This window comes from Castanea sativa, chromosome 1 (genome assembly GCF_040712315.1).
Source record: "Castanea sativa cultivar Marrone di Chiusa Pesio chromosome 1, ASM4071231v1".
NCBI lineage: Eukaryota > Viridiplantae > Streptophyta > Magnoliopsida > Fagales > Fagaceae > Castanea > Castanea sativa.
In genome coordinates, this window is record NC_134013.1 from 1,838,937 (window position 1) to 1,911,025 (window position 72,089).

General features: G+C 32.8%; 3 protein-coding genes across 3 annotated transcripts in view; 2 read left to right on the top strand and 1 right to left on the bottom strand.

Annotated features, from left to right (window-relative positions):
• Positions 1-13,940: 13,940 nt before the first annotated feature.
• Positions 13,941-15,469, bottom strand: LOC142611637 (zinc finger CCCH domain-containing protein 23-like). The gene has a single exon (XM_075783733.1). The coding sequence runs from the start codon at positions 15,402-15,404 to the stop codon at positions 14,331-14,333; it is 1,074 nt and encodes a 357-aa protein (XP_075639848.1). The 5' UTR covers positions 15,405-15,469; the 3' UTR covers positions 13,941-14,330.
• Positions 15,470-30,333: 14,864 nt separating this feature from the next.
• LOC142622646 (endo-1,4-beta-xylanase 1-like) lies at positions 30,334-35,567 on the top strand. Its single transcript, XM_075796165.1, has 8 exons — positions 30,334-30,549; positions 30,667-30,720; positions 31,323-31,690; positions 31,771-31,930; positions 32,167-32,519; positions 32,848-33,025; positions 33,133-33,669; positions 34,227-35,567. The coding sequence occupies exons 1-8, from the start codon at positions 30,466-30,468 to the stop codon at positions 35,340-35,342; spliced, it is 2,850 nt and encodes a 949-aa protein (XP_075652280.1). The 5' UTR covers positions 30,334-30,465; the 3' UTR covers positions 35,343-35,567.
• A 29,435-nt stretch (positions 35,568-65,002) lies between these two features.
• The window catches only part of LOC142615445 (homeobox protein knotted-1-like 2), a 9,328-nt gene continuing 2,241 nt past the window's right edge, over positions 65,003-72,089 (top strand). The window contains exons 1-3 of the mRNA XM_075788188.1: positions 65,003-66,063; positions 66,175-66,297; positions 66,492-66,627. Coding sequence (XP_075644303.1) covers positions 65,662-66,063; positions 66,175-66,297; positions 66,492-66,627 — 661 coding nt within the window. The 5' untranslated portion in view covers positions 65,003-65,661. The remainder of the gene's footprint in view (positions 66,064-66,174; positions 66,298-66,491; positions 66,628-72,089) is intronic.

The window sequence follows — 72,089 nt, forward strand, 5'->3', positions numbered from 1 at the left end:
TTACAACTTACAAATTAGACATTTAATCGCAACACCTTTATTTGAATGTTGTATGAACTTTTTTTCTTGGGTTCCATTTTAAATTTACACACTGTTTGATCAATATCCCTGTTTATTGGCCAATGTTAAACCTTTTTCATTTTGGGTGGACTAGTTTGAGAAATCTTAAAATGGTTTGCTGCTTTACTCATTCGATTGCTTATTATTATTATTTTTTTTTTTATAAACGATCGCTTATCCGTATATCTCAACTTTGACTCTATGGTGGCGTTTGGATCCTACTTATATGCGTCTGCATTTTCTCTTCTTTTTTTTTCTTTTTTTTTTCTGCTTCTGCACAAAAATGGGTGTTACGGCTACTGTTTATGCACTGTTCATGAACAGTAGCCGCAACTTTTAACCAATTCAACTGTGAACAGTGCACTGTGTACTGTTTATGAGACTCACAAATTTCATTTCAGCAACTTTTTCATTAAAAATGGGTCTTACAGCACTATTCACACGTTTAAAAATTATTTTGCTACAGTGTTTTTAGTTTTTAATTTCAGCAAAATAAGTTCTATCTAAACGGACCATATATATCATATGGTAACATCAAATTGATCCACATGATATAACATAGTCCATAAATAAATAAAATAAAATGTGAAAACCAGGGCATGGCAATGACAAAACTTTATGGCGCCATTCATATACATTAAAGGTAAGTTTTTAGTGGGGGCAGTTGATAACTTTTTGTTTTTTTTTATTGAAGGCAGTTGAAAACTTTGACAACTATTAATGGTGACAAAGAAATGTATTAAATTGGCTTGCATTTATTCCCGTTACAAAGAAGTTTGTGGTCTTATCCAAAAAAAGAAAAAAAGGCTTGTGGTTGAAATACTAGAGGTAAAAGTGCCTCCTTAAGGTTCTTTTTGGCTTGTTTTAGTTTTAATTTAAAGTAATGCTCGGACCACAATTCTATTATAATTTATTTACATAACGAGTTATAAGTAGTGAAGTTGTGGACTTATATATAGATCCATCATTCACAACTAACAATATCGGTAAAGTTGTGGCAAAAGTTGTAGTCCTAGAATTTTGAAATTTTCCTTTAATGAAAGATTGCTTGGTATGAGAAATCAAAGTTTTTCCGCATCTTAGTCTCAAATCTATATTTATCTTCATTCTTTTGTCCAGCTACCGAGCTACGGTAAGTCTATAACACCATATTTTAAAGAAAACAACTTCTTGTGACTTACAAAACTTCATTTTTCATCGGCTTACTTTGCATCTCTTAAGTTGCTTTATCTTGTCTAATAAAATATTTTCCTTGGACCCCAAATATAAGTTTTGGGTGTGAAATACATGTTTTTGCTATTCGTGTGTGTGAACACGGAATAGAAAAAAAAAAGTGGAATTTGCTCAAACTCCAAGATGAATATCCATCTATAAAAGAAATTTAATGTTAAAGTGATTTCTAGTTTTCTATAAGTAATCAACTTGATTTGAAAGTTTAGTACTAAATTATCACAATAAATAAATAGACTAAATTGAAATTTGCCCAATAACTCAATGAAGTAATTTATCCTAAATATTTTTTTCAAGATTAAAAGAAAACATGTCCTTTAGGTTAATTTTTTAAAATTTTAGTAATAATATTTTTTTTGAGAATCTAATGATAATGATAATATTAAATTGAGCATTCTATGAGTACCCTTCAAAAATAAAGTCCCACGGTGGGTATAATCTAGCTTATTTTATTTTCTACTTCACACTGTAATGATAAGAACCTCAAATTAAAACGTAAAGAAACATTGGAGTCTTAATTGAAAAAAAAAAATAAACAAACAAAAAAAACCTTGTAGTGATGTTTTATAAAGACTATAATGAATGATAAAATGAAAAATTTTTAGGTACAATTCCTTAAATTTTGTACTTTAAATTCTTAAATTAATTTCACACACATTTATATTGACTAATATAATACAATGTTATCTTTTCTGAGTGGAAGGTCCTATCTTATTTCAAAATTTGTCAATTTCATAATTCATATTAGGCTTTACAAATGTAAAATTTAAATGTCTATCATGTTAATTACAGTTAAATCTAAACAATAAAATTTTAACCATAAAATGGACGAAAATGCATAGTTTCTGAAAATGAGAGGACCTTAACTTTTGTTGATGAAAATTAATTCTTCTTCAACAGATCATATTGGCCCAAGGTTCTTCTGTCTCTTTTGGACTGTAGTTGGGTTGAGTATCAGGCCAAGCCTAAGCCCAAGCTCGTTGTACTACTTCTATAACATTCCCCAAGCAGCCTATCTTCTTCCGGGCCGAAGTGCTAAGGTACAGCGAAGAAATGTATTCCATGAGCTTGTTTATCAGCCTCAAATCCAATTCCAAATGGCTTTCCTTGATACCCAATTATTATTATTTTTTTATATTATTTCTTTATATATATATATATATATGATAGAATTTCAATCTATGAGTCTATGACGTCCCCTTGATGATGATTGTTTTTATTATCAGGCTAATACACTAATTAATTTTTGCTATAGACCAAGTTCAATTCTCATATCTCTTGTTCAATGACATGAATCTTTACCAATTGAGCTAACCGTAACTTATTTTTTTATGATAATTATACCGACATACGTATAAAGAATATCTTTCTACAACAACGTCTATATAATAATATATGAAATAATATGATGGTATCAGCATTTTGTGGCATTATCATTAATGTCAGATCCAACCTCTGGCAAGTGGTTATTCTACATGGTTCATTAATCCCCTCTCCTGCAATGTGTGATCTGGTTGCTGATAAGACAATTCAATTTTAGTGGCTCAAATTTGTGAAAGTAAAACCTTTGAGTGAATACGGATGTGTTTAATTGACTAAAAGATTTGATTTTGGTGCATTTTAGTCCACTCAAAAATATGACTTAAGTGACTTATAATTGACTAGTTGAGGCTGATATGCATTTAAATTCAAAGAATCCTTTCTTAACGATGCAGACTTATCACTTATAGATAGTTGTTCTGAGTAATTAATGTAGCGAGCACTGTAGTAGGGAGTAATAATAAGGCCATTAGAGACCTTTATAAAAGGGCTTGTCGGGTTTATGAATTCTGTACAAGTAATTCCAATTCTTATATAGTGAAAAGGATGTGTTCATAATAATGAAGCTAATTGATTCATAACATTGGTACTGAGGCAGGTTTTATTTTAACATGTTCTATTAATTTTCAAGGGGTGTGTATCACTGTATCATCTTAGAACCTAAGAATTTTTCATATTAAGTCCTTCGTCATTAGTTTATTAACTGTTCATGTTTAGTTATTTGACTAACTTGTAATTTATTTTGTAGGTTACTGTGAGAGCAGAACATTAGCGATTCCTACAGCTCAAAAGCAGCAACAACAAAGTGAGAAGAGTACCCATCTTGCCAGCAGAGGTAGTTTAAGAATGTTTCTTCCTTCATCTCACTTGGTTGTAGAGAATATCGTTTTTTTAAGATACCATCCTTCTGGTTTGGCAAGTAGAGTATAATTAAAACTAACACCTTCCTACATTATAACTAATTGTACATTTTATCTGATAACATTTTTTTCGAAAAAAAATTATTTGGTTTCATATGTTTGGATGCAACTTTTAAAATTACCTAAAATGATATTTTATGTTGTTAACTTGGAATAGAAAATCAATAATATTTTTCATAGAATCAAAAGTTGTGATGGCAAAAATAGAAGAGGTATGGCGGTGGTGTGGTGGTGTCGGCAACAATAATGTGGTAATAGTGGTAGCTTTGGTGGTGTGATGATAGAGGAGATAATTGGTGTGTGTGGTGGGGGTGTTGGTAGCACCATAAATAAATAAATAAATAAAAGGATGAAGGCATAAAGGAGTGATGAAAAACGATTTTCAATTTTCTTCGACTCATTTTACGTTGACGATAAAATATATGTTTATTAATACATATACATACATATATATATATATATATATATATATATATATATATATATATATATATATATATAATCTTCTTTTATACCGTATCAATACCACTTCAAAAAAAAATTTCCTTGAATTATTAGTCTTCAAACTTGAATAAAAGGTAGTGCTTAGTGTGCATTTGGCATGATGAAATTTGTCAGCTTATTTTACTATTCAGTTTATTTTTGCTATTATTTTTGGACCCCATTGCACTTTTTGGTACTATTCATAGGTCACACTATACTTTTATCTTTATTTACAGTACTTTTAGCAAAAAGTTTTCAGTTTTAGCAAAATAAGTGGATCCCAAACAAACCCTTAGTGGACATATCTTATCTATGAAACTGAAATTGGAAAGAATTATTAGAGCATGACAAAGCTTAAAGCTTTGCAATTTTTCGTTCCCACTTTCAATATGTAATCTTTTTCCATTAGAAAACTATAGGCAAATCTATTTAATATCTTATATTCAATTGAAATTAATTCTTTTATGGATTTCCAACATGAATATTAGATTTCCAACATGAACATTAGTGGGATAAGAACCCTTCATATTAAAATCCTTCCATTCTTTTGAATTTTTTGTCAAATGTAAAACATGTAGCATTTATTTGATTTTGTGTGGTTTATATGGATTTTTTTAAGATTATTAAAATTTTAAAATACTATGTTAAAGAAAATTTGAATAATTAAATGGGAGAGATCCTTTTATAGATTGTGGAGTCCTACTATTTTCAATCGGTAGGTTGGTGCACACTTCAAATCATTTTGTCACCCATTAAATGGCGCAAAGAGAAAAAATGACCAAAACAAAACTATTTTGAAAACACAAAGATCTTTTCTTTTTTTTGGAAAAATATTGAGCCATGTGCTTTTATTTGAATTGTTTGAGATTTTAATTTTATTATCCAATAACTTCTTTCAATATTTGATTTTTATTAAAGGAAATTTGTGTTTACTCGGAGTATACAACTTTGAAAAAATAATCAATATCAACTCTAATGCTCTATTTTTGCCATTCTCAAAGAAATAATGAACTTTATGTTTGAGTGAGGCCCATCTTTTAAGTGAGGGTAGATTGTAATTAATTTCACCGTTACTATATTTACATATTAGTTAGCATTAAAATTGCGGTTGAACCAATGAACTATTGAAGGCTTGAAGCAATAAATCACTATATCGGTCTCTCAATTGTTAAACATTCGTACCATTTAGATAACTATGCTCAATGGATAAAGATGAATCTTGGAATCCAATGTGTGGAAAGGAAAATGAATGGTCTGCGTCACTGAAATGTACCAATTGAAGAGACAATGCATTGAAGATATTTGATTTTATGCACAACTCGTCTTGCAAGTGGGATATCAATTTCACGGACCATGGTATACATGGCCCCATGCGTTGGGTCATCCGGGACACAAAAAAATTCACAATTTTTATTATAATTCAACATGTGATGAGTTGTAAGTGATGAAAATATAGACCTATTATTTTTTCTTCACTACTCACAACTCACCACACGACGAATTGTGGTAAAAATTGTGGATTGTTTTGTGTCCCTCATTACCGACGAGGGAATGCATTACCCTACCATATCCATATGTTTGGACCCAAAAGATTGTTTTTTTTTTATTCTGGAACAAATGGATAATTGTTCTAGATACGATGTTTTAAGTTAAAAAGTCAGTTTTTTTTAGCTTCAAATTTTGGTAAAGGAACACACATGGACATGGCCATAGTAGTAAGATTGTTGAACCGATCCATGTGTTTCGGAGCAGACAAATACCTTTACCAAAGTGAAAGGGAAATATGAATGAGTCCAACAAACATGGCAACAATCAACTGCTAATTGAGACATCTACTTTAAATAATGAATATTGACTTTGTATCAATGGCGATAGAACATTCATCAATAATTCATTCATATTGATTATCTCGAGTCTCCAACCACTTGTAAATAGATCCCTCAATCCCATATGTTACTCATTATAGCACAAGCAAGTGTAGTTAGTAGTTACAAGGTGGGACAGGATGTTCAAATCTCTTTCCAATTATCGAATTATCAAAAAAAAATAGTTAAATACATATTTAAGAAATTTCCATGCCTAAGGAGTACTGTAGCTAACACAATCATTTTAAAAGGAAAAACTAAGAATGACAACCGGTTAAGTTTGGAACAAAAGACATTTTTTTTCAAATAAAAAGCTTCTAAATATAAAGCCCTATTAAATTTTAGGAATTTCATCTCAAATGGATTCTATATATATATATATATATATATATGAAATTTGAACATCTAAAATACTCTTTAACAAAATTTAAATATTAGTAAAAAAAAATTCACTAAATTAAAAATTATTTTTTTAAATAATAAATTAAACTGTATTTTAGTAGAGAAAGAAATGCATACTTACTTTTATTATAGAAATCTTAGTTCCTTGTAAAGTAAATTAATGAGACAGATATTTTATTAATTTAATACATAATTAGATTGGGTTGTGGTAGTTACAGAATAAAACCCGAAGGGCCAAACCCTTCCGAAATCCTAACGTATTTAAACATTTGGACTTAAAAGTCTTAAAACCTCCACAAACCTACTTAAAAAAATATCAAACACTTACCATTAGAGTTAGGTTGGGTCAAAAACCTACTAAATCTAATCTAATCCATTATCGTCCTTAAGAAAAACAAGATATTTTAAGGAAAGAGGAAAATTTTTCAATAAAGTAAAATTTAGATACAGTATATTAAGCTCTTCAATTAAAAATATATTGAATTTAACTATCATTGGAAAATTATTTGTGCTTCATTGGTTTATGCATCTATTTGTGAATTTAATTAAAAAACCTAATGTATTACACAAAATGATCTATATCTAAGTTTAGTTAATGTCAGTTTTATCCAATTTTAATTTGCTGCACCAAACCTAACTTTCTTCCAAGATAAATTAATTGGTGGTAGGAGCTAAGCTAGGTACAAGTGAGTAGTGACCATCAAAGAATGTAAGAAACGATCAATGTTTATCCAAGTGAAAGGAACTTAGGTCCCCCACAAAATTTAGTTGCCTCCTTGATGGAGACTTTGATTTTCCAAACTCCCCCAACCCCAGGAAAGATACTGGTGAATAGTTTGCAACAAAGTCACAAGACGCACAAATCAGATGCTGCAGTGTGGACCTGAAATAATTCTCTGTACTCTCTAGTGGTCGACGAGTTTGGATAGAAGGCAACGTTGACACATAAAAACAAAATACATCCCATTCACAGCAGCCTTATTAGGTTAAATGCATATGTTTTACCCATATATTTGGGTTAGAGCATCCACAGCAGTGGAGTTAAAAATTTAGCAATTTAGCTCTACCAAAAGTTACTTTATTTATTTTACTTACACACATGCTGCAACAGTGGATCTATTTTAGTTTTCAACACAATAAAATAATATAAACATCACAATAAAATAATATATCTACCATAATAAAATAATACATCTCACTACAATAAAAATACTACAATAAAAAGGTAATGTGAACACAAAATAAAAAATTAATTTTTTTTTAGCTCTCATGAACAGTGCACATCTATCTATAGATGTGCACTATAGCAATGAGCTAAAAAAATATAGATTTAGCTCCACTGCTGCAAGTGCTCTTACTAGATGAGTTATAGTTGTGCACTTATTCTTAGGACGGTAGTAGACAATTACCATGAGCCGAGAGCATGAGGTTTTTTTTTTTCCAGACATGAAAACAAAATACATCTCATTCACAACAATCTTATTAGGTTGTATGTATATGTTTTCTCCATAAATTTAGGTTACTGGATGAGTTATAGTTGTACACTTAGCCCTATCAAGGACGCTAGTAGGCAATAACTTTGAGCCGAGAGCATGAATTTTTTTTTTTTTCTTTTTTTTCAAACGCTTCCCATGGTAGGATTTAAACTTGGAACCTCTCACTTCCCAAACTTGTAGGATTGAACCCATGACCCCTGGCTAATCACCCTGGTGGTTCAAATATTACTATTACTGTGATATGTTATGTTTGATAGATGATAAAAAGTATATTAATGATAAGATTATATGAAAGTTTGGCTCATTCTCATTCTTATCCAGTTAATTTTTTTTTCAATTGAATTCTTTAACTTCACATTTGTTTTTATTGTAGTTTTTCTGCACACCTCTATTCAATCCACATCGTTAAGTTCATTGATACGATGTCATTTGTCTATTTTTCTATTTCACATTTGTTTTTTTTTTTCAGATGTGATATGTCATTTTTTTTTTTTTTTTTTCTTTTTTTCTATTTCACATTTGAAAATGATTTTTTCTATTTTCACATCTGAAAATGATTTATTGAATTAGTTGTTAACAATACCATTGTGACCAAGTTTGTATCGCACTCGTCATCTGAAAGAGATCAAAGCCTAATCTGGCTTCATGTTTTGGTGTTTTTTCCTTCTTTTGCTTTGTGTTCATGATCATGTTCGTGGTTTTTGAGTTTGATTTGGAAGATTTTGGATAGTTATAACATTTTTTTTTTCTCCTTTAATTGCAATTATCACCATGTTAGAAACTGAGATGAATACAATCGAAAAGATAAGCATTTCCCACTAGGCAATGTAGTAGGTACAAGCTTGACGCTAACCTGTCAAATTCAATTGAGTGATATTAATTTCTAAACTATTGAACACACAATGAAGTAGAAAGGATCCAAATCCATCCCCATCAAAATTGTTCAATCAATTAACTATACTTTTATCCAAACATAATCGATATTGTCGTCTCGTCTAAAAACGTACCATCTTAACACATGGATATAGCGATAAACACCAAAGATAAGAGAGTGCCAGATATTTGTATAGAAAGTAAAAATACACTCATAAGGACACAATGTTTAGTGCATTGAAAACGATTTTCACACCTTACAAAAACCCTTTTGTCCTTATAAAATTAAGCCAATTGTCAATTTCAATAATGCTGTCCGGTAAGTATCGCCATTGCACACGTGCGAGCAGGCACGGTCACATGCATGAATCCAATTTTTTTTTTTTTTTTATATAATGTTGGGATATGTTATTTATTACTGTGGCAAGGGAAACTCTACAAGTGTTTGGCAAAAATTAAAAAGTCAATTTATTTTACTATTTAGTTTATTTTTGCTATTATTTACAAGTTTTATTATATTTTTTGATATTATTTATGAGTCTCACTTTACTATTTTAATTAACTTTTATTTTTATTTACATTATTTTTAACAAAAATTAATTAATTTCAACAAAATAAACCGATCTTAAAATTATAAACAGAAACTTTAGAAAAATTATTCATTTTTAAGTTATTATTTTTTTAATGTCTGTTAATGCTAAGTTATTATAATTTATTATACCGACTAGAGTAGTACTTTCTCAAAAAAAAAAAAAAAAAAAAAGACTAGAGTAGTACATAAAATAAAGGTCATGTTCCATCACTTTCGTACATCGCTTCAGTTACAAAGCTCGCACGCGTGACTAAGCGCTGCGGCTGCCTACGGCCTATATTTAAAGTTCATTTGTTGAGAAGTTGTCAAGTTGATGGAAAATAATGGTTTATTCTTGAGGGTAAGTATTAATCATGATAATGTTTGATTACACTCTTAGGGTAAAAAAGAAAAGGTTGGAATGGTTTAAAAATATATATAAAGTAACAACAATGTTACTATTTATTTTTTGGGTTGATGGGACAATGTTACTATCTTTATAAATTTATAATTTATGGAGCTGATAAATTGTAATTAAAGTAATATCACATTTTTATAAACTCTCGGTGATATCATTTTTAAGATTAAATTTTATAAGGATGTGAGGGTAAAATTTAAATTTTACATGTTTTAATCTTAATATGGCACATCTTTATATCACATATTAAACAATAAACACAACTACGCATAATTAATTCTAATACTCATATGAAAATCTAAACTAATTAAAAGTTTATTAAAATATTATTAGGTGTAGTAGAAGTATTAAGTTCTAAGAAAAAAAAAATGATGTGTTATTCTATTATGGGATGGTTTTACACCAAATATTTATCAAATTCAAACACCTCACTTTTATTGTATGGCAATCACCATCCAACATAAAAGCTAACAAAATAAAATGATGTCCCTAAACTTTATAAGGCCCCATCTTTTTCCTTTTCTTTTTTCCTTTTCTTTTTAATTACTACCCCTTGTTTGGATAAGGTCAATGCCTATGACTCATTGGACTCAGGTACTCAACTACCATGCCATATTGAGTAACAAACTGGGTAACAAGGAGTCCTGGGACCCATCACCACTCCTATATTTAGGTCGAAGCGGATGGCGAAATTAGTATATTCCAGTCTTTTTGTCTTCTTCTTTTTTTCTTCTCTCACTCCTATTTCTCCCTTCCAAATATTACCCTATAAATGGTCCAATCTCATCCTCTTTCTCTCTTCCAAATATGACCCTAATAATTCATTTAAAATTAGTAATTTTTTCTTGGTTACCCTTTTCCTCCAATTTTATCCTTTCTCCTCTTCCTTCATTCCAAATATTATATTACAATTCTTATCCGATCTCTTCTTTTCCCTTGGTGAGAACACAAGATTCAAGGCCTCCAATTACATAAACCTATGAGACGTAAAAAGAAAACTGTACAGCCAATAAACTTATGAATTACTTAGTTTCTATGATTTATTTTATTTATGTAATTGGTTATTAAGAATTTGATTCATTATCTTATTAGCTTAACATTGTTAGTTTTTTTTTTTTCTTCTTTTTTTTCTATTAGGATAATAAGTTTGGAACTCTACTGAACTCATGATTCAATACTAATAATTCTATGACCATAATCTTTCCCACAACTATCATATGTAACTGACTGTAGATCTTTGTAAAATTAATAGGTAGTCAATCATAATCAGTTACATCAGATTAATTTTGACAAAAAAATGTGGCACAAAAATTGTGGTCCTAAAATAACTCGTTGATTTTTTTTTACTACTTGGGTAAGTAATACTAAAATTTATGGTGGAACTTATCTAGAGAAAACTTGGTATTTTATTATTATTATTATTTTTTTTTTTTTTTTTTTTTTGCTATTAGGACAATAAGTTTGGAACTCTACTTGAGAAACCCATGGTTCAATACCAATAATTCTATGACCACAATCTTTCCCACAACTATCATATGTGATTGACTATTAGTGATGGAGAGAAAGTAATAGATCTATATGAAAGTGATAGGTAGTCAATTATAGTCTGTTACATCAGATCAATTTTGACAAAAAAAATATGGCACAAAAGTTGTGGTCCTAAAATAACTCGTTGAATATTTTTTTTACAACTTGTTTAAGTAATACTACAATTTATGGTGGAGCTTTTCTAGAGATAACTTGGTTTTTAAGTAACTTGATGAATATATCTCTAACAGCATCGTCAACAAATTTAATCCGTTAATTGTCCGAAAATGCTACCACATTGTATAGTAGTAAATTGGATGCTATTAATAGGTACGTATTGAATTTAATCTCATCACTAGATGTGTGAATGCCCATTTTTAAGAGAATTCCTCCCATCCAACTTCACTATCCTTTATTTTTGGCTTGAATGAATCCTAGAACATAAACTTTCTCCATAATTTTTTGAAATAACAGGTTGTGAACACGGGAAACACGGGTAAATAAAGTGATGTAAATTATAAGTTCATATAAAAATGACTGTTTACTGCTCATAATTTGTCATATCAATAGGGTAAAACGTTATCTTAGTATCAAAATTGTTTTAGCTTTTATTAACGAGTGTCTTAAAGTCACAAATTAAGGAACATTTAATATTCTATTAATTGATATTTTATATATTTTTAAATAATTTTTATTTCACACTAGTTATTGTACACAACGGTATAAGCACAGTACTGAAACGTGACTCACAATTTTTAGTGAAAGGTGTATATGTACAATTGTGTGTAGCAATCCAACATATCAGTAGGGTAAAACGTTATCTTTGTTTTAAAAGTGTTTTAGCTTTTATTAACAAATGTTTAAAGTCACAAATTAGGGAACATTTAATATTTTAATACATGATATTTTTATATATTTTTAAACAATATTTATTTACACTAGTTATTACACACACGACCGTACACACAATACTAAAATTGTGACTCACAATTTTAGTGAAAAATGTGTATGTATGTGCATTGTGCAGCAATCAAACATAACCAGCAAAGTGTGCAGTAATATTTAGCCTTAGTTAAGTTTGGGTACTAGGTTTTGCGTCCACGTCTTCAGACAGGCAAAATGCGTTTCAACTTTTTTTTATTTATTTTATTAAACCAACGCCTATAGCACTGTTCATGCAAAATGAACAGTACATCTAAGCTTATAAACAGTAATTTTATCGTAAACAATAATTTTTTATTATTTTCAATTTTCAGCAAAATATGTAGTATTCAAGCTTACCTTTATTTTTTTACCGACTTTGTTTATCCAAACTCACCCTTATTCTTTTACCGACTTTGCTTAGAGAGTACATAGCCAAACGGAGCACAATGGCACATATATTAAGGACTTTAGTGATGGAGCAATCTTTGGCATTCATAGACAAGCCCACCAACATAAACCCACTTTTTATAGAGCCGCCACTACAGTATCTCCCACCCCCAAGTAACTTTAAAGGCCTTGTAAGTGACGTGATTATAAGAATAGGACAAAAATTAAACCAAATCCAGGAGCCACCGGCCACTTTGTCTGCCTTGTACGTTATATTTTATTAATTCTAATCATGTTTTCCTTACAAATGGCCCCATATCTCTCCCTCTCTCAAAGCAAAAACTACCACCTCAGCCTTTGAAATGGAGAGAGTAAGCAGATTTTTCCCAAGGAGCCCACAAAGAGTTGGTGCTTGACCATATCTTGTCCCTTCAAAACTTTCACATCAAGGATTTCTTTTATAAAATTGTCAAGTACAAGTGGCACAAAAGAGATAAACCAAACTAAAATATGTTTAAAGCAGATAAGGACAGGTTTCTCAGTTCAAAACCACGTCACAAATCTCATCTTGTTCAGATAAAGCTTCATATAGTTCTCTAAAGAATTTATTATCACTTAAAATACTAAGCAGTAGAACAATAGAACATGATTTGATTCTTCTGGTTTTTCTTTTTTGGGGTGGTGTGCAATAGCAAATAAGGCTTGGTGCTCAAGCTTGTAGAATCAAAAAACAATTGAGAAGTTGCATCAATATCACATGTAGCCCTTGAAGATAGAAAACAACATCTCAAGAAGATAGACACCCACACCATTTAAGATTTATTGGTACTAATAAACATCAAAAAAGCTAAGAGGGCAGGAAATCACTTTCAATAGTTTGATTGGCTTCCTAGAACTAATCCAACCAAAGACCAAAGAAAATGAAACATGGCATAACATTTCAGAACAGAACACAACCAAATCACAAGTAGAAATAAGGTATTCATCAGCATTCCAGTGAATTAGACTGTATATAAAACAGACATACAATAACTCTAAAAACATGTCGGGTTTGCATCGCAACCAAAATCGAACAAGCGAAACCTATATGATCATTTTTAGATACATGTCGTATTCATGTTGCATGCAAATACCATAAAAGGCCAAACAATGAACCCAAGAAATTAAAGAGATGCAATGAACCCAAGTGAAATCAGACAAAATACAAGAGTTACACGTGATTATTTTTTTATAAATGTTATGGACATGACACAAGAAACCCATGATCAAAATGAGATTGATGCTCACATTATTAGTCAGCATTATTAGTCTATCAAGAAACTATTAATCAATATGATTAGTTTGTCGAGAATCTATAACGCACCACAAAATTTGGATACTAAAATATCGAAACAATTAAACACAAGATGAAAAATATATGCAACAAAATTTGGATACGAAAATAACCGAACAGTTCACCCAAGATGAAGATAATATGTAACAATACATTTTAATTGCCAAAAACATGTACAATGATAATAATACTCCGAGAAAATTAGACAGAGAATCCAGAAAGTTAAAATACAAATCATAGACAAATTGATCAAACCAACTGCTACTCATTCTTCGGCAGTCTGAGAAATCCTTCTTAGTCTGTACAAAAAGAGTTGCCATTTTTTTTTTTTAATCTCGGGGGGGAGAAGCACAAAACAGAGACTCGGATCTCTCTTCCTAACCCATTGAGCATTTACAATGAAAAATGTCCAAAATCAACATAATATTTACAGAGTCAGAAGAATCAAAAGCCACCGATTTCTTAAACCCCAAAAAGATATATATATACTTAAAAAGACGGAAATGACTCGGTGAGTCAATTCACTTAACCAGCTCCGACACCCAACCAAAATCAGGACCAGACACGGCCGAGTCAACTCGTCGGAGCGAGTTCTCCTTACTGAGTTTCGCATACATCTGGGCTCGTACGCCCCTCCCAGACTCCACCCTCTCCATCGCCGGCTCTTCCTCGCACTTCATTTCCCACAGGTCGAATGGACCGAGTCCAGAACGAGTCACGCTCCGAGTCGGAGTCGTTGGAGTCGAAGGACTGCTACAGAACCCGGGTCGGACAATCGACGCACGGGGCGACCCGAACCCAGATGGCGAGACTGACCCCACTTGATTCCCCCAACCGCCACAACCGCCACCCATTTTCATCTTCCGCATAGAAGCAACGAGTTCGCTCACCGATTTTCCCGATCCAAACGAACCGAGTCGGCCTTCAGTCGGCGACAGAGGCGGCGAGTCAGACTGGGGAGAAACCGGTGGCGACACCAAAATCGAAGTGGGCGACGAAACAAACTTCGACCCACTTTCCCTCCCACTCTGTTGAGTCAAGACTCGGAGTTGCTGCGGCGAGTGAGCGAAGAAACAGACTTTCCGACCACAACTCGGCCCGTCCTTACAGGGCTGAGTCCGATACCGATTCGGATGCAACCAACACTCGAAAACCCCGTGAGCGAACTCGCACGAGTCACCTTTCCTACAATTCCCTTTGCGAAACTCAGGACACGCTGTACCAGAATAATGAAACTTCAGTGGGTCCCTCCGACGAGCCTTCTCGCCAGGATGCGCGTACGGACACTCAGTCCAATCGTGCGACCTCGCACGTGCGCACCTCCGAACCTTAAACTCGTACATCCGAAAATGGTCGCACGAGAACGCGTCCTGTACGACGTCCGAGAACGAGTACGACTCGTCGTTCTCGTTTGACGGCAAGTAACGGTGCAGAGCGGCGAAGGAGTCGAGCAAGAGAGAGTGGTCTCCGTTACCGGCATTGGCGTTATAGTTAACGGAGAAGTTCGCTAATGGGGACGAAATCTGAGACGCTTGATCGTCGAATGGGTCCCACGGAGGCACTTGGACCGTTGGATTTGGATTACCAATCATCATCGTAAACTTGAGGGGTCTGAATAGGACTTACAGGTTTTTTTTTGGATAGTCAGTGAGGTTATGGTGTCCGTCTCTGAAATATAAACTGCTCTGGGAGAGAGAAACAGACTCCTTTACCCTGGTTTGGTTAATATTTAACTACGGTTAGGTTTTAATATCTCGTCCTTTTAGGAGTTTAATTTATATAGAGTGGGACGCCTCAGTTTTCTTACCGTGCATCCTCTTCTTTGGTACCATTGGTTAAAGATCACGATCCTCTCTGTATTTTTTTGTTTTGGAATTTATGTTGATTTTTTTTACATTTTTAATATATGATTATTATATATCACCTTATTGTTTAGGAAAAAACAATAATATTGCAGTAGTAAAAATCTAATGTCTCACAACAAAAAACATGATTTTTCGCGTTTTCAGTATTTGATAGTATCAGAAAAAAAAATTTTGAGTCAAAGAAAAACTATTTTTGATCTTTTTGGTCAACATAAAAAGTACTTTGACTTATTTTTAGATATTCTTTTTCGCTAAATATTTTTGGAAAAAAAATTTATCTCACAACAAGCTAAATAAGGAAATTTTAAGGATCATTTTTCTAACACATTTAAAATGCTACCAAATATAGGAAAATTAGATAGCTTTATGGAAAATACGTTTTGAAAATTGACTCATTTTCTATAAAATATTAACATCGAAACAAATAGAGAAAGTAAAAAATAGATAATAATTAATATATGAATATACCAAATGATGTGATATTATATACACCAATAGATTTATGAAAATTAATTATTCACAAGCTAAGTGTAGAATATATTTGTTCTTATCTCATATGGTTCAAAAAAATCTAAACATTTTTGTAAGGACATAAGTCGAATCTTCAATCCACAATTAAAAGGGAATGGGCTTGAAAAGCCTTTTACAATAAATTTGTAGAGAGTGGGCTTGAAATCTAGATTTTGAGGGTGGTTCAAATAACAAAAAAAGAAAGGGCCTCGGGCTCAATGGCACAAACAAGAAGTTAACTATAAGAATATGAATGAAAAATTTTTCTCAGACACAATCCGAGGATAGTTTATAGTATTGCTTCTCAAGGGTGATTACAATTATAGATCGTTAGATTATCATATGCTATTCTTTCTTCTTTCTCAAGAAAAAAGCCTCCTCTCTTTCGAAGGTCTTTTCCCTTATTTATACTTCCTCTTCTTTTCTTTATCATTTTTCATCTCATGGTTGTAACGCTGGTTTTGGATACTTGTCCCATCAAATTTCCCCGAAGTCCTCTAGGGTCAGGGACCAAGTTCCAAACCTCATGCTCAGGTCTCCTTCCTCCATTAATGCAGTCAGTATATCAATTGCAGAGTTTGTAATGTGTGGGCGGTGGTAGCAACTTTACCTTAGATATTCCACCGCTCTTCTACTGTCCTCCACATGTACCGTGTCTTTCCGTAACCATAAGATTTTTTATAACATAGCTTGGGGATATTAAACCTCCCTTCCTATGATCTCGGCTTCAATATCCGAGGACGAATATCTTCCTTGGACATAATTGTTCACTCGTTTATCACATTTTTACCTGACATTTTCTTTATGAGGTACATTCATGTACTCCTAGATCATTTGATGTCCTCGGATTGGGTTTTTAGCCCAATAGACTTTGTTGAACCATCCTTTGTAAATTACTGGGCCCAATGTCCCTACAATTTTTTTTATAATGTTTACAAAAAATCTAAAACTCTTAAAGAATATCGTGCAATGCATTGGTTTTAAATTAAAATTTTGAATTTTCAAAATTATCCTCCATTAAAGTTTAAAAAAATAAAAAACAATATCAACCTTTCAAAGAAAGCAAATGATATGTTATGGAAGATATTAAAAGGAACTCATTGATTTCTTTTAAAATGAAAAAACCTTTGAAACACCCTAAAAGAAACCAAAGATCAACAATAAGGGGATGAGACAGTAATATTTATCTTCTTATTGTGTATGATATACACTGATTAGATTTTGCAACAATTATAAAATGAATTCCTTGTTTGTACAATGCATGTAATTAATTAATTATCCCCAATGTTAATAAGTTCGAAATTTGCAGTAATCCTTTTGTTCATTTGGTTCTTAGTCCCAGTTTTATATTTTATGAACACTTCCAAATGTTTTTTGAGGAAGAACATTTCCAAATGTTGATCTTTGGATTTTAATAAATTTAGATGGGTCATTAACATAACATTACAACAAAATCTTTTAAAAATCACCCCAATTCATTATTATGTATTAAACTAAGAAGTTCGATATTCTCATTTAATGGATTTACAAGGCTTCTTTCCGCACATATTTTATATTTGTCCGTATGTATTTTACACTTTCCCTTATAGTTAGTTTGGGTAGAAAAATTTAATTTTATTAATATATAGATTTGAAATATTAGGTATAAGAAAATATTTTAAATCCATAATTTAAGCAAAATCCCCAAAACTTAAATTATCAAATGCTCTTAAATTTATAATATCAAGTAATATATGCTAGTAATCAACGAATCTAAACACAACCTTAGTGAATTTATGATTCCAAATTATTTATTTATTTATATAGTCAAAATTTGCACATCAATTTCTACCATGACAACAATCAATGTAATCTTAATTTCAAGTGGATAGAAAAAGTCTAAAGTAAGGACTATTTAATTATTTATCAAACGGAGGTATCAAGTAATGTTTGCTAGTAATTGGTCCTAAAATTCTTTGAATTTAAATCATCGAATCTAAAGTCTAAACACAACCTTAGTGAATTTATGATTCCAAATTTTGTATTTATTTATATAGTCAAAATTTGCACGTCAATTTCTACCATGACAACAATCAAATGTAATCTTTAATCTTTCAAGTGGATAGAAAAGTCTAAAGTAAGGACTATATATCAAATGGAGATATGGTTTTACCATAAAGTTTCAGGATCACTTGTTTATAAATAAATAAATAAAGGTTTCAGGATCACTTTATTTTCTCTTTAGTCTTTACCAAACAACTGGCACAGATTTATTGTCCACAACATACACATATATTCAATATCTCTTATTCTATTAGTGGCCACTGAGTTTACGGCACATCATTTTCACTCCAAAGAAAATCTATCTAATTCAATATAAAAAGATGATATATAGAACTAAAGAGATTAAAATCTATAATTTTGCAAAATTCAAGAATAGAATTTGAATGAAAACATTAATGTGGTGTTAGTTTACTAATTTAACTTCTTCTTTTTTTTTTTTTAAGCAAGCACACATAGGATCAATGTAAAGCAACACAGGTTGTGGACCTTGTTATCAATAAACCAACAACGCCGGTTGTTTTTTGTTTTCAAAACAACACACAGGTTGCGGACCTTGTGGTCAATAAACCAACAACGCCTTGTTTTTAATTTTGTTTTTAATTATACTTTGATATCTCAGTTTAACCCGTAGCAAAATTCTTGGCTTTGCCCAACGTTTAATAGAAATCTAGATATACGTGAGTATCTAAGTTCTCCTAAGTATTTATAATATTTGCATCAACATCTGCAAAAATTTATACTTATTTTAATATAAGAACCTACTTATGTGTTAGGAGCTTTACGAGTTGCTGATGATGACATGAGGAATTGGAGTGTTTGGGCAACATCAAGCCAGTCACTTGGCTCTATGTTTTCTTAACACACCAATGACTCTTTGAGGGGGGACAAGTCCAGTCTCCCTGCTGGATTCAGAATGATAAGCATGATAAGGAGCAGCATGTAGAGGCACCTTGCTCCACATGATGCCCCAACACCATGGCAGAGGAGGGTCATGGTGGGCATAGATGGGTTTGATGATGATGAGCAGCAACAGGTGGTGCAGACCCTATGAGATGGTGCATGGCATTGGTGGCTTAGCTGATGGTTGTTTTGTGTGTGGGCTTGATGGCTTGAGTGCAAGACAGTGCTGGGCTGCTGTGATGATGATATGTTGTGCAAGGTATTGGACTGGTTAGTGCTGGCAGAATGCATGGACTTGTGTGAGTGAGCTGATGGCAGTTACTTAATGTGCTGCATATAGGCATACTATGTGGGCTATGATGTTGATGAGAAGAGCTTGGGCAGGGGCCAAGCCTTCTAACACATGATGGAACAATTGTGTGTGGGTAGCTGAAGCATGGGCAGAAGCCCCATGATGTGCTGAGACATAGGCCGGCATGTGCATAATGTGCAGCAGCAGTTATCAAGCAATTCCTAACTTGCTGGATGTTCAGACCTGCTGTGTAAGGGCTGGAAACGTGGAGAGCAAGTTAAGATAGCATCAGCTAAAGGTGTCCTAAGTCAAATCACATGTGATAGCAAGTCTTGAACAAGGGGCAGTTACTTGGCAGTAACTGCCATGACAGTTATTTCTGTGTATTTATCTAAGGCTGTTGGGGCTGTCAACAGCAGAGTGTGTAATTTTGGCTTAGAGAATTTCGTTTGTATTCTCCAAGCTTCCTTTGTACTTGATATTAAGTAATAAAGGTTGGGGTTGGTGCCCTGTAAATACTGTGTGTGTGAATTCTCTTGATAATTCTGTTCTAAGTGTTCCTGCAATGTGTGTGTATGGTGCATTGGCTGAGACTAAGTCAGGGGCTTAGTGCCATCACAAGTAGAAAATTTAAAAGAAAAATTGACCCTGTGACAACTAATATTAGAGCTTGGCTACCATGTCTTCGGACACAAAGGCAAGGGTGACTATCTTGGAGAACATACTCGGAGTTCCTAGAAAGGGGGAACAACGTTTTGTGTGTGATAGATTGGAAGCTGTCTCTGCAGAAACTGTTGTGGTGAAGAATGATCTTGCAGAACAGAGGGATATTGTGCTAACTTGCGTCGAAGAGTTTGCTGCTACACTGGACACCCAGAACCAAGCAGCAAGAGAGACCCAACATCAACTTGAAACAGAAATCGACCTGTTGGAGAGAGCAATGAATGACCTGCCTAGGGAGGGGAAAGTGGCTACCAAAGTAAAGGTGCCTGAATCAAGGCCCTTTAATGGTACCAGGAATGCCAAGGATTTGGAGAATTTCCTGTAGGATATGGAACAGTATTTCAAGTCTGCTAAGGTGCCTAGTCAATAGATGGTGACGATTACTAGCATGTATCTTTCAAGGGATGCCAAGTTATGGTGGAGAACCCGTGTGAAAGATGATGCAAATTCTGGTAAAGGGAAAATTGACTTGTGGGAAGCCTTAATGAAATAATTGAATGACCAGTTCTTGCCTACCAACATTGCATGGGTTGCAAAAGACGCCTTGAAGAAGTTGAAACAGATTGGTACGGTGAAAGAATTTGTCAAGATGTTCAGTTTTTTGATACTGGATATCAAGAACATGTCAAAGGAGAACAAACTGTTCAATTTCATGTCTGGCTTGCATCCTTGGGCACAGTTGGAGTTAAAGAGGCAGGTTGTGCGTGATTTGCCTACTGCTATGTTTGTTGCAGATGCCTTAGTGGACTAAAAGTTCAATAAGCCCAATGGGGACGAGGAAAAACGTAAGTCCAAGGACAAAGGTAAAGATAAGCAGAAAAAGGATAAGCAAAAGAAAAATTGGGATAACAAGAGCAAGGGAGAGAGTTCTACCTCTCAACCAAGCAAAGAATAACCCAAGCTTAATGCTGGCTGCTTCATTTGCAATGACTCTCATCGTGCAAGAGACTGTCCAAAGCGTGAAAAGCTTAATGCCATGGTTGCTGAAGATGGTGGTGGGCAGTTTGATGAAGAAGTTCCTAGCAGAGTGAATCCCTTGCAATTGCTGAATGCACTACGTGCTGGAGGTACTTCTAGGGGTCTGTCTTATGTTCAAGTGGAGATGAACAAGAATGAGGCTGAAGGTATGCTTGATTCTGGTGCTACCCACAATTTTGTTACCGATCCAATGGCTGGGTCTGAAAGTGTGCAAGTGTCTAAGTAATATCAAGGCAGTAAACTTAGAGGCAAAACTTGTGTTGGGAATTGCTTATGGAGTAAAGTTTAAGGTTGGCGAGTGGACAGGCAATGTGAATTTCCTAGTCATGGAGTTAGATGATTTTGGTGTAATTCTAGGTGATGAGTTCCTGGTGGCTGCTAAGGCTGCCTTACTACCATTTGGAGAATTGTTAATCCTTGATGAGAAATTGTCATGCTATGTTCTTGTAAGGCGTGGGGCAGGAAATAGCAAGATTAGCAAGGGGCGGCGCTAAGTGTAGTTGACAACCACCCTAACTTGAATTTTATTTTTTAATATATCTTAAAATTTTGAATTTTAAATTAATATGGCTCATTGACCACCCTAAAAAGAAAAAAAAAAAAAAACTTGATCACCAAAAAAAAAAAAAAAACTTGAACACCTTAAATAACAATTTGAGCCCATTAAAAATTAAATTCAACTTCTCCAAAATTTTGGTCCATTGAATGTTGAACAAAAAAATTGTGACAAATGTAATATTCACAACATTTTCACAAACATTTTCGCAATAAATCCTAAGTAGTAGGTTGTTATTAGTGGACAAAAAACAATTTCATTGGTATATTCAAATTAGAATTATTAAAAATTTATCACCTAGGCTTTGTTGTGTAAGTGCTACAAAAATGATGTGGACATAACACTTTCAAAAATTGTCCAAACAACAAAGCAACCTAAAAGCCCAAAATTGAATGTTTAATGGTGATTTTTTAAATTGTATTTTCAAAGGACATATTTTAAAATTGCTACTTTTTTATTAAAAAAATGCACACTTTCAAATAGTTAGTCCATCAGGACTTGCTTTAGTCTTTAGCAAAATTTGTTGGATTTATGTGTTACATTTTTTTAAAAAGGTAATGCACTTTGTTTATATTGTTACTTATTTAGGCAATATGTTGGTAATTGGAAATGAGATCAATAGCTTAATGATTGCTTAATTGTGTATATTGAAGGAAATTTTAAAATTTTACGTATTTGGATGTAGTTTTTTTTTTGCGATGTTAATATATACAAATTATATTTTTATTAAATTTTTTAATTTGAATTTTTTTGATGACCATCCAAAAAAAATTATTGGAGTCGTCGCTGCTACCATCTACTATCTTCCTTTATATTCATAACACATAAAGAAAGAATAAAAAACTAAGGATCTTGTTAACATAGGTAATTAGAGCATTTATTAATAACCATTTCACTAAGAATATAAAAATAAATAAATTGTTTTTTCTTTTCCTATAAAAAGTTTCTAAAAATATTTCTCAAACTAATGCCTTTAGGGCATCGATTACCTAAAAATTAAATACAAAATTAATATTGTTAGTGTAAATATACATGGTTGCTATAATAACTATGTATTTTTAAAATAAAGCAAAATTATATGTTTACTATAACAACCGTATATTTTTACACAACTTTACAAATATACATGGCTTTTAATATGGGTGAATTTTGAGCTTATAATATTTTTCTATTATATAAGAGTGTTTATGCAATTGTTCTTAAATTTTAAAACCAAATAAGAATATGTTTAGTGTGTGTTTGCGTAGCAAACGCGGCAGACGTTTTGCTTTTTTTAGTGAGTCCTAGACATTGCTCACGGAACCATAAATATGAAAAACATTGTAAGAAGTAATAAATCTAAGTCTCACGGGTAATATTCATAATTTTAAAATTATTTTGCTCTGTTATTTTTATCAATAAACTTTTAATTTCCAGCCATAAGAATTCAAAAATGGTGAAGAATAATATGAACAAAACGCCACAATCATTTTCACGCACAAGATTATCCTATTACAAGCAATACAAACCATAATTTATATGGACCACATTGATTTCTTTCCACTAATAAATTTGTAACAATAATTAAGGTCGGTGCAGGAAAAAAGCAAAGACAAAAACAACAAATAAAACCGGCGATTGCAGGGACTTCTCTCACTCAACCACTGGACATAACACAAGCTCGTGCTTGTGTAAGAGAGAGTTGAATATCCTCTCCATGAAGTTTGAACCCAGAAAAAAAAAATCAGTAAGGAACAGCCACGTGTCCGCCTGTCACGTGGGGGTGTGAAATTTCACAGTCCGTATATTGTACACGTGGTTGGTGAGAATTAAAGTTAGCGGTGACGCGCTAGTTCTGACTGACTCTCAGAGACACTGCATGCAGTTGATATTTACGCGTGGCTTTGAATGTGCATGTGGCTCTCGATCTCTACCTTTGCCTTTAGCCTTTGCCCCCTCCCTCGAGATCCTTCTGTTCTGATATTGACGAGACCTTTTTTCTTCTTTAACTTAAAGCCTTAATAGAATAGAATAAATGAATGATAATGATCATTCTGCTTCGGATTTAATATTTTATCCCCAAAAGGAGAACCTTTGCTGTGTGGTTCTCGGAGTATAGGCCGGCTCTATCTGAAACGTGGCGTCGTTTGTATAGCATTAGCTTAACTAGTAGTCTAGTTCTATACTATGATCGTTAAAATCGTGACACATGTTATACTCTTGATAAGTTTATTAACACAAACTTTAACCACAAATTTTGCCAAGTTTTGATGTGATGTCTTGTAAAATAGTCAAAAGCTCAAACTATCAATTGTGAAAATATTTTAGGCTTCTAACAGGTTTCAAACTAACAATAGGGATAAAAAAAATTAATCTAAAAGAGAATAGGCATATAACATCAAGATTTACTTGATTTGATATAGCATATATCCACAGGGAACAAATTTCATTATAATAAATTTGAGATAATACAAATTAGTATAGAGACACTTTCACAAACTTAAATTTCAAATACATCTAAATAGCTCTCTCTCATAAATACAAACCGAAGAACCAAAAGTTCACAAATTCTAGATACAAATATCAAATATAAATTGCGCACAAACCAAAGAAAGAGCCACAAAGCAAATCCAAAAGTTGCAATACACTAATGGCAACAAACTTCTCTCACTATTTCAAATTGCAACTCACAAATATTAAATAACTAAATAAGAGAGAACCTTTTTTTCTCACACCACCCTCTCACACTCTCTAATTTTTTGTAGCAACACTATGCTTATAGAGGAGATTTGAGTTGGCTAGTATATTCAAAATCAAGAAGGACTAGACTTTTTTTTCACACATAAAAAGAGAATCACTCATATTCCAAAAAGAATTTCAAATCAAGTAGTAGAAAAGACTATGAATAAAGTTCCTTTATTCTACAGTGATGGACTATGAATAGTTGAAAAAAGAATTATATAAAAGTGATAAACAGTTGCTCATAGTTTACCGACATAATAAAATATCATATAAAAGTGATAAACAGTTACTCACAGTTTACCGACATAACTTTTTTTATTGACAAATGTGCCACAAAATTTATGATGGTTAAGAACTCCTAGTGTCCGACATAGTACCACCCCCCTTCAACCTTCACATGAGGAGCTGGACCCCAATGAAGTGAAAGCACGGCCATTCATATTAGAGATTATCTCACAGAGTGGGGCTCAATTTCTTTTTCAGTCATATTGGGCTTTTTGTTTTTTATGAGATAGATTGGGCTTAATTAGCCATTAATTATAGTCTGAGCTAGTGTCCAAAAATTCATTATAAACGCAGATGTCTAATCAGTTATAGACATCTCCATTCAATTGCAAACTCAATTTTTATGTACCACTTAATGTAGTGTTTCAATTTCTGATGAGAGATTGTTCGTCCATCGTTTAAGGTGGTGAAACTTCTGCATAGACAATGTGAAGAAAATAATTGCACAGAACTTTTGGCAAAGGAATAAATATAAGAAATATTTTTATGTTGTATTTGGACTCTCTCACTATTATTGTTAGCCAATTACTGACTAATGCATGAGTGTTAGTTATCCTAAACTGTTTTGTAGTTAATCTCTGTTTTAATTCAATTGAAAAGGTGTGTTAAAGATAAAATCGAGAGTGTGGATTTTGTCAAAGATTGATGTTAATTAACACCACTTGTATTATTGTAATGCTTTAAGAAGTGACATTTACTAATTAATTGAAATGCACAGACTCTCCCACTATTACAGTAAGCTAATGCATGAGTGAGTGTTGGTTAGCCTAATCTATTTTGTACTTAATTCTTGTTTTAATAAAATTGAAAAAGTGCGAAAAGATAAAGTCGGGTATGTGGAATGTGTCAAACATTGATGTTAATTAACGCCACTTGTATTATTGTAATGCTTTAAGAAGTGACAATTACAAATTAAATTGTAGCTTCGTGAATACGTCTATTCCATCAAAACCTTTTTTTATATTAGGTGTTGTATGTTAGACTCTCTAATTGAATTCAATTATGTGGTTTTGTTGACTAATAAATTATATAGTTAAATTTAATTATTTTTTAAAAAAAGACCACTAATTTTAATATATTGATCAATAGAACAATATGGCTAAATTCAACTTGAGAACTTAAGGTATAGTGTCTAATCTATTATTTTTAATTTAGTAAAATAAGTTGATACTTTTTTTTAATAAACAGTAATACTTATTAGAACACACATGAAAATAGTAATATTAGTGTTTTAAATCCAGTTTATAACACATTATTTAACCAGAGTACAATTACAAAAAGGCCTAATTTTTGTAGTTGAAACTTTGGCTTCAAATATCCTTAAAAAAAATAATCATTCACCTAAACCATTATATAAGGTTGTCCCAGTTACTAGATTCGTGGAAATTATTGACGCTTACACTTAGTGCTAAATAATGTATATATTTATGTTATTTTATGGAGTTGATCAAATGTAAATCTCATTATACCGTGTCTTTTGGCCTTGTGCTTACCCCATGTTACCTAATGTGGGACAGTAACCGGAGATTAACAATAAAAAAAGCAAATTACCGGATTTGACTCAACTAGCAAGGTATATTCTTATCACATGAATGTGGTGGGCCGGGGTGTCCTTTGCATCACCGTGTGGCAAGCCCATCCAATAAAATACAGTCCGTATTTCAATGTGCCTTATTTTTTTTCAGTAGGATACGTGGTTTCTGAAATCATAGCCATCATATGTGGTTCCTAATGTGCCATCTGTTACTACTTTAATTTAAAATAAAGTGACTATATTTTTATTTTATTTCAAGTTGGAGTTTTTAAAGTTTCTTTCAAGGTACAATCTAGTCGGATTTATCTTATTTTTATCCCACCAAACTAAACGCACATAAGATTTTGTAGTCTATGACGGTAAAACCTTTTTATTTTTTATATTTTTCTTCTTAGAAGTAACTGTGACGTAATGCATATTCTTTTCTATTTTTGATAATTTTATAGTGATAGACGGCGAAAAAGTATTTTATATTAAATAATACTACGTCATTTGTATCTAAATTAGATATGAATGATGGAGAGATATACATATTTTAACATGTCTCACACTTATTAAATTTTGATACTATTAATCTGGATATTAAATACCTTCTCGTGAATGTGAGAATTTAAATCTTAGATGTGTTTATTAGAATAATCATAAGATGCTAGTTGAGTTACAAAACTCTTGACATGATGCGTATTCCTTTTAATTTCCTTAAAATATGAAATTTTGACTCCTCCAAAAGCAAATGAATTGGAATTTGAAAAGGAATGGATGAAGTTAGATAACTTTAAAAAATAAAAAATAATAATATCCCCTCCTCCCTTCCAATAAGGGGGCGAAAGATCAAATAGGAGGAATATAATCAGTACTGAGTACTGACTACCCCCTTCACCTTTTCTTTTCTTTGCACTCAACATATTAACATACTAGTACTTCACCTCTAGTAGTCAAGTGGTTCATTTATACTAATAAAGTTTGCTTTCAATCGATGAAGGCGAAAGATTTGTAAGGCAGAGCTGGGGAAGTTTCATTGGCATTTGTCAGTTTTCCAATTTTCATAGGTAAAGTTTTGGTCCTTTAATGAAAAGGGTTGCTAGGCTGAACGTACTTGGGCTCTTTTGTGCTCAAGCAGATTCAATAACATTAGTATTAATAATGGTGGGCTTTGGGTAAATGGAACAAGGCTTAACATACTCAAACATGGGCCATGGGACATGCCTCAGACTTGTAGTCAAAGGCCCCTCCTGAACTCAGTGGATTCATTATCCATACCTCTTGGAGTAGGAGGTCAGTGCTTTGGAAAATAAATTATTGTCTTTGACAATTAATCTAGAGTCCGATGGCAGAAATTTATGTGATTGTTTTTTTTTTGGTAAACTAATTTGTGTGAATTCACATAAGGGGACTGGTTTCTATACACTAGGGTTGCTTTATGTTAAATTAGAAAAAGATGGGCAAATTATAGGTACCATGTGATGATGTATACTCTTAAATCATTGAGCTATTATGTGTTTTATTTTGTGATACTTATCTTTCCTGTGGTTAATTTCGCAAGACATTTTTATGAATTTTTATCAGATTTTAATGATTGTGGAGAGTGCCAACATCACATACTAAGAAAGAATTAGCAAAAAAGACTATTATACTTTAATGCTAGAGAGAACATCAGCCGTTTAAGATGACAAACTTATCACAATCCCACAATTACTTGTACATCATAAGGGTAGAGCAGTCTCTCTCTCTCTCTCTCTCTCTCTATGAAAATTAATGGAAATGCTTCAAGAAGCTAAACACAAGAAAGGGAATTGTTAGAAGAAAAAGCACATGGTGGACTTTTTGGGGACATCTAGATAATGAACTCAATGGACTTGAAGGATGTGCCGTAAATTTAGAAATCTTAAGTTTCATCCACCACACTATGGTTCATATAATTATGGGCAGGGTGTGGAATAGCATGACCAAAAGTTTGGAACACCACTTACTTTTATATTTATATATATATATATATATATATATATATATATATATATTTTTTTTTTTTTTGAATGGGGCAAACCTTATTGGACTGGCAACGTTGTCAAGCTATTTGGACTTTTTTCGGCTTGGGTGTCTGATTTTCACATTGGGCTTGGATTATTGTAGCCCATAATCATCAAACAGAAACTTGTTCTTCTTGTATTAGTTTCTTTTTGACTTTCAGATATTATCCTGCCCATCAAAAGGTCCAAATGTCCTTGTTCCTCTCTTGTTTTATCTTCTATGCTTTTGGATCTTATAACAGAATGAATCTTGCAACAAAAATTGTTCATTCAGTGGTACTTTGAAGCCTTGAGAGAAGGCTGCAAGATTATTTTAACACTCTGAAAGCCTATCTTGAACAATGTGTACTTTGAACATTCTCTTTGAATTATCTGTTGTCCCAGGAAGACTAATAATAAATTAGGTACTTTGAACATTCTTCTTTAAATTAATTGTTTGTATTATTTTTCAAACATTGATAATCCCAATTTGATTTAGAAAATCTGTCATCTTATTGAACTGCACATGCTTGCGAATGGTTATTATATTCCTTTTCTCCAATTTACAGTGTTTTGATGTATTCCAAAGTAATGTTTTGGGAAACGTTTAACCATTCCAGCAACACATGGCATTTTATGAGTAGATTTGGAAGTTGTGTTTGTTTTGGGAAAATGCTCATCAAGTGAATGCTGAAAGTTTACACTAAGATTGACAAGGATGACTTGGATAATAGCTGTTGCTAACAAAACTTAAGTACAATTTCTTAAGTGTTATACTTTAAGTTTCTAATTAAATTCAATCATTTGGTTGCATTGACTAATAAATCACATGGTTGAATTTAATTATCACGAAAAAAAAAACATTGTTTACCATTGTATTCAGCCATAAAATTGAATTTAATTGCGAAACTTAAGGAATAATACTTAAAGGAAAAAAAAAACTGTATGATGCCAATAGGCTACCCTATTATGAATGTCAAGGCTGGGGGGCATCAACGACTTATGCAACAGGATGGATTGTTGGTTGACAGTAAAATTCAGGCCAAGTAATCTGGGTCATGTAACCTCCTTGAATGTGGTGCTCCACTGATTGAAATTGCTCTTCTAGGTACCCAAGTTTGAATGTATGTAGTAGAAGACTAGAAGTGTAGGACCATACCCTCACTAGATCTTTCCAAATAACGAGTTTCAAGGCCTGGACCAAGGTTGCTTGTTCTGTCTCAATAAAATATGGATTCGGTGGTCAAACATAGGCCACAACAAATTGAAAGGTCCTAGAAGTAACTAAGGATCCACCGCAAGAGTAAAGAGTAATCCTAGGACAATGATTACTTCACCATTTTAGTGATTAGAACACAATTATTTTTATATAAAATTTTAGCTTCATATGACAACTCTTTTTAATTAGGCTAAAACACCAATTAGTTTATGATGTAGACATAGACCAAACCTTAATCTTTTATTTAACTATCAAAAATTAGTTGAGTCAATATTTAATTATCTTAGCTGAAAGAATTATTACGTGGAAACGTTAAAGCTGTTCTCAATTTTTTGTTTAAAAAAAAATTTAAATAGTGATACTAAATATAATTTATGCCATAATAATAATAAATATAATTTTTAATTATTTTTACGGCATATCAATTTTTAACTCACCCTGACCGTGAAAACTCAATTAGTTCACTTCTCAGGGCAGGATACAAAAAGTCCGAATAGTAATAGCTAATAGGTATCAAAAGTATGCTTTGGCAAAACCTTAAATACATACTGAAAAGCCATCTTCACCTAATCCTCAAGAATCTGAAAGACACATTGACTTGTAATCGAAGGCATTCAAAACAAATACATATCTATTTACATTAACAGAAACAAATTGAACAAGCTTCTACTCCAATTCAAGCATTCCAATCTGCAAGCCAAAGCAAAACTCTTAGAAGTCATTGGAGCCTTAGCCTTACCCTTACCTTAACCCATTTAATAATTTCTCAAAACATATATAGTATTTTCTTGGGATTAAAGGTGTCGTTTCGTTATTTTAGGTATTACAGTTGTAGATCTTGTTGTTTGGATTAAACCCAGACAAGGGAACAAAACCAAAGCCTAAGGCTTTTGGTTTTTTTTTTTTTTTTAAATTTTACAGAAGTGGGCTTCTCTGATTGGCTGGTTTAAGATGTGGGGTGGGCCCACACTATCGTAGACTTCACTTTCACTCACAAAATTTGGGACACTGCTAAGCCTATATAATGAGAAGGGTCTCTGCTTGCTGCTTCATAAGCCTATTTTCCAGGACTAATCAAAAACACAAGGACAAGGACAAGCTCACTCAGGTACTCTTTTTTCTGTGCCTTTTTACTCTTCTTATACAAAAGGAAACTGCCTATGTATGCTGGTACATAATTCTCTAATAAAATCTGGATTTTGCTTGGTTTTTTGTGTTGGCCTAGAGAACCAGAGAAGCTATGGAGAACCCCATGTACAATGCAGGCAACAATGTGGAGGTACGGGTTTGTTAATTTGTGAGAGGTTTTATTTTGATTGCATTTGCGTTTTCTTCGATTTTTTAAAATAATTTTTAAAATTTTCATAATTTTACGTGATTTTTATTGTTAACTTAATAGACCATTGTAGTAAAGTTACCAAATTTATGTGTTAGACTTGATGGCATTGCCATTTTCTACTTTTGTGGACCAACTGGGCATACGATTTTGTTTCAAGAAATCAATTCTGTGTCTTTGATTATTAATCAAGTGAGAAATTGCCCAAAAACTGGAGAGAGAGATAAAGGGAAGTCAAAGAAGGAAAAGAAAGAAAAGGAAAGAAAGACTGCAAAGTGCAAACAATATAATGGTAAAAGTTAGAGGAGTTATAGCAATTGCAGAAAACCTCTTGAATGGAGTCACATTCCCAAGTCTTAGAAAGTATTTTATGTGACATGGTATTTCCCCTCGTTATTGCAAATGATATTTTATCATCAGCTAAGCTCATACCCTAATTTCTTTACACTTTAGAAAGCAAAAGTACTTTATATTAATTCGATGAAGCAGTTTCAGGGCTGAAGAAGCTCCCAATTTAACATCCTGACTACTGCTTTCCCTAACAGATTGCAGTACAAAACGCAAATGACTCAAACCATGGTTGTGCTACTAATATCGTACTAAACCACGACTTCTCTGAAGGGCTGCATTTGTGGCATCCCAACAATTGTGATGGCTTTGTGGTATCAGCTGAGTCAGCTCACCCAGAAGGAACTTCAGAAAAGTTGGGTGGTAATTATGCAGTTGTTTCAAATCGCAAGGAATGCTGGCAGGGCTTGGAACAAGATATCACAGCCAGGGTTTCCCCGGGTTCCACTTATGCAGTTTCTGCCCGTGTTGGAGTATCAGGGCCTCTTCAGGGATCCACTGATGTCCTGGCAACATTGAAACTAGAAAACCGAGGTTCAGGGACTAGCTATTTGTTCATTGGAAGGTAATGGATACTGTAATTCACAATATTTTCTTTCCACTTTAAGGAAAAGGAAACATTCTAACCACATTTATGACATACAGAGCTTCTGTGTCTAAGGAGAAGTGGGAGAAGTTGGAAGGCACATTCTCATTGCCAGCTATGCCTGACCGGGTTGTATTTTATTTCGAAGGGCCTTCTCCTGGAGTTGATATTCTTATAGAATCAGTAGTGATCACCTGTTCCAGTCCAAGTGAATGTGAGGTAATTATACTTTTTGACCTTTTTAGCTCAGTTCATTTTCAGTCAAAGGACTTTGGTGAAAGCTGAGATACATATAATTATAGAAGTATCTATTGATATAAAGAGTATATATGAAGTGTCATTACTTAACCGTGGTTTGAAAGTTATTCCTATTTAGTTTCAATACCCAAAATCTATTTTTCAAGAAGTTAGTACCAATTAATTTGTGATATGCTTTTTTTATTTGAACATCAAAGAGTGTAAGCCAGAGATGCTTTGCTGCTGGAGATGAGAATGTCATCCTAAACCCCAACTTTGAGGATGGCCTGAACAATTGGTCTGGAAGAGGCTGCAAGATTGTTTTACATGATTCTATGGCAGATGGGAAAATAGTCCCACTGTCTGGAAAGTATTTTGCATCTGCAACAGAGCGCACACAGAACTGGAATGGTATTCAGCAGGAGATCACAGGAAAAGTGCAGCGAAAGCTTGCTTATGATGTTACTGCTGTTGTTCGGATATTTGGTAACAATGTCACTAATTCTGATGTGCGAGTGACTTTGTGGGTGCAAACACCAAACCTTCGTGAACAGTATATAGGCGTTGCCAAGTTAGTTCTTTTTCTCCATTTTCGTTTCCATATTGTGAAAACTTCCATGAATCCACATGACATCTGTGAAAACAGCATTCTCCCATGTTAATTTCCCATGCGTGCATGCGCATGTGTTTGAACATATGTATTTATAGCTCCATGACACATTCCTGAAAGTCTTGAGATATCCCATATAGGCACTTGTGGTTACATGTCTTCTGTTTTTGCTTTTTTTTTCTTCATTTAAAAAAAAAAATTCCGGTTACCCTGAATTGGCAACATACTTAACATGGACATATTCCTTCACTTTGAAAATATTCACAATGGATGCTGCTTTTTTCTGTAGTGCTCAAGCAACAGACAAGGATTGGGTACAGTTGCAGGGGAAGTTCCTTTTAAATGGCTCTCCATCCAAAGTAGTCGTATATGTTGAAGGTCCACCTTCGGGCACTGATATCCTTCTCAACAGTTTAATTGTAAAGCATGCAGAGAAAACCCCACCTTCACCTCCCCCAGTTATTGAGGTTGGTTGACTAAGGATTTAGCCTTTGAAAATTATCTATATATGCATCTTGAAGTTGAGGCTCGTGTTCTAACTTTTAAGCATTCAATTATTGGTTTTTGTTTCTAGAATCCTGCCTTTGGAGTAAATATAATTCAAAATAGCAGTCTAAGTGATGGCACCAATGGGTGGTTTCCCCTTGGTAATTGCACTTTGAACGTTGCTACTGGTTCACCACATATTCTTCCACCAATGGCAAGAGAATCACTTGGACCTCATGAACCTTTAAGTGGTCGCTATATCCTTGTGACCAATCGCACACAGACTTGGATGGGTCCTGCTCAGATGATCACAGATAAAGTAAAACTTTTTTTGACATACCAAGTATCTGGTTGGGTTCGAATTGGTTCTGGAGCTAGTGGTCCACAAAATGTGAATGTTGCACTAGGTGTGGACAGTCAGTGGGTTAATGGAGGACAAGTTGAGGTTAATGGTGATGGATGGCATGAAATTGGTGGTTCCTTCAGAATTGAGAAGCAACCTTCCAAGGTTATGGTTTATGTTCAAGGTCCATCTCCTGGTGTTGACTTAATGGTTGCTGGAGTTCAGATTTTTCCTGTTGATCGACAGGCAAGGTTTAGATATCTACGGAGGCAGACTGATCAGGTAATTTCTAGTTTTGATTTATATGATATTTGATCAATTTCAGATAAGCAGAACTGTAAATTGGAAAACGCTGGTAAAGCTTTTGGTCTGGCTTTCAACTTAACCGGTTAGGTTACTGCTAGGACTGCTAAACAAAACCAGTAACATTTTTATAAACACGCTCATTTGATTTCGGCCATCATTGTAGATAAAACATCCTATACATTTTCTTAGGTTGCACTTGCTACTCTTGATATATATAGTCACTATAGTATTTGGACCATCAGTAATATGATACAGTTACAGTTACCAATCTGACATTTCTCTTAAATTTCACTAAACTTTTTCTACTAGAATAATAAGTTGTCTTATTTGTTTTGTAAGCATCATCTATTTGCCTCAATGATTGATGATTATCAATACATTATGTGCTCAAGCATATTTAATTTGAGCTAGCTAGCCTAATGAGTTGAGTTTTCTAACCCATTTATATAAGCGGTGAACTGATTTTCTTCCAACATTGAGGGATCCCTTCTCCCAAGATTAATCTGGAATACTTCTCATTTGCTGGAATGCAGAACCGTAAGCGTGATGTCATCCTAAAATTCTCAGGAGTGGATTCAAGCACTTTGCTTGGCACAATGGTGTTAGTCAAACAAACGCAAAACACTTTTCCTTTGGGGTCATGTATGAGCAGAACAAACATTGATAATGAAGATTTTGTTGATTTCTTTACAAAAAATTTCAATTGGGCTGTCTTTGGCAATGAGTTGAAGTGGTACTGGACAGAACCACAGCAGGGAAATTTCAACTACCAGGATGCTGATGAGATGTTGGCCTTGTGTAAAAGCCACAACATACAGACTAGAGGTCATTGTATCTTCTGGGAAGTGATCAACACAGTCCAATCATGGGTCCAATCACTGAACAAAAATGACTTGATGACAGCTGTCCAAAATCGCCTAACAGGTCTTCTCACACGCTACAAGGGGAAATTCATGCACTATGATGTTAACAATGAGATGCTGCATGGTTCATTCTATCAAGATAGACTAGGTAAGGATATCCGAGCAAACATGTTCAAGACTGCACACCAACTAGATCCATCTGCCCTCCTGTTCGTGAATGATTATCACGTTGAGGATGGATGTGACCCCAGATCATCTCCAGAAAAGTACATTCAACATATTCTTGATTTGCAAGAGCAAGGTGCACCTGTTGGAGGCATTGGAATACAAGGGCACATAGACAGTCCAGTCGGGCCTATTGTTTGTTCAGCTTTGGATAAATTGGGTATTCTTGGTCTTCCAATCTGGTTTACAGAGCTTGATGTGTCTTCCATTAATGAATATGTTAGAGGGGACGATTTGGAAGTGACGCTTAGGGAAGCTTTTGCCCATCCTGCAGTAGATGGTATAATGCTATGGGGATTCTGGGAGTTGTTTATGAGCCGGAACAATTCACATCTAGTAAATGCAGAGGGTGACATTAATGAAGCTGGTAAAAGATACCTTGCTCTTAGAAAAGAGTGGCTATCTCATGCACATGGGCATATTGATGACCAAGGACAGTTCCAGTTTAGAGGCTTCCATGGAACATACACTTTGGAAATTATTAATTCCTCCAAGAAGGTTTCAAAGACATTTGTTGTTGACAATGGTGACTTGCCACTGGTGGTTCCCATAGATTTATAAGTTTGCTGCTTCAACCAATAATAAGGTACATATTTCATCATGAGTTACACATTGTAAAAATTCATGTGAAAAAATAAAAAGGCAAATATGTTTGTGAATTTGTGGGATTACATTCACATATTGTGTATACAAAAAAGAAAAAGATTTCATATACGTTGGTTTGTGGTTGTAAAATTCTGTAAAAAAGAAAAGCAATAAAGATATCTTGTTGGTTGTGATATTAAACTGTCTCTCTTTTGTTGGACAATAATTTCTTCTCTACTTAAATAGGTGTACCACGACTAGCATCCTATTTTTCATCTTGTCTATATGGATAATAGAACGGTGGTATATACATGGAAAGTGTCCTTTCCTCCTACAATAATCAGGGTTAAATTGTATATATGGTCCTTAACCTTATTTTAAAATCATCGTTATACTTTAAAATGTTTCAAAATAGTCCTTACCATCATTTAATTGATGAGAAATATTGACATAACAAACATAGTTCATGAAATTATGATTGCTGTGATTATGCGAAGCCTAAAGCGTGACATGGATTCTATTTGTTATGTTAGCAATTTTCATTCGTTAGATGACATTACGAATCTTCTTTAAACTATATTGAAAGTATAGGAACTAAAGGGAAGCCTTTTAATGTATAAAAATGATCTGAAACACAAGTCAAAGGTTGAGGAACAAATTTCCACCAATAAAAGAATGGAAGTTGAGTAAACCAAGTTAAGGTGAAGCACTAAACTGCAGTGCCACAATTTTCCTCTTGTACTCACAGACCGCTGCTGGGCTTCAAAACCAGATTTTCAATATAGTTTAAAGAAGATTCGTAATGTCATCTAACGAATGAAAATTGCTAACATAACAAATAGAATCCATGTCACGCTTTAGGCTGAACCATTTGAGTGGCTTAAGTGGGCCCAACTCAGATTCATATCTTAAGAGGCAAAATAGGTTCTCAAATACAATGACAAAAATCGTTGATGGCACAAAGCCCATAACTTTGATTCTGAAACCTCTGAATTGTTGTTCCTATGCCATCATCTGTTCAAACAAATCAAACCTCTAAATCAATTTGGAGGAAATATTCATGTGTGCTTTTAATTATGACCTATTTAATAGTCATATGATTATAAAATTAATGATCTTATGAATCCTCACTTAATGGATTGAGAAAGATTCCTTAAATTTGATCTGGAAAAAAAAAAAAAAAACCCTTCTAGAATATCATATGATTATAAAATAAGACATCAACCAAGCCAGGCTTGAAGAAAGGTTTGGACAAAAGTTAGATATTTTAAATACTCAATGTCATCAAGAGTTTTGTAACTTAGCGATATTATCTAGTTCTTTTTATAAAGAATTTCGGTTTGAACCTCCTCTCCTATTTTGTAAGAAATGATAGCGATATCACTAATGCATGTTGTTGTCCCAACCAATAAGAATAAAAATTTGTTAAAGCTTAAGCTGCTTTTGCACCGTCCCACTAATTACTCATGATTATACAACGTACTGTTTGAAGAAATGGAGGTCCAGATATTAATAACAAGTCTTAAGAATAAAGCCCTAGTATTAAATTCTGCCTCATACTCGGGCTGAGAGGCTAGTTATCTGGATCCTTCTCATCTACTGGTAAATAAAAGAGCCCAATAGTCCCATTGTAGCATTTTTATGCGGATGGGCTTGACCAATCAGGGCATTGAATGCTAGGGCCTTCTCTTTATTTGGATAAGAACTTATCATGCCCAAAAGAGATTTCCCAGCCATGTCAAGAAAATTGAATCTAGTAGATCTGGATCCAGGAGAGGAGAAGAAATATAAAGGAAAAATGATCTTTCAAATTGATGCATCAACTTTTAAAGAAAATTAAAAAGTAATAAAAAATTATTTATTATATTGTAGATGTAACACAAAGCACATATGTTGCCACGTCATTTAGTATTTTTTTTAGGAATAAAATTCGTAAACTTTTAGCATTTCTCAAAAAACAAAATAAGACAAAAAGAAAAGTGTTGCTGCAAAGCATACTATTTTAGAGGGAGGAATGACCCTAGGGCCTGAGCTATAATTGTCATTTGTCAATACTAGATCAAAATATTAAGAAATTTCGTTGGACTGACCTTGAGCCTATAGAATTGAAGTGTATTGCAAGGAAGAAGGAATATATAATTATATATAGATCATTCCTACAAATGGATGGTTTTATTGAGACAAAGTTATTATGGGAGTTGAAGTATTCGTTTTGATGTGAAACTTAGTACTTTTTTTTATATAAAAAAAAAAAGGATAAAAATGCATTTTGAAAAAGCATCAACCTCATTACTTTTCTGAGATGTCCTTTTTAGTTTATAATTTTTTGCAAAAAGTGCCCTTAATTCTAGGTTAGAAATCAATCACCCATAAATCAGTAACAAACTGTTGTTTGAACTCAAACAGTGTGAAAGTTAATTACATTTTTATTAAAAATATACAGTGTGAAAGCAAAGAAATGACAAATTAAACGATTAAATCCTTGGAAAAATCAACAATTCACTAGGAAATAGAGAAACTCTGAAAATGTTATCTTATTTTTAGTTTTACAATTAGCTTGAAGACTTTATAAAACTCAATTTTCAAGTAAAAATACTCGTAAAGTAATCCTTTTTTAATACACTGTTATGACTCTAATTTAACTTTATAGCCAAAAAACAAACAAAGAACAAGATGAAGGAGAAGGAGAGACTATTTTAACTAGAAGAATCTTAAAAACGCATAGAATCAAGCTATTATTCTCTTTCTAATCAAGTTTTTTTTTAATTTATATATATATCTATATATATATATAAATAATGAACATGAATGTATAAAATTATAAATTAAGTGTGGAATGAAATTATCTTGTCGTATAACTGGTCTACATTAATTAGCTTAGGATTCTACTATCATATCAAATTTTTTTTTTGATAATACTATCATATCAATTAGAATCTGGAGTTCTCAACTTGTCATAGCCTACAACTAACCAAAGAAAAAAAGAACCCAGGTAGCTAGCTAGGTCGCTACGATACATCATGTCAAGATATATATAGTAATAGCCCATATCAAAAGTCCCTTCCGTTTAAGCCCCAACACACTGAACTTAAATGTGAGATCAACGTCAAATATTTGTAATAGGCTAATAATAGATATCAAGAGTGAAGACCTTTCCAATATCATAGTAATTATTATATGGATTTTGTTAATGTGTGCCTTAAGGGCATACAATAATTAATTATTTTTAAAATTTTCTTTTGAAAAATTGAAAAAATTGTCAATACTTTTTCAATTTTCAAATAAATGTTTCCAAAAATACTTTCGAGAAAATATTTCCAAAAATATATGTCTTAACCGTACCATTATTATATTATTTTGGATGATATGATCAACTCTACCTACATACAATATTATAATCAACAAAAGTCCTCACGCATAGCACATCCTTTAACAAACAATAATAAGTCTAGTGATTGAGTTTGAGTTGATGGAATATTACAAAAATTACAACAATAATATTTTTATTCATTCTTGATGTTAAGGTGAAATGTTGTGATTAATACATAATAAAATAAGGTCAATAATTGATTGGTATAAAATTAATGTTGCTAACTAACTCCTACTAAACTATTTTCTCGCTGAATAAGGGGCATGTATTACCCAAACCAATTAATATTTTGGTAGAGTTAAGTAATGTGTTTAAGTTTAGTGAGAGTGTTTGTTTCTAAAAAAAAAAATACTAGCATCTTGGCCTGATAATTAAAAAAATAATTATTGTGAAACAAATTCTATAAAGTCAAATCCTTTTGAATCTACCAAAAAGTTTTTTTTTTAAAAATTATATCCCTAATATTACTCTATAATTAAGTAGGTCTTAAGTTAATTCAATTTCTAAGGTCTCTTGGTGTTGAGTATGGAATTTATTTGAATCTTGTCTAAAAATTATGAAAAACCTTCTAATTTCTGTCATGATCTAATAATAAATGATAATTATTATGAAGCATATTTCACAAATTGTAAATTTTACGTGGGTTGTATACACTCAGTGCACAAAACTCTCATTTTTGTAAGATTTAAGAGAGGTCATAACACACAGCCTTATGCCTAATTTTTTGGAAATATTAATTCTTAAACTTGAGGTTTCTGTCTTTCACTTTCGATGGAAGGCACTTATCATCACTACATTTGTTTAAGGACACAATAATTTATACATTTAGGACTGTAAATGAACCAAGTTGTTCATAAACAGCTTGGGCTTAGTTCGATAAAAAACTCGTTCATGTTTGTTTATTTATAAACAAGTCAAGGCTGAGCTCTAGTTTTAGGCTTATTTAATAAACAAGCCAAGCCCGAGTAAAAAATATTGTTCATGAACAAGCTCGTGAACACCAAGGCTCAATATAAAGGTAACAAAACAAGTTAAGTTTAAGCTTATTTATGAGTTTGGTAATGAAATTGATATGAGCTTGACAAGTAAACTCATATCTTTTTAAGACTTTAATTAATTATAAGTTGAGATCACTCATCCAAACCAAATAGATTAGATAATAAACTTGATCTAGGCTTGATAATATATTGGTGTTAGATCTCAAACTCAAAAACATGATATTGAGCTTGAGTTTGGGCTTGATATAAAGCTCAAACTTGGCTTGACTAATGAACCAAGCCAAGCCAAGTCAAGCTGAGTTCAAACTTTTATACTTTATAACAAGCTCAAGCTTGAACATTATTTGTAAGCTTGTATCAAGCTCAAACCAAGTTTGAACAACATTTTGCTTTTTCTGTCGAGCCGAGTTTGAACATTCACTACTCGACAAAACTCGGCTCGTTTACAGTCTTAATTAATTCACTCAATTTCACAACTTGCTGACTTGTGTGAATTGTGAGTTGACAATATAAAATGACTAGTTACATAAAATAAAATATTAACCACTTACAACCGCAATAATCAACAGATTATAAAATAAAGTGTTTATTAGTTGAGTTTTTAGAATTAAGATTCTACTAATGTATGCTGTATATATTAATAAAGCATTTAATAAAAAAATGTTTTGAACAAATATAAAAATAATTATCTTTTTTTTTTTTACAATTTTTTTCACTTAAAACATACCTCAAGACATATATTAACCACACCTTTAAAATTATCCCACCATGGCACCAAAGTCCACCTCTATTTGAAATTATACATGTATTAAAAAAAAAAAGGAAAAATGTTCCATTAAAAAATGATTTGTAAGTCTAATTTACTATTTATCAATGCCCCCACACCAATCACATCACAATGAAAGACACCCACCATCTACTTCTCTACTAATCTGAGTTCCTCTCTCACTCTCTCTCTCTCTCTCTCTATCTTTTTTTAAATTACTATGATGGATAGGGCCCCAAACAGTCCTATCCCTGTCTCTAAATACCTGGTTCCTTCCACACCTTAGACCCCACTTCCCACATGGGTGCACAGTAATCCTTGCCGGACTCCTGGCGCCACATTAGCCCAAACCCACCTTCCCCATCATTCCATCAATTACACAATGACTCACACTCTCTCACACAAATTAGAGAAAGCAAGAAAGAAAATAAAGAAGAGCCAGAGATATGGAGGTCAATATCAAAGGACTTAACGTTTGACATGATAGGGTGTTATAGTGGGGTCCAAACGTATCAGAAAAATATTTTATATAGAAGAAAAGAGAGAGAGATAGAGATGGAAAGAAAGAGAGTGATGGGAAGTGGTAGTGTGTGTAAGAATGGCAGAGAGAGAGAGAGAGAGAGAGTTATTGATGTCTATTGCTGCATCGGGAAACAGCTCCCGCGCTGTTTTCGCGCGTTCTCTTCCTAACGACAGCTCCATTGGGACCCACATGTCTATGTCAGTTGGTCCCACTCACCAGCCAAACTAGCAGGGACAGTCACAGTGTGAGGGAGAGAGAGTCACACCTGGTGTCAGTGATAGGATAAAAAAGAATCCAAGTTTATCAAACGAAACAGGGACTCCCACACTCGAAAACAGTCACTTTACCATGTACAAAAACCTACTTTGGTACATGCATTTTCTCGTTTGGTAACTTTCAAGTTCAGTGAGTCATCACTCCATATATCACAGAGTGTCTCAGACAGTGTTAGTCATCAATTGGTGCATATCTGCTTGAATGCTTAAAACTACTACAAGCATTGGTTTAGAATTTTATATGCTTCAGCCTTGAACTAGCACTTAACTAGGACTTAAGCAAGAGACATTCTGTCTTGCTTGTATGTCTAGTCTGTTCTCTACTTTTCTTGGGTGGTCCCCTTTTCTCTCTCTCTCTCTCTCTCTCTCTTCCCCGACTATTAGGTCAAATTTGATGACTTATACAAATTCGAAGAGAATGAATATATCCCTGTAGAATATATAGGTTTGGATTGTTTATGTACAGTTTTAAAAGTTTTGTCTTTTCATTAAAAACTAATCGAAATGCCTATGTTATGACTTCAAAAGTTAGTGTCCTTAAGAATTAGTTTTGTTGGGGTAATTTTTATGCATTGCCAAGTTATTTATGTTTTCATCTTTACCTTTCAATTCATATAGAATTTCAATAAAATGTAGAGAAGTTTTTTCTTAAAATATCCCAAATGCTAAATGAAACTTTTTTTTTTCTACTTGGATTTCTTAGATTTATCATCATTGGATATGAAATGGATCTCTTGGTAGAACTACTTGAAGCAGATTTTCATGCAATTATGCTTCAACAAATGCAGTACTAAATTGTTCCAGCTGGGCATTGGGCTTTCTATAAGGTTAGATAATGAAAGCTATATACTTATAATGGTAGCTACCAACTTGGTCTGAACAATGCTTTAAGGGGAAGATAGTTGTTACAGCTAGGATGGTCAATGGCTGTCTGATTTATTTGAATGAATCATCCACAAGGGACAAAATTAGTTAAGTGGCTATGTCATAAAAGTTTGAGTAACTGCAACACCCTCTTTGTATTTTTCCTATGATATGCATAATCCACCAACATAACAATGATTGATGCATAGTCTCATTATTATCAACTACAAATATAAAATTAAAAAAAAAAAAAAAAAACTACATATATAAACACTTTTCCTTTTGTTATTTACATTCTCTACTGATGTATAAAGAGGTTGTAAAGAGAAGATCGTAAGTACTTATTTTCGCATTTACAAACAAAGTGTAAACGTACGTATATGTCATCCAACTCAATCAATAAAGTTTGGTGAAAAGTATTCTTCATACCATGATTAGTGCCTCCTAACCCTTTCTATTTTGATTTATTTTCTTAAATGCTCATATTAGTGCATGTCTATTTGCATTGTGGGTCAGCCTTAGAAATACCCAGCCCCATCCTAGGAAAAAAAGAGAGAGATCTTAGTAAATTATTAATTTTACAATCATATGCGTCATTAATTAATCACAATTTTTTTAATATTTATTTATTATATTGTTAAAGTAGAATCAATCACTTTTGTTCATAAGGTTTTCTAGGGTAGTAAAATAAATATTAGTTTAACATTTCTTTTTTAAATCAAAAATTCCCAACCCCCTGAAATGCAAGGGAAAACTTAAAAAAGTAAAGAAAAAGCAAGTTGGGTAGAAAAGCTTTAAGCTAGATTCTTTTGGTGTGACTGTGGACATCTGAATAGTTGCCTACATTATGATGATGGACATTCAAAGTGCAAAAGGGAAGAATATTATATATATATATATATATATATATATATAAATAATCTTTTTCTAATTATAACCATACAGTTTATCTATTATTATGCATGAGATCGAGAACATGATTATAATTTTTTTGAAAGGCCCATGCAAGTTTATAATATTTAAAGTGACCATCACTTTTACAAAAGTCTTTAATTAGGAAAGACTCGCCAAAATCTTTGTCAAATGACACTTCTTGATTTATGCTATAAATCTACACTCTTCTAACTATTAAATTATCCATAAAAAAGAAAAACCAATCAAAATTAATCCATAAAATTTTCTAAAAAGAGTGTAAAAGGTAGCATGTTGTTTTGGACAACGCATTTGTCTTCAATTCAATTACATACAAATTAGTGAAAGGAACAGTTTCTTTTAAAAATAAAAGAGATATTAATACACAGAATGTTTGAGTAAAATATGTAATGTGACCATTTTGGTGCTGACCAGTGACGTTGAATGTGCATATAACAGCTAGCTCGTAATTAAGCTGGGTGCGTTGAAGCAAATTTTGAATGAGTGAGATATATGGTTGTTTTCAACTTTCAAGAATAAATATATATTTAAATAAAGCTGAAAGAAAATTAAAATAAAAACATCAAGGTAAGAAAATGAGGGCCATATGCCAGACGGTTTTCCTTAGAACATTCACGTTAGTGGGGTAAAAATTTAGCAATTTAACACTACAAAAAGTTATTTTATCTATTGAATTATTTTACTTTACAAAACACCTAACATCAATAGTTTAATTTTAGCATTCAACACAATAAAATAATATATCTATTACAATAAACAACAACCACCACCACTAACACAATAAAATAATTTTTATTTTACCTTCTTAAATGACTGTGCACTGTAACGCAACAGCCAAATGATATGGCTATAGTACCACCAATGCACCAACTTTTGTGCCACTTTTGTTATATCTAGTTGCTAAAGTTTAACATTTTAACCATATACTTCCACCAATACAAATGCTAACCTTCCCTCTACTTTTTGTTTTTTATTTTTATTTTTTGTTTCAAGTAATTGCTCGTATCATCTAAAATTTTTTTAACAAAAAAAGCAATAACTCAGTAATAATAAAATCTTTCAAATGAGGACATGCATATTACTTACTTTTTTCTGTGATGTAGAGGTTCCACAAGTTACACATTTGTGATATCCTAATTAAAAGAATTAATTATAATTAGAAGTTCTATAGTTTGGAATAAAAGAAATTATAATTAGAAGTCTTTGTACCTTATATTATCTAAAGCGACCTATTACACACATATATATGCCCTGATATAAAGTTTAGTAAACAGTAACATGACTTTCCCCTGATCCTTTTCCATAACATTGTACCGCATTTTCTCTACTTTTGACCTAGTAATAGAATGCCTGACAATGGAGTACATGCAAGACACAAAAGCAACAACCTTGGTGGCATTGGCCTGGTCTTCAAATTGTACTTGATATTCGATACTCAATGTAAAGTTTCATGTGTCTAGATCCAACGAGCCTTAGTTGAGAGATGATCGAGGGTCAATCAAATTGTACTTGATATTCAATACTTAAAACTCAAAACAAGATAAAATGTCGTGGATTTGCCAACACTAAAATAAATCATAAATCCAAACACGCAATAAAAGATATTTCTTTTAAATTTTCTTTTCTTTCCCCCTTCCCAAATGCCTACAAATTAGAGTTATGAATGAATTAAGTTGTTTATGAATAACTTGGATTTAGCTTAAAAAAATATTTGTTTATGTTCGTTTATATAGCAAACAAACCAAATTAAAATTAAAATTTAGGCTCAATTATTAAACAAGCTAAGCTTAAATATAATCTACTATATGTTTACTTGCTTTCAATAATGGCTATTTGGTTTAACGTTTCATGCACTATAGCAACAAAATTAATTACTTTATACTAACAATTCATCCATATTTATCTTGCCATTAGGATTTTATTAAATTTCTATTTATCTCACTTTCTAAAAATTACCAAATTAGTGTATCTCATATTTATTAATTTGACTTTAATGAATGTGAATCTCGTGACAACAGTTGAATTTTTGAAAGTGAGGTAATTCGAAATAAGATATTTAAACATAAGACCAAGGAATTTTAGATTAATTAAAAAAACAAGCTCATCGATCTAAGCAGATATTGGAGTAAACTATAATTAAGTCAAGCGAAAAACAAAACATTAAAGTTTAAATGAAATTATACTTGCATCAATTGCAAAGCTTACAAAACAAAAGTGAGGTAAACCAAACCATAAAGGAAACGAAATATTGATTACATCTTAAATGAAAACAATAAGCTAAATCTATATGGCACTAGGCGTGTGCATAAGTTAGGTTAGGTTGGAGGGTTTTTTTTTTTTTTTTTCAATCTAACTCAACCTTATTGGGTTGAGAAATTTCCATTCCATCACGTGTAGTAGAAAGTAGAAACTAATCCAACCCAACTCATATAGCTTAGGTCGAGTTGAATTGAGTTGGGTTGATGAGTTGTGCATATATGTTTTATGCTTTGTCAAAAATTGGGGGCTTATAAATTATTTAAACACTTTTTTAATCAGTTATTACAATTCATATAATATACTTAAATTATATTTCAAATTTTCAAATTCATCAAAACTAATTCGCAAAATACCATAATAAATCACACTAAAAAAATTAACATAAAGGTAATAAAATAAATGTATACATTTAGTGGGTTGAACTCGGTCAAATGGATTGAAAAAATTATCAACGTAAACTTGATCCAAAACTCAAAATAAAATTTTAATCCAACTCAACCCACCACCTCGAGAATTGGTTTCATTAAGTTAGTGGGTTTGATGCGCACCGATATAAGGCACCAAGGCTGAGTTCTAGGAGTAACTCGTGGAGCTGAGTAGCAAGACAAACTTGCCCAGTTGGGTTGGAATTCTTACTGCGATTCTCACCTTTCTGAACACCCCATCTACAGTAACACCACTCAAAACAAAATGCTTAAAATGGTAAAATGGATCCTACCTTGACAAAGACTTATTAGGAAAAACATGATATTTTTATTTAATGGACTTCATCTTTCTTATTACACTAAATTACTCTACCACTCTCCATCAAATCAAACTCTTAAAGCTTAAATTATATGGAGCTACGATCTCGTCCTAGGCTACAGTCAATACTCAGTGCTTAATACTGTTTCCATCCTATTAAAGTGATTAAATCATCAGTCTTTTCCTTTATAAAAAAGGAGCCTTTGTTGACTAAGTTGCTTATGACCATTATATCACTTTTCTTGTTGATTTGTAGACACAAAGAGGAATGTTTTACCTAATAAAGCAAATGACAGTTGTTTTAACTTTGCTTTTGCTACAATAAAAATGCTAAGCAGCTGGAGGGAGCTAGGATCATAATAAATCAATAATCCAAATTGATCTTGCGAACCTAATTAAGTACTTGGGTGATCTGATTCCACGTAGCTTGTAACTTAAAAGTCACAAATTTGTGAATCACAAGCTCAACATTATCTTCTTGGATACTTGTAAATAAAATTGATTGGTTTCCCAAACAAGTAATGTGGATGTATAGTGGACAATACCAATTCACGATTACTAGTGAATTACCTCCCCCCATGCGACAAAGTTCTAATGTAGCGGATAATGATAGTTTGGTGGAGGTAATTGGTACGGAATTGGCAGAAAGTGATGCTTATGTACTAGTGGAAATACATTTACATGAACAAAAATAAAACCAACACGCAATAAAATAAGATTTAATGTAGTTCAATCAATTAATTCTTACATTCATGTGCAACACCAATTAAAATTAACTATCAAATATATGAATCACAAACATCCAACCAATTTTCACAATTCACACTCTTGACTCTTCCTCTCTAACAAATACTGTTAAGAATACTACAATGGTTTACTGCAATTTTTTATTATTATAAATTATTCAAGACCAAAATTATCTATTATTTAGATTCGAATAATAAGATTTATCCATGGAATGAATACCCAAAATGGTAAAAACACCATGGACAACTCAACAAGTTCACTATTGAAAGTTGTTTTTGTACATAACGTTACTCATCTGACTTCTTGTACACTTGGTCATACTAAATACCCAAGTTTCCAGCTTCTACAAGCAACTGTAGATCGTTACCTGCGCCTTTAACATTACTTGCTACCACAAGTCATTACGTTAACTGCCAACTAATCTCTTGGTCGCTCAATAATAATAATTAAGATCTATCTAAGATTGGTATAGCCTCTTTCTAGCCTTTAAAAATCTTGCATAAGCTCCTTTATATATGAGTACAAAATAAGATTAAAACTGCAACCAAACCATTTTTCCAATAGAATCAGATTTTTTCATGTCGCAATTTTGCTTGACTGAAGTTTATTCTTTCTTAAGCCAGATTATCGAATTCAACACAACTGTGTCATATTATGTAACTTGTTTCAAATCCAAATTGAGACAAATTTATGTTCATTTTGATTCTTTTGAAGACCCGGATGCCTAGTTTCTTATATAATGTAACAAGATTCACTCAGAAATCCATTTTTGATCAACATATATAGGACAAAAGAGTATCAAGTCCTTATCTGGAGCATATCGAAACTTTGTCATCTTTGAGCAATTTTTGGCCTATACTCAACCCACTTTTACAATAAAAAAATTACACCAATAAACTTGAAACTTATTAGAAGTAAATATTATGGAATTAATTAACCAAACACTAAAAATCCTAACACTCTCAAACCAAATTTACAATCTTCGCATACTCAAACAAGCCTTAGTCCTATCCTATCCATCACACATTTTCAAATTACATTATATCCAATACACAACTAACTTATATGTGCATGCATCTTTCAGTCTCAAGGTCTAGACATTTTTCATCCATAAAGAACCACCAAATTATTCTATACATAGGAGGACTCGCTTCATTTAAAGTCCAACTTTGGCTTATCCTCAAATCCTAAATAACAATGCCTCTATATATATATATATATATATATATATATATATATATATATATATATATATATATATATATATTACTTCAACTACAATTTATCATTATTTTATGCGATGTGAGATTTACTAGAATTTACATTCTATCAAATAATCCCCACTCTCTATCACAACATCGATACATCATACATTTCATATAATCAAGCTCTATCCAAACAAGACAAGCATTTCTTTCACAACTAAAGCGAAATTCAACATGTCTATATCGAATCAATTGCAAAAATTTACTAAAAACTATCTTCTCTAAATTATTATATTAGCATCAAATCTTGAGCTCTGATGCAATTTATTGCAAAGACTGAAATGCGGATAGCAATATTTTAGAATTTAGGAATAGTGAAAGCAACTTCACACAACTTAGAAACTAAACTATCCACATAAGATAACAAAATATAACTTAGTTCTCCTATCAAAAAAAAAAAATATATATATATATATATATATATATATATATATATATATATATATATAAACTTAGTTCTACCAAGTACCAACTCCATATCTACCTAATTCTCAACCAAAAAAGAAAAAAAAACTCCATGTCTACCTCAATTTTAACCAAAATCTACTATAAAATATATGTATTAGAAGGATCAATCAACAAAAGGCTTTGACTCTTTTATTTAATTATGTCTCCATTAATACTTGTGCAGAATCACTCTTCATCTTCTTTTATCCTATTTAATTTGAACTTGATTTTGAAGGATCCATGAAAATCATTTGTCAAACAGATCATCAACAAGGAGAATACTAGAAGAGGGAATCCTTTCCCTCCATTTCTAATTCTTTTTTTTTTCTCCGTTTTTCTCTTTCTTATAAACTTCTTTTCTTTTATCAACGCTCCTTAAATCTTAAGAACGGTGGGTTAATAATTATTTTCTACACAAAATAAAAATTATACTCTAACTTAATTTAAGTGTATATGTGTGTGAAACTCTCTCTTGGGAACTTGAATTCTGGCTATTGCCCCCCACAACGTAAAAATTTTGTATTTGTTAAGTGATTATTACACCAAGAATGCACCGTGTATGATTAAATAATTATTAATTATAGTATTTTAGGTCAAAATTGTCAACTACATGTGGTTTAAAAAGTTGCACTTAAGTTAATTCCTTAGTAAAAAGTAAAAAATCAAGACAAAAATCATGAAAAATTCACATGTTTAAGTCAAGTTATTTGGAAAGTCAACTCTTAAAATAAAAACAACCTCTTTAAATTCTCTTAAAGAAATGCAATGAACTTCTAGGTGAACAAAGTGTAACTTTTTAAATGTTATATCATCAAATGTATAGCTGAGGATTGAATTTCAATTTTTTTATTCGACAACAAAAGACTTTACTAATTATGTTAACTATAACTCACTTTTATATATATATATATATATATAAACGGACATAAAATATATAATACGTAAATACATTCTACTAAAGCTGCATGTGCACACTCTCAATAAAAAGTAAGGCTTAGATCTAAGGTTAAATAGAAAGTGACATAGTGCCAAAGCTATAATACCCTTCGTTATTTATTACATGTCTTATAAGTATAATTTATTCTTCACTTTTTAAAAATGAGGTTATTTGCAAAAAAAAATGTACCTAAAATAAATTTTTTTAATAAAAAATCTTGTAACTCAATCAATACCTCATTATGCTTTCAATAGATACATTTATGGATTAAATTTCTTATATTTCAACTACCGAATTTATTTATAACAAAAAAAAACAACAAAATTTTCACCTAAGTTTTCATTAATTGATCATGATTTTCAAACAAAAAAAGACAAAAACAAATCCCAATGTATGCACAAATCCAGATTAAGGGCAATAATTGAGTTTGATATTTTTTTGTATTAGATTGATTGTAATATAGACACGTAACAAATATTTGATCCGCGTTCACATTTTAATAAGTGCAATGCATAAATCAGATTGAGTTAATGGTTAAAAGAAGTAAAAAAAATTAAAAAGTTAAGTGTAGTGGTAAAAATTGTGTCTCAATCAAATAAAACCATTGGACCCAGGTCGGTTACTAAACCCACAAATTAAGGTTAATGATGTCTTACTTTTACCATTTTTTTAAAGAAAAATGACAAATCCACAATTATAATTTTTTTTGGGGGGTAGAATTAGTACAATTTTTAAGTGTACGCACAAATTTCTCTCTTTTTTCTAGTTTTCTAAGTGACATGACAGGAACAGCTCATTCATATGATGATGATGATGATGATGATGATGATGATGAGAAGATGGTGATGTGATTGGCAAAAGGCAAAGCCCAATAATAGACAGCTAAACTGTAGAGGAAACTCAACTCAAGCCCCATGGTGTTAGGATGAGAACTGGCCACGGTATTCGGTTAGGTAAGAATGATAACAATCATGTATTACATGAATGACTCACATGCATTTTACTTTCATTTTAATACTAGCTAGCAGAGAATGTCGCTGAAGTTCCATGATGATGTGGTCTTGCATTATATATATATATATATATATATATATATATATATATATATATCATATCATACACTATGATAAAAAATAAAAAAAACAATGAGGTTTGATAGTAAGCCGAGTTTGATATTGTTTTTATTTTAAAAAAAATTGGATGCGAAAGTTTCTCCATTGCATATTGCTTTAATGATGAGCATTATTCTAGTTAAACCTCAAGAATGGTTGTACCCCGTCCAATGGGAATCAATGAGGTTTACCTTTCTTGACCATCCACGTTGGTAGAGGTAAATATTAATTATTTGATACTATAAAAAAATATTTTATCTATTTTAACTTACTACTTCAAAATACACTCAATATTAAAGGTTTAATTTTTTTAATTACTTCATTTAAATATTTTTTTTATTCTCTCTCTCTCTCTCTCTCTCTCTCTCTTTGTGAACAAACAACACACCCACACCACGTACTGCTGGTCACATCTATCACCACTACCACCACAAATCACAACCATCAGAAATCAAGGCAAACCCAAAAATAAAAACCCAGAAATCTACCACCACAACATTGATTTAAAATAAAAAATAAAAAAAAACCACCACTACCACAAACCCACCCACAACCCACTATAACAATCCACCCACAACAACGACAACCTGATTTCAACCACAACAGCAACAACCTAGCCACCAATCCTAGCAAAAACCTACATTAGCCCACCACCACAACCCTACACTAGATCACAACCACGAACTCACACCGACAATCTCAACAAACTTAGATGACACCACGAGACACCATGAAGAGAAGAAATGATTGGTTTTGTTGAGAGAGAGATAGGGGCGGCACTGGAGAGAAAAAGAGAAGTTAAAAAGGAGAGAAGACCGGAGAGAGAAAGAGAGAAGAAAGAAAAAACGGAGAAAACCAAATAAAATATATATATATATATATATATATATATATTTTAACATATGAGCTATAGCTCACAGCCAAAAATAGCTATGCACTTTAGCTAAGAAGCCAAATTATTTGGCTTTAGCTCTACTAATATAACCTTGGTTTTGTAATTGGTGGTGCTAAAAATAGTAATATGAATTTTTAGTATTACCAATAATAATACTCTTATTGGATTCCGATTGATGTATGCTCTTCCCGTCTCTTCCTTTCCTTTTAATCAAACATAATATTAAGGTGCATTTGGTTGTGTATTACTTTGTTATACTTTAAGAGCCATAAAACTCTTTTGGCATAAATTATCTAACGCTTAATGATTTTGGGAAAAAACTTTATGGTAGCTGTTAGAGTTAAAACAACTTTAAGACTAAAGTTGAAATTTTGAGCACTTCTGAAAAAACTTAACAATTTGATGTTTCTGCTAGGCCTATTCATAGGACAAGTTGAGTCGGTTTAAGGCTTAAACCAGAACTTGAATTGACCATGTGGGTATGTGGAGAATAGTAGAAATTGTAGTTGATCTCGACCATTCAATCTTCCATGTGTGACAATTAGATTCATTGATTTGATCAAAGTCAACAATGATGGACACCAAAGGGCAATGGGGCAGAGATTTCTACTTCCCCACCTAATAAGTTGAGGAATCAAACGGTAGAAAATTAACACGAAATTTCCAAATTTGTGAGAAACAAAATAGAGAAAACACACCAAAAAAAAAAAAATCACACGCATAACTAACTCCACAAAACCCAACACAAACTCAACCCAAATCAATTGTTTTATAGATTGTTCTGCAAAGCCCTTTTTATTTTACTTTTTTTTTTTGATTTCTTTTTTTTTTTTACTGTTTAAAGAGAAAATGGTTATGTTATTAAGTGGTACAAACTCTCTATGGGAAACAACATAGACATAGTGGAATTCCCTTATGTCTTCGTTGGATGGTTAGGCCGGTTTAATTGAATTTCAATTTATGAAAATCGACACTTGAACCGAGTTCATTGGTTCTTGAAGAACTCGATCCACCGCCACCTACCATTGGTCTCAAAATCGACAAGAATAGATTGGGTCAATTTGAGTAAACGATTGAGCAAGTGGATCGATTTTCACAGGTGGATGTACAACCATAAGTTTTCTTCATAAATCTAAAATTTTATAACATTATTTATTATAATTTGTTAAACACTTCAAACACTATTTTTAAAAAAAAGTTTTTCAATTAACTCTATATAGCAAAACCTCAACTATTAAAACTCTATTCCTGAGAGCGACGTCTCGTATAGCTCTTAACGAGTGTTTCTACACTTGCGCCAAACATAAGAGTGTTTTATTCTCGAACTTAGCCTACCTATTCTAGACTTCTAGTTATTGGTGATACTGAGGGCTCATTTAGTGTTGTTGTTTAAACAACAATTTTTAGTATTTATATATATATATATATATATATATATATATATTTAAATACTTTTTAATCTGTACATATTTTCACAATACTTAAACAACGTTAAACAAATCTCTTACGAAATAGGTCTTCAAAGCCTCGAACCTAAGTACTTAGAGCATTCTCATTAGGTGTGCCAAATGCCAAATGCCAAATATTTGGCATTTAGCACACCAAACACCAAAAACAGAGTATCATAAGATGTGTTAAATGTGTCAAAATTTTGAGATATGCTACAATATGTTTCCATCTTTAGCACAGGACATATGTGTTATATGGTTTTATTATTATTTTATTCAGCTTTCTCTCTTCTCTCATTGTGACATCTGATTCACTCTCTCATCCTCTCCATCAATCCTCCCCACCTCTTATTCACTCTCTTAGCCTCTCATCCTCTCCATCAATCCTTCCAATCAGACATTGACAATCAAGAACCAAAACCACGCCAGCGTCCAATCAAGCTCCGCCACCGTCCTCCCTGCTCATCCCCTAAAGTCTGATCTCGCCTATGATCTCATTGATCTCTCCTCTGAACTTGCCGCGGATTACTCCTTTGGTCTCACTAGCGCCGCCGCCGATCTCGCTAGTCCTCGCTGCGATCCAGTCCTTGCTGCCGATCTCGCTAGTCCTTGCCGTTGATCTCGCCAGTCCTTGCCGCTAATCTCACAACCGTCACCAATCGTTGGTTGAGTTTGGGTCTGCGTTTTATTCTATATTTTTTTGGTTGGTTGATTTTTTTTTCCTCTTTTGTTGAGGTTTTTGGATTTGAAATTTGTTGGAGGATCCGGTGATTGTGGGTGTAATTTGTGGCGGTTGATTTGCTATTGGTGGTGGTTGTAGCGGTGGTTGTTGGTTGGTTGGTGGCAACTGCCACTGAGTTGGGTGTTTATATATTGGCTGCGATTTGAGATAATATATTATTTAATGTGTAGTAAATATATGTATAGATGTATTTTTTTTGGGTAAACCACATATTTAGTCCCTAGCCTTTACACCATATTTCAATTTGGTCCTTAACCTTTTAATATCGTGTCAATTTAGTCTTTGCCATTGTATATTAGATGAAAATTGTTTACATAGAAAATAGCCAAAATAAAATTTTAGTTTATTATCACATCAATAGAAGCTAATTTTTTATTTTGGCCATTAGACATGTCATTAATTTTCATAAAAAAGATAACTGTAAGGATTAAATTGACACGGTAAAGAAATGTTAGGGACCAAATTGACACAATTAAAAGGTTAGGGATCAAATTGAAATATGGTGTATAGAATAAGGACCAAATACGTAATCACGTATTTAGTTCCTAGCCTTTACACCATATTTCAATTTGGTCCTTAACCTTTCAATTATGTCAATTTGGTCCTTAACCTTTTAATGTCGTGTCAATTTAGTCTTTGCCATTGCATATTAGATGAAAATTGTTTACATAGAAGATAGCCAAAATAAAATTTTAGTTTATTATCACATCAATAGAAGCTAATTTTTTATTTTGGCCATTAGACGTTGCATTAATTTTCATCCAAAAGATAACTGTGAGGATTAAATTGACACGGTAAAGAAAGGTTAGAGACCAAATTGATACAATTAAAAGGTTAGGGATCAAATTAAAATATGGTGTGAGATCAAATTGAAATATGGTGTATAGAATAAGGACCAAATATGTAATTTACTTTTTTTTTTTGAGAAGGAGTGTAATAAATATTATTTGAATGTATAGAATTGAAGTATAAAACATCTAATAAATAAAATATTATAAAATGATATAGTAAAATGATAAAATAAGTGTTTGATGTGTCAAAATAACAATTTTTTTTAAACATCTTATAAGAAGCTATTATGTTGAAAAATCGAAGCTCATATATCACCCAATGATGAACTTCAAATGTGTAATATCAAAATATTATCCTTATTCTGGAATCTAGCTTGCGAATAGGGGTGTGACATGTGATGCTGTGAGTGACATGTGAAAAACAAGCAAGGAGTGACTGTGAATAGTACCCATATTCTGCATGGGGAAGAGGCGAAGAGCAAGCACAGATTCACAGTATTTTCACTGGACTGTGAGGAGAGAAGACTGACCAGTGAGTAGTGACTGCATTGAATGACAACTGAAGATGGGGAGGGGTACCTGACTAAGTACCCTCCATGTGTCTCTGGAACAATAGAAATGTCCAGTCCCTTCAGAAAATTAAAAAGAAAAAGAACATCTAATCTAAGCTATCTCCCTATATAGTTGGCCCCCACTGCTAGTAGCGCGGGACTCTCGGGGGGTGTTACACTAAGTGGGTCTCAGCTTTACACTTTGCCCCCTTTGTCCACTACTACTCTTCTGTGTTTCTCTGTGTCTGAAGTGTAAAATGTGAGTGACTGTGTGTGCATGTGTGTGTGTGCATGTGAGCGTGTGAGTGAAAGTAATGGTGGTCGTCGCCGCCAGCTATACCTCGTTGCAGAGCCAAAGGAACGAGGTGGTGTGAGGCCACTGTACGTGTCTTTTGTACACACGTGGTTTTCCTACGACTGGTCACCACAAACAGTACAATCTGCTCAGTTGTTTTGCTCAGACATTCAGATACCCATTTCACTGTTTACCGTTGAATTTGCGTACTGGTACATTTATTCATCCAATACATACGGCCTTTCCTCTCCTAATAAATAAAACCTAGCGGTACAAACATGATGTCATACTCTCTCTTGACTAGGCAATGTTTACTTTTCGGCCTTCATATATTTAGTTTTTGGGCCTGGGGGCCATTCAAAATTAAAAAGGATTTAATGAAAAGCTTAAAACTGTTTTTGAGTATTTTAGAAAATAAAAATGAGAAACTTGTTTGGCAAAAAATATCAAAATTTTTATTTTATTTTTAAGATAAATTATAAATTACACTCCTAAAATTTAAGAATATTTAAATTTTATACTCTGAAACTTCAGAATTTGTATCTCTATAAATGTTACAATTGTTTAAATTTGACGTTGTGAAATCCAAACACTTCCAAATTTTAGGAGGTAAAATTCAAATTCTGAAACATCAAAATGTAAAATTCAAACATTCCAAATTTTGGGAGATAAAATCTAAATTTTAAAATTTTAGAGTGTAAAATTCAACACCCAAAATTTTTGGGGTATAATTTACAATTTATCCTTATTTTTAATTACTCTTCACTTTAACCAAACTTTTTCTTTTAAGTAGTAGGAAAGCGGCTGTGAGCTTTGATGGGGAGGATGCCAAGGTTGCAAAACTAATTATTCTCACCCCGGTACAAATATTTTCAGAAACACATGATGGACTATAGATTCAATCTTTTTTTTTTGTTTTGGTAAACAACTATAGATTCAGTCTTCGATCACAAATACAAAGCACCTCAACAAAAACTCATTGTAAAAATTCATCATATCACTAATGCTTGCAATTCCTTCATCAAAATGCAATTCAATTAAATATATAAATTAAAAAAAAAAAAAAAAAAACAGTAGCTATGTTAAGAACAAGAGTTGGCTTGCTTTGCCATTATGCAGACCCAATGCTTGCACAAAATCACCCACTACAACCAAACTTACAAGCAAAATCACCTAATGCCGATAGATCCAACCACCACTAAAGTCGATTAATGAAGATAATAGATATATAATTGGGTATTAGGGTTTGTGAGTATTAGGAAAAAGAGAAAATAAGCACCGTGAGGCTGAAAAATTGAGAGAAAACAAGATGAGGAGGAAAATTATGACTAGGGAGAATGGGAGGAGGTTGGAGATTTGATCATATAGATGAAGCTTTTGGGCAGCAAGATGAAGAAGAAGAATATATGAAAACAAGTCTTGCAATCAAGAATTTGTTAAAAGTAGAAAACTAAATTTTGAAGGCACCAAATCAAAAAATTATGATGCCCATTGATAAAGCCGAATTTGTCAGTTGATAGATTCGTCCAAACAGGGTATGAAAAGTTAACTTTATATCCCTACACAAGACTAGCAGCGAGTCTATCCTCAAAAAAGTCATTTGTGTGGTGCCAGTCAATGAGCTTCCGATGACATAGTTAGATGTATTAGAGAGAAAATGTTGATAAGGACTGAGAATATTATGATGTGTTTGTATCTTTGTTTGAGGTTTGATGTAGTTTATATAGGGCTTTGCCTTTCTAGCCGTTGGGGGGTCTTCAATGGTGGCTTAAATTCCCCCCTTGTAATGCCTCTGGTGATTAATGGGGTGATATGAAGATCCTCCAAGGGTCATGTCTCCAAGTTCGTCTACGTGTAACGGCTCATGCATTAAATACTCCATTTATGATGCTTTGGTCCTCCAATGGCCTCTTTGGACAACAGGAATTTCTTGATCATCACCCATGATTGATTGGATATTTTTTGAATGTGTGTTGAGTCCCATATCATATATATACTGGTTTATTTGAGTTTTATTAACAACTACAATGAGATTCATTTGTGATTAGACTAGTCTTTTTAGAGGTATAAACCAGTTTGGCTAGCCATTTTCCTTAGGTCATTATGAAACGGTATTAGAGTCCGTCCAAGAATCTCAAGTGGGCTAAAAAATATTAGGCATATATTAGGTTCATCTGGACCTTATTGACAACTACCATGACTCTCCAAACTTGAAGCTCAACAATAGTTGTGCCATTTAATTTTCTTCTTTTAAAATAATAAGCTCCTTCTTTCTAATCCCTTTTCCTTTTCATTCCAACCATTCTCTCACACTCTTTCTCTCATTCCCCTCCACTCCAATTTCCTCTCAACCCGTCAAATCTTCTTCTCGCTGAATGATTGATTAGTGACGTGATTTGATGAGATGTGTCTTTTGAAGAATCAACTTACAATGTGCGGCATTCTAAAAAAAAAAAAAAAAACTTACAATGTGCTGCAACGTGATATTGATGAGTGACGAAGCATGGTATTGATGACAACTTGATTTTCACAATGGGAGAGTTGACAAAGATAAAAATAAATGAACATTTTAGATCTTGTTCTAGATAGACACAAACTCTTTGATCCACAAGAGAATTCAAAAGGCAGAGCTCTAGAATCCAGCAAGACGAAAGAAAACCTCGAATTTATTAAAACTACATGTTAGGTCCTAAATATTTAAGATTAAATGTTTAAATTCTAATTATATATATATTGGCAAACCAAGTACAAGAACATGTCTAATATAAAATATTTATCTATTAAAACAATTTTAGACATTTCTCAAGTTAATTCAAGTCAAGATTTAAGAACAATCAAGCTACAGGAAGAATAATTCAAAATCTGCCTTGCTTGATCGAGAGAGAGAGACCTTTGATTGATCAAACTGCAGTTTTCTTTAACCTTCTAATTCAACAAGTATCTACTAGTGATTAGATTGATATTGCATGAACCGGTGGACATAATTTGCTGCATACAAGATCAACTACTACTAATGATCTAAACTTTTGAGTCGGATTTCAAAGTCACAAACTAGAGTGATGTGTGCAACAAATTCAAATAGAAGAATCTGTGGATTCGGAGCTGCGTATTCTCGTGAGTAAGTATTACAAGAGGTAGCATTAGATTTAAAGAAAAATCTATTGTAAACACTTTCATTCTATATAGTGAATTTGTGGCCTTGTGGATTGTTTAGGTTAAATCCTCCCAAACCTTTTTACCTTGAAACTACACGGCTTCATTGGTTTTTCTGGATTATTATATCGTTTGTATTCTTTACTTTTCCGCTATTATGATATCATTATTATTTGTTTAACCTATATCTGCACAACAAATTTAAGTAGTAACTTGGTTAATAAATTAAGTTAAACAATCTAAGTGTTTAGGGTTCTAAATAACAAAAATTATATATATACAAAAGATAAAATTCAACCCCTATATTTAGTTCTACATTAGACCCTTCCACTTGAATAAAATTCGAACTCAAGCTCTTTCTTCTAAATATTGAAATATTCCCCTCCAAATAAAAATACATTTTGAATACTTCAATGATTTGATCCAATTTTGAAACTTGTATCCTTGATGTAACGCCCTGGATTAATTGGATATTGATAGAGTGTGTGCTAAGTCCCACATCAGATATATACCAAAGTGGTCTAGGCTTTCCTAACAATTACAAGGAGTCTTAATTTTGACTAGACTAATCATTTTGGGGTATAACGTGGATGAGACTAACGCGCTTCCTTGGGTTATTAAAAATAGTATCAGCCCAAATTTAGTAACCCCGTGTCAGCTCGAAGACATTGTTCCGTAAAGTGGCATTAACAAGGACGTCAGATATTTAAGTGTGAGAATTGTGAAATCCTATATTAATTGGATATTTATTGAGTGTATGTTGTGTGGGGGTGTGCTGAATTCCATATTGGGCTTATACTAGAGTGATTTGGGCTATTAACAACTACAATAAGTTTCAATTGTGACTAAATTAGTTATTTTGGAATATAACGCAGGCATAATTAACGATCATTCTAGGGTCATCAAACTTGAGATACACATACCTCATTAGCATTTAACTAATTTGTAACATCAATCATTAAAGGCTCGAGGACCACAAAAAAAAAAAGAATCTACTTTTAAAAATCAATAGATTGTGTTGTTGTGGTCTTCAAAAATTTTATATATATATATATATATATATATATAGAGGAGGACTTAATTGATCTACATAGGTGAACTTAATTGTCCCTTCGAAGAAAATAACGTCACTTATGTTGAATTGGTTATACAATTATATGGTTGAATATAATTGGGAAATTTAAGAAACAAAATTTAATGAACAGTACTTAAGGTTGTGTTTGGTTGAATGTAAAATATTTTCTGAGTGTAAAATATTTTTCAGGTGAAAATATTTTACAAAAAAGAAAATATTTTCAATTGTTTGTTTGTGTTTTGAAAAATTTGCTAGAAAAGTATTTTTAGTGTTTGGTATTGCATGTAAAAACCTATTTTCAGAGTGCCCAACAACCACAATCACCACCACAAACCAAGCCACCACCGGCCACTACAAACCTAGACACCATCAACCACCGCATAACCAATTAATCTGAAAAATCATAATCAAAATCAAATCCCATGAATCTCAAAATCAATATCAAAACCATCTACCAAAACCCATAATCCACCACCATTGAAACCCACAATCCACCCTAGCCAACGATCCACCACCCCTAATCGACCACCATCAACGCTTAAACTTAGCCCCAACCCACCTTTGCTGAAACCCATGAATCACCCCAACCACCAATCCTCCAAAACCCAAGCAAAAATGTTATTTTACAATCCAAAAAAAAAAAAAAAAATTAAGGCAGCTACAGTGTGGGTGGTAGAAGGATAGGTTTGATGAGTGAGAGAGGACGAAGGTGATGTAGATAAGAAACTACCTTCACCAGCAGAGGAGCTTGCAAGCACGACGGCGAGGCCGTGGGTCGGGAATTGAGATGTGGTGAAGTCGGGGTGGGTTTAGCGTGGTTTATCGGAGATGGGTTTGGGCACGACGGAGGAGCTGAGGCACGGTGCGATTAGATCAGCGATGGTTTGGGCGGCGTGATCAGACCGGCGATGGATTTGAGTAACGTGATCTGACTGGTGATGGGTTTAGGTGGATCGGCGGCTGGACTATCGTTGCTCTCTCTCTCTCTCTCTCTCTCTCTCTCTCTCTCTCTCTCTCTCTCTCTCTCTCTCTCTCATTTTCTGTTTTTAGTCTGTAAAATTCTATTTAAAGGTAATTTGAAAGTGTAAATTATTTTCCACTTAGTGTCCTCTTATTTTACCTTTGACCGAATTTTCTGAGCATCCCAAACAACAAGCACGGATTCTCGATTTCTTTTATCGTTGAAACAAACGCAGCCTAAGTTTCACCATAAAAGAATTCTAATTGCGTAGGCTTGTGATGAGTGATCACTATGTCATAATGATGCACAATCTCACATATTTTGTTCTTTCTTTAATAAAAAAAACTTTTCATTAGAGATATTGGCTTTTGAATAGGCACAACCTTTCATAGGGTCACATCTATGTGAAGGGACACAACTACTTAAAAAATTTTATCCATCCGTGGAGTATATTGTTACAAGGAATCAAGTCTACCTACTCTGCATTTCATTAATTTCCCTCTGAGCATGAATTTTAAAAATGTGAATGCACCGGGACCAACAATTAATTCCTCAGTAACTCATTATGCACTTTTCGATTTCAAAGCTAATGCCAAAAATACTATCACCCGCGGGATTCCAATTACCAATTCAAGTTATTTTTACATTCATTGAGGAGTAGGGGGTGGCTGGCTACGTTCATTGAGGAGTAAATTTCCGAGTCAAATGAGTACTTTATGGTCTTATCATATGAACTCAAAAATATCTGCATTTAGGTTGCATTTGGTTTGATGTAAATCGAATTTCGAGTGTAAAATGAATGTAGGGGAAAATGAATTTCTGTAAGGAAATTAAAATCCGGGCGTTTGGGTGTGCAATGGAAAATAGTCTAGAAAATGATTTCTAGTGTTTGGTAACACTCTGAAAATGCTACTTTCCTACGAATTTTTCACATTTTTTCAGCTTCCAAACAAATTTTAAATCAGAAAATCCACCACTACCCACACACCAACACCTACAGAAAATCCACCACTATTCACACAAAACCCACCACCACACAACACAAAAACCACAAAAACTCCACCACCCACACCGCCACAACAACAACAAAAAAATCAGAGATCAAAGAGAGAAAGCAGATCGGCGAGTGGCGGACGACGAGATTGAGTGGAGATGATCTGACCCAGAGGAGGACGAGGCAATCTAGAGGGCGGCGGCGACGATTAGACCCCGTTCAAAAATCAAAATTAAGAGAGGGAGGAGGAAGAGAGAGTGATCGCAAATTGAGGAAAGGGAGAGGGAGATCGAGAAAGAGAGAGATCGATCATGGGTGGGTCATAGGCGACGAGACCGGTCAAGTGGCGGCAGGCTTCATGCAGCGCGATCTCGGCGGGACGATCTAGGCGGCGCGATCTTGACGGAGCGATCTCGAAGGCGCGATCTCACCTGCGCGTCTGGGGTTGGGGCGCTCGCTAGCTCGCTCGCTCTCTCTCTCTCTCTCTCTCTCTCTCTCTCTCTCTCTCTCTCTCTCTCTCTCTCTCTCTCTCTCTCTCTCTCTTTGGGTGTCTGTGAGTCCGGAAATGATTTGAAGGTAAAATAGAAATGTAAATCATTTTCTTGGTCAAAGGCCTTATTTTACACTCAAAGTTCTTCATTTTTCGGAAAACTTTATTTTACATGTGCACCCAAACTTGCTGCTGGGTGTAAAATATTTTCTGGAAATCATTTACACCCAAAACAAATGCAACCTTAATATCAGAAATATTAGGGGATTTTAATTATTTTTTATTTATGATTTATTTTTTAGAGAGATAATTACAAATGCTGTTAATGTCACAGCTTGAATCATTTCCTCCATAAACTTCTATACACTTTATGTATGAAAAAATGTCAATTCAACTACAAAACTCTTAGCCTATTGATAGTTGCAGGATTTTATTTAAATAATATACATATACAGTCTTTTAAATGAACATATAGTCGGCTGAAAAAAATAACGTCAAATTAGATTGAAGCCAAACTTTTATCAATTTTATAATACCTCCATTCTATGAGTTTGTGGGAATAATATAGAGATAGACAATCGGTATATCGTCATCCAACAACTCAATATTGAAGTGTGATTACAGAGTAGTACAAATGAGTTGTGAGTGCCCAATCAAAACCAACTGTAATAATGCATAAGACGTACAATACTGCATAAGACGTACAATATTGCGTAATGTAAGTGCATGGTTGATTCTATTAGAATACAGTTAACCCCCCAAGGAATCAAATGGAACGGATGCAAGTGATGAACAATGATGATGACCGCATTCTTGATTTTCCTAATCTAAACAGATAATCACAAAGCGTGATATATATGACATTTTCATTGGAGATACATGAGTTTGTATTTTTGAGACCAAGGAGTGGAGAGGAAAATCTTTACTTGACAATATGATTATGCATACTTACAATTTATAGATGGGTTAGAAAGGTTAGTATTATCTCTGTAAAGTTATGATTTATAACTATGTTTTGTGTTGGCTTTATTCTATGACAAAAAGTGTTATAATTACTTTATTTGGTTCCTTGTATTTTGTGGGACTTTATTGTATTGAGTTTAGTATTAAGTTGGTGAAGAATCGAGCATGAAATAAAGAATCGAGTATGAAATAAAGAATTAGTGCAATTTCACTACTAACTCACGAGAAGAGTATTCCACGAAAAGGACACGTGAGAAACATATGTTGAAAGTTGAAGAGTTGTGCCAGCCTAGAGGATTTTGCGAGTGTCTTGCGGGTAAGACTTTCTCGTGAGATATCCATAAAACTTTTTGTCTGGAGGATTTTTAAGTGTGACTTTCTTACCTTTCATCCATACTATATATACCCTCATTACCCACAAAAGTATAAGGAGGCCATTAAGAGAGAAAAACTCTAGATGGGTTTTCTACAACGCATGCCCATCTTTTAGAGAGAGAGCTACCCATCTTTAGTGAGAAATTATTATAACCTCTTCTTTTTTCCTCTCCCATTACCATACTTTGAGCGGAGATTTGTACCCAAATACAACCTACACCTAATCAGAGTGTAGAGAGTGTTTTAGAGCTTGGGAAGCTTTGGAGATTTGCCAAAAGAAGCCGGTGAGGCTTGACGGATGCAATCGGGCGTATTGCGAGATTCGGAAAGTTAAACAAGACATGGTTTTAAGAAGCCTAGTTGGAGTAGGAGCTTGGAGGACTTAGGTACATTGGATAGATTAGGCTTGGAGGGTCTCTTGTTATTCATGTATCCCAACTTATTGTCTAGTGGATCAATTGACCGCTTGGAAGGCAGCGGAGAGGTTTTTCACCGAGTTTTTCGGTTTTCTCTTCAATAACACATTACCATGTTATCTTGTATTTGCATCTCTCTTCCCTTACTCTTGCGCTTTACTTTTATTATATATTATTCATGTTTATGCACTAAAGTAGTTATCGGTTTATTGCGCTTCATTTACTATTTTTCCGCATTTAGTTTAAATTAGAGTAAAAGCAATTTAGCCATAATTTTTAATTGGAGGTCTAAACAAACTCTTATGTTTTCGTACAAATCCCGACTTTCAATCTCTACTTTACTTGAAATGAGAATTTGACTTTTATATTTAATAGTATTTATACAGTATCTGTTTTATGGTTAAATTTTATTTTTATATCTAATAGTGTACAGATAATGTCTATATAATAATTTCATTTCAAATGAAGAGCATTACTTTCTAATAATATCAAAGCAAATATAATTTGATATATTAAATTCAACTTTTGTTAGTCCAGAGGCAACTTTCATTTGACATGATGATATTAAAGTAAGTTTAATTTGAAATTTTAATGCTTCTTCAAAAAAAAAAAAATTAGAACATTTATAACTTATAATGATTATTACAATGATGATTAATGATTATACTATCAAGCATGTAAGTGGATAGTGAGTGCCTATGTTTCTAAATACCAATCTCAATTCAAATAATTTGTGATCTCCTAACAATTTAAGCATTACTACAAGTCAAGAGTCATAATACGTTTCACAAATGTCAATGATAAATAATAAATAATAAAATTGTGTCACTGTATAATTATTGATTAACATTTATTTAATTGTTTTTTTTACTAATAGAATCAAATAATGAATAACAACACTTGTGAACTAATCAATATTTATGAAAATATTAATTGTGTAGCATTACTCAAAGAATTAATAAAGAGGTTGTGTACGATTAGATCGGATTATCTGCACTGTCCTTTGCATAGTTTACATAACATTAATTGCTTCGCCAGGAAACTGGTCATCTCTCCTGTGCTAGAAATAGTTAATTTCTGATCCTCAAAAAAAAGAAAAAGAAATAGTTGATTTCCACAATGAAGAACATTTGACAACTTTTCTTTTAGTGCCCAACAACCATAAAAGAAGTTAAAAAAAAAAGTTAAAAAAAAAAACTAAAAAAGTACTCCTATTAAACACGTTAATTTAAAAACTATTATTTTTTCGGTCAGTATTAATTAATAACACTATAAAGTGAAAGAAAATGATGAAAATCAAAACCTTCCCGTGAAACAAAGGGCAATAATAGTATATAATAATAAGAAAATATAAAAAAGGATGAGTGAAAGGAAGGAAGAAAAAATCTACAATCTATGATTCTATAGTTGCCTTATCTCTTGGCCCTATAGCTTCTTTGCTTTTTGTAATTTTCAAATATTTCTTTTTCTTTGAAGAAAGATAGTCTTGTCAGCCACCATAGAATCGGAGCTGTTGCCGGTTCCGGCTAAGCAACTCTCTCCCTTTCTTTCACACATCATCTTGTACTCCTTCTGATTTACTCTCTTTAATTTTGCTTCTCTAATATGCTCAAATCTTGGTGCAACTTCACTTCAAGGGCTCCTTGACCAAACACTAGCTGCCTGCTAAGAGGAACAAAGTAATGGTTTGTGTTCCATTTTAAACATACCAAAATAGGAACAAAGTCATGGTTGTGAGCTTTGGCTATCAACTACTAGTTGTCTCAATCATCTAGGGTTTTTGGGGCTTCCTCTACCAAACTATTTCTCCAAAATTCTTGCCTTTTTAGGGTTTTAGGATTGTTTTCTCTTGTTCACAAAGGATTTCAGTGGTTTTTTCTCATCTGGGTCTTGTTGAGTATATCTAATGGAGGACTACAATAATCAACTCAATGAGAATTCAGCTCCAAGGGGAAATTTCTTGTATGCTTCACCGGTTCTTGCAGCCAATTCTTCTGGTTACGGAAGAACAAGCAGTGGCTCAAACGTGGGTACCCAGATGCATATCAACACCTTTCCTTTACAATCAGGTGGAGATTGTACTTTTCAATCAGAAACACACCCAATTGTGAAGACTGAAGCTAGCACTTCCCAACATGTTCAGAAATTTCATTACCCTTTGATGAGAGGACACCAAGTTCAACATCAACAACAACAACAACAACAACAAGGGAATGAGAATTCTAGTGAAGTTGAAGCTATCAAAGCCAAGATCATTGCCCATCCTCAATACTCGAACCTTTTGGAAGCTTACATGGATTGCCAAAAGGTATTTTACATAAAAAGTCTATCAATAGTAGTACATGAAAGTTCAATGAATGATTACAGCATATAGAAAATTGACCATCTTTCTCTTTCTTGGTGTAACATAAATTTATAGGTGGGAGCTCCACCAGAAGTGGTGGCTAGGCTCTCAGCTGCTCGCCAAGAATTTGAGGCAAGGCAACGATCTTCAGGGAGCGCTAGAGAGACTTCAAAGGACCCAGAACTCGATCAGTTCATGGTGATTGATTAATTCCTTTACTCTTCTATGTACTATTACTTTTATTTTATTTTATTTTATTTATATATATAAATTAGATTAATATTAAAGTCTCTTTATAATATAATAATAATAATAATAATCTATTTCTCTCTCTCTTGTTCACTTGCTAAATTACTCCAATGACTGACAAAAATTTTGGTATGGCTATTCAGGAAGCCTATTATGATATGCTAGTGAAATATCGTGAGGAACTAACTAGGCCTATACAAGAAGCAATGGATTTCATGCGCAGGATTGAATCTCAGCTCAACATGCTTGGCAATGGTCCCGTTCGGATCTTCTCCTCTGGTATCTACCTAGTGCCTATTCTATTTTAAAATCTATACTATGTATACAATACTATTATAAATTTACAAAATTGTTGTTTCAAAGACATTGGTTTGGATTCGATTGCAAAAATTGATGCTCTAGTTTTGTACAGTCAAGTACTTCTTGAGAAGTGTAGAGGTAGAGCTGTCCCTTCACTTATTACCTATTTCCGATGTATGAAACTTTGACCCAGATAACGCTTTCCAATAGTTGAAGACTTGAAGGAGCGCAAGATACACACATATATAGCTTTGTCAAGGCCTCGATCACCTTTGGCTTAGCAAACAAAAACCCTAATCACAAAACCCAATTTGTATTGGATTTTTCATAATTTTATAATTATATATATATGTACTTCTATATAGCTTCTAAAATCCACATAAAGGACCAAAGACAAAGCGCACTTGTATGGCAGTATAAACAATGATGAATAGCGCACGTTCAATTCTCCAATGGGGTTAGCTTTTTGTGGCTTTTGTCTTCTGACAAATCATTCTTATTAGGGTTTCTTATCGAAAATCTCTAGGCTCTATCTTTCTTCCAACTTCTAATTAATTCTTATTCAGATTCTATAGATTTCTGTGATCTAAAGTATAAACATATATACACCCAGAGTTGGATGGCATCATTGTTGTTGTCATTTCATTTCCTTCTCGCTGTCCAAGACAAAATTGGACGTGTATTTATTATTATTTTTTCTTTACTAGTCCCAGAAAAAAAGTGAAGCATAGGATGCTGTTCATTTCAGTGCTAGCTACTAGCCCATCTCTGTATAGCCAGTTGTCTGGTCTTGTCAGCAATACATTTCTTTCTTTATTAACGTCTCTGCCCTTATACGGGATTCTTGTTCTCTTTCTAGAATTACCATAAACGAGGGAAAAAAAAATTACTAGTACGAATATTGTTGGCATTTTCATGTTCCTCTTAATTCTATTATTGTTATATTGTGGTGGTGTGCTTGGTCTGGTGTAGCTTGAGAGAAATTATCCCAGGTAATTAACTATATCTTCATGCATTCTATCACCACAAACATCATTCATGCATCTTAATTTGTTGATTGGTTTTATTGATTTCTCATTTTCGTTTTCTAATGGATAAGCTTCATTTGTGTTGGCAAAGAAGACATGTTTCCTTTTGTTAGATTGAACGAAATTCATAGTGAACTTGGTTGTTACTTGTTAGATGTATTTTCAACATATGAGTTCCCCTCTCTTTAATTTTCAATTGATATTGCTGGATTTTGGAAATTCAATGAGGACGCAGCCAAACTCTTGCTTATTGGCATGATTTTCAGGTTGGTTGATGCCATTGAACGCTTGTTGTGGGTCTGTAGCCTGTAGGTCATCTATGGATGTTGCCAAGTTAGTTGTTCACGTTTTTACGTGGATTGTAGGCTTCAATATAGTGGGTTTGATTCATTCATTTATATGCAGCAGCTAATTTGGAAATGGTGGGTATCACAATGATAATTTTGAGGTTGCATGTAGATGGCATGATCCTCAAGTCAAATTATGAAATACTCCTAAAATACAATGACACATTATTCTTTTCTTTCATTTATGATGGTTTTTATTATGAATTTAACTAATAAATCCAATTATGGGAAGAGTAATCACCATCACCATATCATTGTACTTCCCAAGTACTATATAATAACTCGGTCTTCAAAATAAGTGATTTTTATGTTCAAGAGTTTTAGGAGCATAAAGAAATCATTCATAACAAATGATTAATGATTTCCTTAATCTTTTTAATGTGGTCCAGGGAATTGAAATAGAAAAATATCCTTAGATCTATTTTACAATTTAAAATATATTTACAAATTTAAAAATATATTGTGTCATGTCATTTAATTTATAAATGACATGAAATGACTTTTACCTATTTTACATTCTTAAATATTATTTTATCTGTTTAATCATCCCATTTAACAATACTTCTAATATCTCAGTTCTTTTTTTTGTATACCAACCAATCAAATAATATAATTTCTCTCTCTCTCTCTCCCTCTCATAATATATATATATATTTTTTATGTTTTTCACAGTTGCTGAAAAAAAAAGGAATACATATCCAGATAAACTTGATTTTTGGAGTGTTAGTTGGTAAAATAGCAATTTGGGGGCGCATGAGAGAAGGGGGGGGGGGGGGGGGGGGGGTTGTTAGTTGGTAAAATAGCAATGCTAATGCTCTTAGCAATCTAAACTACAACCACTCTCATAAAACACACAAATTAATTTAAATCCACACACACCAAAATTTTACTACCACTTTGTTTATAGGAATTACCACACCTTCCTATTTCTTTCTTATCAATGTGGGGCTAAAGCTCCTCTTTTTTTTGTTTTTATTTATTTATAAAAAAAAATATATGGGACTAAAATTCTTAATAGGATTAATTTACTACACTAATTCTTCTAATGAGGTGGGAGTCCAAAACTAACAACGAAATCTCTAAATTGATGAGATCAATTGGGATTCAACAATGTTTGAAATTTTCACTCAAACTTGGCTTTAATTTTTAATCATATCATAATTTTCACAAATTTTACCTCTCTTTTTCTTTGACTTTCAGCAATGTTTGAACTTTTCACTCAACTTGACTTTAAATTTTAAATAAGAGTTTTACTAACATGGCCCTCTGGACATATAGTAAGAAACTTTTTATGGAAAAATGAAAAAGTTATCAACTTTTTTGACAGCTTTTTCAATTCTACATAAAATATTTCCAAAAATGGATGATTAATGTGTGTCCTAAGGGCATACATTAATCAAAACTTTTGATAATATCATTATATTTTCCACAAATTTCCCTTTTTTTTTTAACTCTTTAGTATTGTTGCTTTGCAATGTTTTAACAAAAAAGAAATAGAAAAAGCCATGAGCTCTATTTTTAACTTCTTTTGTTTTGCCATTCAATTTGTATAAATTTTTAGATTTTTTTTAGACAAAATTTGACTACAAACTTGGTTGTAGTTAACAATGAAAAAATAACATTTGTTCCTGTCACGTGTCACTAAAAATGATTGTATAGTTTTATTTAAGCATGGTTTAGTAAATGAACTCGTCATTTGGCTTACATTGTTATTGTCATATACAGGTATAGAGTATATTTGTATATTTCATTTTAATACTTATTTTAGTAAATTCTCCTATTATTGGTTATAGCTTTAGGCTACGATCAATAGGATGCGATCAAGTCAGTAGCCATATCTTGTCACTTTTTTTTTCTCTTTTACTGTTAAGTGCTTGTTTTGTTTGGGAGTATTCTTTAGAATTGAACTTCATCAAAATATAGTTTTTTAAAACTCCACGTTTATTTTAAGTATAGTGTTTCAAATAAGCTATTTAAAAAAAAAATTTGCAAAATAAGATATACCAGATAAGTACTAAAACTCTACTAATTTTCATAAATCCGTACATGCAAAATATGAAAAAAATCCGTAACCCAAATAAGAGAATCAACCTAAAAAGAAATTGGACTTTCCCCAAGTTCAGGTGGATGTTTCACATTAGCCAAAGTCTTCAGAATCACATCAAACACCTTAATGAAACTTTACACTCCATATTATTAGCCAACATAATGAAACCTTCACATGAATATATATGAAAAGAGCAAGTAGAGTCTCATCAAAGCTCATAAAAAAAATTGTACGTGTCAAATCAGTCTATATTCCAACACACAGGAAAAGAATAATTGAAATCCAAAACTTGCATTTTTATTTATTGATTAATGATGTATTTTGCTAACCATTAGATCATTACCACAATCTTTATCCTCACTATCTACTGTAGTAGTCATTGCATTTGCCAACTTCTAAGTATCACGACTTCTCTTGAAATTTATTAACTTTGCTCTTAAGTTCTTGCATTGGTATTTTTCATCTATTAAGAGAAAGATTTATCCAACAGAAAATCTTAACAATTACATTTAATCACAAACTATACGAAAGTTGTTAATTTTTCATGAGAATTTACTTATCACAATGATTAGAAGAGGGATAGAACTAACTTCATATTTCCCTTTTCCACTCAACCCATAAACCAGCTAGGACATCATTCTGGTTCAAGTCCATTTTCGTGAAACTATTCCTCAAGCAAGGTAGTTGATGAGTCATTGAAAGCATCTTGAATTCTCCCTATGAAAATTCTTCCCATGCAACATACCCTTATCTGGACTTGATTTTGACCTTATCACAAATGTATCAACTTTTGTATTACTTGTTTGCTTTCTGAACTTCTTTGGGTCTAGGAGAATTGTTGTCACATTTTGTAGACATGTAGTCACCACAATATCATATAAGGTGGAAGCGAGGTTAGAAATAACATGGTTTGGTCCTCCTCAATCTTAGCTCTACCCTGGAAAATTGAGTAATTCAATCTATTAAAGCATTGTGCCTTATTCCATGCATAATTTTTACGACACTGTTTTTTTACTTTTTCAAATACCATTGATTTGAAAGGGGCTTCAACAAAAACCCCACATACACATTTGTTTATTTTCAAAACACTTTTGGATTGTATTAAAAGAAATGTAGAAATCAATTGCATAGTTATTATCATCCGGATTAGAGACTTAGGTTTATTAATAGGTATAATATAGGGTGTCTACAGAAATTTAATAGCATGCTAATAGCCTAAAAATGATTCTAGGTACTAAATGGATTTTCTTATTTATTTATTTTTACATTTTTATTTCTCTTTTGGTCTTGGTATATTATTTTTTGATATGATTAGTTCTTTTATTCTAAGATAAATTAGCATGCTTTGTAGTATAAATATTAACCAATTCAACTGAACTCAACTTAATTAAGCTTTAACTGCAATTAAATTTGGACTATATATGGATCTTCATCAACTAATTAGGGTTGGTCCATAAATTATTATTATTATTTTTTAAATTCTAACCTATTCAAGATTTATAAAAAATGGGTAGAGGAAGGCGACTTGAGTTGATGTCTTCCACTTGGGTGTAACCAAAGTGATACTCTACTAGCTGCTTCCCATTGCGGGATTCGAACCGAGACCTCCACCTCCCAAACCCTTAGAAGTGAACCCATATGACCACTAGATCAACCACCCTTGGTGGTAAATTCTAACCTATTCAAGCTCATACTCTTTATTGCCTTTTCATTTAATTTATCCTTTTTTCACTAGTTCTAACCATGTTATAGTAGGTCTTTCTCTATTATGCTTATCACTAAATCAACTTCATTTAAAAACTCATTCTCATCAATCCATTAATTAGTCTCCAATGAATTAAATCATTTGTTCCTTGTTACAGTTTATGTTTATCCTTTTTAGGAAAAAAAATTAGAGCTTGTAGTTTCATATCTAGAAAAACTCCTCTTCTGAGGAATATGGTTTTTTTTATTTGTCATATTGAGGTTTGCGCCTGCCATGTCTTTATAGAGTATTAATAATGTTAAACGTGGGGTACT

What these genes read in the sequence shown, in the direction of transcription:
- LOC142611637 (XM_075783733.1), bottom strand. Translation starts at nt 15,404, where the DNA reads ATGATGATTGGTAATCCAAATCCAACGGTCCAAGTGCCTCCGTGGGAC.
- LOC142622646 (XM_075796165.1), top strand. Translation starts at nt 30,466, where the DNA reads ATGAGAAGGGTCTCTGCTTGCTGCTTCATAAGCCTATTTTCCAGGACT. An exon ending in CCAGTCCAAGTGAATGTGAG is followed by an intron (nt 31,931 to 32,166) that starts GTAATTATACTT and finishes TGAACATCAAAG; the next exon opens with AGTGTAAGCCAGAGATGCTT. An exon ending in CACCTCCCCCAGTTATTGAG is followed by an intron (nt 33,026 to 33,132) that starts GTTGGTTGACTA and finishes TTTTGTTTCTAG; the next exon opens with AATCCTGCCTTTGGAGTAAA.